This window comes from Notothenia rossii (genome assembly GCF_949606895.1).
Source record: "Notothenia rossii genome assembly, chromosome: 8".
NCBI classification, from domain to species: domain Eukaryota; kingdom Metazoa; phylum Chordata; class Actinopteri; order Perciformes; family Nototheniidae; genus Notothenia; species Notothenia rossii.
Genome location: NC_136906.1, coordinates 49,469,114 through 49,537,889, shown reverse-complemented (window position 1 = coordinate 49,537,889; position 68,776 = coordinate 49,469,114). Strand labels below are relative to the sequence as shown.

Sequence of the window (68,776 nt, the reverse complement as noted above, 5' to 3'; positions counted from 1 at the left end):
CATCCATAGGAATCCCGACCCCAATAAAATACCCAATATTAACGGTGTGTGTGTCTGCCCAAGGAAAATTTAAGGTAAAACCTAATAGAGGTGTCATACATAATAACCTAATAAAAGTAAATGTAACAACTACTACAGTGCAACAAAACAGGAAGATTAAATGTGGTCTCTTAAACATAAGATCTCTAGCATCTAAAGCAATACTGGTAAATGATTTAATATCAGATTATAATATTGATATATGCTGTCTCACTGAAACTTGGTTGAGACATGAAGAATATGTCAGCATAAATGAGGCCACTCCACCCAGCCATATCAATACTCATATTGCCCGAGGCACGGGCCGAGGAGGTGGAGTTGCAGCAATCTTTGACTCAAGTTTACTTATCAATACTAAACAAAAATTTAATTATACCTCCTTTGAAAGCCTCATTTTCAGTCTTACGCATCCGACCTGGAAAACTTTGCAGCCAATCTTATTTGTTACAGTGTACCGTGCACCAGGTCCTTATTCAGAATTCTTATCAGAATTCTCTGAGTTTTTATCAGCTTTGGTACTTAAAACAGATAAAGTAATTATCGTAGGTGACTTTAATATTCATGTTGACGATGATAAAAATAGCCTTACTGTTGCATTTAACTCTATATTAGATTCTGTTGGTTTCTGTCAGAGTGTAAATAAACCAACCCACTGCTATAATCACACTCTTGACCTTGTTCTGACTTATGGTATTGAAATTGAGTAACTATTAGTCGAACCGCATAATCCTGCTTTATCCGACCATTTCTTAGTAACTTTTGAAGTACTGTTACTAGACTACAAAGCATTAGCCAAAAGCTCCTGCAGCAGAAACCTATCTGTTAGTGCTATAGCCAAATTTAAGGAAGAGATTCCACCAATACTTAACTCGATAGCATGTCTGCATGTAGGGGAGGAAACTTATACAAAATGTACACCACCCCAAATTGATCATGTTGTTGATAGTGCTACAGATGCGCTGCGAATAAAATTAGACTCTGTTGCTCCTTTGAAAAAGAAGAAAATAAAACAACATAGATTAGCTCCATGGCATAATACCGAAACCCGCAAAATAAAGCAAAAGTCGAGACAACTTGAAAGGATATGGCGTTCCACTAAACTTGAAGAATCTCGTTTAATTTGGCATATTACTCTCAATGAATATAAGAAAGCACTGCGTAAAGCGAGAGCAGCATACTACTCTTCATTAATAGATGAGAATAAGAATAATGCAAGATTTCTTTTCAGCACTGTAGCCAGGCTGACAGAGAGCCACAGCTCGACTGAGCCTTCTATTCCCATAGCACTCAGTAGTAATGATTTTATGTGCTTTTTTAACGATAAAATTGTTACTCTTAGAAACAAAATCAATGACCTCTTGCCTTTGACCAGTATAGTGTTATCAACAGCTCCCGGAAACGTAAGTTCTAATAATATTACACTAGATAGTAAACTAGAATGCTTTTTAGCCATAAACCTTGAACAATTAAATTCAATGATTCTCTCTTCTAAACCATCAACGTGTATCTTAGACCCGATTCCAACTAAGCTGTTAAAATAAGTGTTTCCATTAATTAGCACTTCTTTATTAAATATTATGAATATGTCTTTATTATCAGGCTATGTTCCAAAATCATTCAAAGTAGCAGTGATAAAACCGCTTCTTAAAAAGCACAACCTCGATCCAGAGGTTTTAGCCAACTATAGACCTATTTCTAATCTTCCGTTCCTCTCAAAAATTCTTGAGAAAGCAGTCGCAAAACAGCTGTGTGATTACTTAAGAAACTATGATTTATTTGAAGATTTTCAGTCTGGCTTTAGAACACAACATAGCACAGAGACAGCTCTGGTTAAAGTCACAAATGACATTCTAATAGCCTCTGACAAGGGACTTGTCTCTATTCTTGTCTTGCTCGATCTTAGTGCTGCATTTGATACTATCGACCATGATATCCTATTGCAAAGACTAGAGCACTTAGTTGGCATACAGGGAACTGCTTTAGGCTGGTTTAGGTCCTATCTATCTGAACGCTCTCAGTTTGTACGTGTCAACGATGAATCTTCCATGCAAACCAAAGTTAGCCATGGAGTGCCACAGGGCTCAGTGCTTGGACCTATTTTGTTCACCCTATATATGCTTCCGTTAGGCAATATTATAAGGAATCATTCTGTAAACTTTCATTGTTATGCGGATGATACTCAACTATATTTATCAATCAAGCCTGATGAAATTAATCATCTAAATAAAATTCAAGACTGCCTCAAGGACTTAAAAACGTGGATGACCTTACATTTTTTGATGTTAAACACGACCAAAACTGAAGTTATTGTACTTGGCCCGAAGAATCTACGAAACAAATTATCTAAAGATATATTAACTATGGATGGCATTAATTTGGCCTCCAGTGAGACTGTAAGGAATCTTGGTGTTATATTTGATCAGGATTGATCCTTTAACACCCACATAAAATCAATTTCAAGGACCGCCTACTTCCATCTACGTAACATTGCAAAAATCAGGCATATCTTGCCTCAAAACGATGCAGAGAAACTAGTCCATGCATTTGTTACTTCAAGGCTGGATTATTGTAACTCCTTATTATCAGGGTGTACCAAGAAGTCAGTCAAGTCGCTTCAGCTGATTCAAAATGCTGCAGCTCGTGTACTAACCAGAGTTAGGAAAAGGGACCACATTACTCCTGTTCTGGCTGCCTTAAACTGGCTCCCTATAGAACACAGGATAGAATTTAAAATTCTTCTTCTCGCCTGCAAAGCCCTTAATGGGCAGGCGCCATCTTACCTTAAAGAACTCATTATACCCTATTGTCCTACTAGGGCATTGCGTTCCAAGAATGCAGGGTTGTTGGTTGTTCCTAGAGTCTCTAAAAGTACAATGGGAGCCAGAGCCTTTTCTTATCAAGCTCCACTTTTGTGGAATCAGCTTCCAGTTTGTGTTCGGACGGCAGACACCCTATCCGTTTTTAAGAGTGCGCTTAAGACCTTCCTTTTTGATAAAGCTTATAGTTAGGGCTGATTAGATTCAGCCCCTAGTTTTGCTGATATAGGCTTAGTTTGTCGGGGGACATCTTACTTCTTCCTTCTCTCTGTCTATACCTGTGTACTCTCATGTTCCGATTAACCCAGCTTCCCCAAATTTCTTTCTTTTTGGTGTCTATATACGCCGGGATCCGGAGTCATGGATGATCCTGCGGTCCTGTGTCATGGATTGCGAGTCCTGGATCTTGAGTCGTGGCTGTGGTCCTGGATCATAAGTCCTGGATGGATATCCTCGTGGATTCATCTTCTTATTATACACACATGCATTTCCAAACATTTGGACTACCTATGTTGCAAATGTATTATCTTTTCAATTTACACACGGCATCTATTGCACGTCTGTCCGTCCTGGGAGAGGGATCCCTCCTCTGTTGCTCTCCCTGAGGTTTCTCCCATTTTTCCCTTTAAACTGTGGGTTTTCTCTGGAAGTTTTTCCTTGTACGATGTGAGGGTCTAAGGACAGAGGGTGTCGTATTGTCATACTGATATTCTGTACAAACTGTGAAGTCCACTGAGACAAATGTAACATTTGTGATATTGGGCTATATAAATAAACATTGATTGATTGATTGATAAGAGTATAATACATATGTAAAATATCAGTTAAAATAAGTGCTTAAACATACAGTAGTTAACATTGCAGGAAAGCAATATATTAGTACTTTGTCAGGCTTAATATTTATACCCCCAAAGCTTTTTTCTTATTCAAAATAAGACCTTAACCTAAAGTATTCTTTAATGTTTAAATAAAGCCTTATTAGTTTGTCTGTCTATGTCTCCTATTAATATCTAATAATAAAAATAATACATTTCAATAACGTGCTTTAACCACTAGGTGTCCCTTTCTATCAGCTGTGTACCGTTATGGTGTAAATATACCAATATACCGATTGGATCAAATATAAAAGTCAGCCGAATTAGTATACTTTTGATATTGATACTGCTAGGAGTTGACCGTCCGTCAACATGTTACCGGTTGGGAGTGAGAACGTGTTGTGTACAGAGTTATTGCAGTGGGCAGGAATGTTTTACTGTATCGGTTCCTGTGACATCAGCAGCAGTCTGTTGGAAAAGGAGCTCCTGTCTGTCCAGCTGCAGGTGGAGAGGATGGGTGGGGTTACCCATGATGGAACCAGAATAAGGTTTTTTTGGCTTACACGCCTTTCATCGTAGTGGAAAATGTTGTCATATGCAATATGTCTGGATAGCTTCACCATTGAAATGCGTTTGATAACGCTAGGTGCTCTAGTGCCAAAGTTGTGGCCCTAAAAAAATATCAACTATTCATTTGTATGGCATCCAGAGCTTCCACATTTTAGGGAATATGTTTTTTGATTTAAAATATCATCAATGTCATAAGCAATGGTTTCATTAAAACCCTCCTATTGTGTTAGTTTCCCCCCCTTACTTTGGTGTTCGCGGTCAAATTTGACCGGTCCTGTTTTAACTGCTATTACATTAACACAAAAACCATGAATCATCGCCAAATTTCATTAATTTCATCAACATTGTATGTTGAGTTGGCACCTCAGCTCAAAACATACAAAAACACAGAAGAATAGAAAGTTAACCCATTGAAATGATATGAGAGCAGTGCTACAAACTACAATTCCCATTAGATACGCGCCCAACAATCGTTACGAAGTACATAGAGCTGACATATTTGTACCTTCTTCCGGCGTGTGTGCGTGGACTCGTTCGACTTGTTTTTCGTTGACGGCCGTATAGGCTCCATTCCCTTTCAGAAATCCGTCAATCGGGCGCGATCCGAAACCAAACCCTGTGTTTAAAAAAATATAAAATACAAATTTGCACTTTTACCTCCTTAGCAACGGCAGTATCGTTTGGGTGGCGATCTGAGTTCGGGTACCGTATCTGTGACGTGACAAAGGGTCGCCGTGACAACGTGGTGATGAGATGTGGATAACTTTCCAGATAAAGACCATCCGGATACTCGAGTTGTGGTTTTCAATAAGTGAAAAAGAAAATTCAAAGTAATCACTACCATTTTAATATCTCAAGCATTTGTCCCCAAAAGCTTTCAAATGTAGTAGCAAAACCAGTGATCCAGACCAGGATCATTTTAATTAGGCCTATAATTAAATGATATAATAATAATACATTTTATTTTTAGAGCGCTTTTCTGAAACCCAAAGACGCTTTATATGCAAGCCTACCTATACTTCGGAAGTGAAACAAATTAGATAAGGCAGTGGATGGCAAAGTACCAGATTTCACACATGAATATGCTTAAAATAGGTTATGGTGTTCCTATCACTGACAATGAAATCATGCAGTATTTCAACTGTCATTTCCTAAAAAGTCAAATGCATTTTGGTGGAGGTTTTCATCTTATTTCTAATAGAAACATATTAAATATGATTCAAATGGAGCATATAAACAAGAGAACAAACGTGCAAAAACAAAACTGGTGTTCAAATAACAGATTTTATTTTTATGCATTATCCCGGAGAATTCTTCAGCTGCCAGGAATGAGCCCACTCCTTGCCACTGAAAACAGAAGGGAATAATGTTAGTTACAGTTACTGATTTCTTCTTTCCGAAAAGCATAAACCATGTGTGAAGCAAACATCTTATAACTCAATTTATATAAGTAAATGTTTCATTTACCATTTATAAAAAGTGAACATAGAAATGAAAACAAATGTTCTAACAAACAATAAAAACAAACACATACATTAACAACAATGAAGTTAAACAATCATTTGTTCCTACACTACTTCAGCTGCTTCAGAATAACAGCAGTGAAATATATAAGAGGACTGGTGGTAGATTTGGATGTTTTGCATTTGTTAAATATCATGTGTTTGTTCTCCAACATGGGACTACATCAGATGACATGAAGCCAAGTAACTGGAAGATATATACCATACTGGACAGGGCTCCCACTCCACCAACATTTCTGCTTTACCCTATCAAGAGAAGAAAACAAATCTCTAATTTCGGAAAGACCAAACGCATATTAGCTATTTAGCAAACAATTGTGTTGGAAGTTTGTAAATCATAAAGCACACCCTATGCATTACTTTTATTCCCGTCTAACCGTTCTCATTCTTTCTTTTATTACACTCCTGATGAGGAAAGTGTCTAGGCGAGTGTGGTAGGAGCAATCTGTGAACATCAAAGCAGGTTCCACATACAGTATTAGTCATAATAGAAATAAAATAAATACTGCTATGAACACTTAAGTAGCAACCAGACTTGCATGATGAAAAGTGACCACACTGTTATCACTGGTCAAAAGTTACTGTATACATCATTGAAATGGAACCAAGCTGCTCTCAGTCCTAACATGGGATGCTTGTTTGAATGGCCATACCACTGCTGAGCCTGAGATGACCAAAGAAAATACTGCACTGCTGCTTCCTTTACTGCCTAGCATTCTCATCACCACCTTATCAACTATGACTGTATGTATTTTAGTCTAATTAGACAATTAAAGCCCTTTGGATTTTTGGATAATGTATCAGTTATAGTTATTAGTCACAATATAGCATTGTTAACTCACTGAAGAAGCATCAATCACTGCGTTTACATGCACTTTGCTAAAGTACATGTCGATAGATTTATTAGAATACCAATCAATTGGACTCATGCAAATGTTTATAATCAGTCAAAATACTTAATACTGTTAATATACCTGACTTTTTCTTTTTGCGTCTAGGACCAAGTACTGTGTCCCTCATGGACCCTGTCCTGACAGCTGTGGGTTGAAGAAGAAATGTTACTATATACATACAGTATACCAAGTTAAGCTTAAACTCAAGTTTCAAAATACATCCCACAAATGCAGCATCACATGATGCAATAGGTGTTAGGTACAGATATTTTGTTGTTATTGCGATTTAATTGAGGTTGATCTATGAAGTCTAGGTGTTTTGTTGTCTTGCCTATATAATTGACTCCATACTTTATGTGTAAGGAATAGTTTGATAAGTATATTACCATGTTGTGCTGTAACGTTAAATGAATTTAACTTTGATTCAAAAAGCTAAGTTTATTCCCCGTATGTTCATTATGGGACAGTGTCATATCTAAATGCAGTTCTTGAGTATAACATTTAAATATGCTGCATGACGTTGTTGCATGAGTTGCTTCGAAGTTTACCCCTATGGTCAGGGATTGCTTTAGGTAGACCACAATATTAATGATATCAACCTCTCGTACAATATATGGACATGAGCAAAATCATTTTGATGTAATCGACCTACTGTCCAACGCTACAATGTAAGACCCTTTCTGTGTGTAAGCCAAATCACATAGGAGTTTTATTTTGTGATTTATCAAATGTAAAGTAAGCCTGCTGTTGCTTTGCATTTTTGTGTGAAAAAGGTATAACCATATAGTAACCACATGTCTGTTCAGGAATGAAAGACTGTATTTTTCTAAACGATTAATATTTATTTATATCCGAGTACCTAAGGATATACACATACCCAAGTATCCCATTTTCCTTTCATATTTATGAAGTTGAAGGTGAAATTGTTATTTAGATTAAGCTATTGTTGTTATTATTATTTACCTATTGGAACAATCATTATTCCCAAAAATGCAAGAAGTGCAATTAGGTGTTTTGAGATATTGTAGAAGCATGACTTGTCAACAAGTTACCTACAATAATTTTTTAGGAAAATATCGGAAAACACTCTTGACTTTTATAAATATAAAAGCTGCAAATCTCAGAGAACAAATGTCACTGTGTGTGCTGTGTGCTCTGCATGTGTGACCATTAAAGAGGGTTTCATCCCTCCGATTCTATCTATCTATTTTATTACCTGGCCCCCCCCGTGGTGGTAGCCTGTCTCACATCATCCCGCTGGGGCTGCTCCTCCTGCCCCACCTCTATGATGGTGCACTGCTTCACGGGGGGGGGGGGGGGTCTTCAGCACCTCCACCTGCACGGTGCTTGTCTCTGGCACCTGGCTCTCTGTGGTGCCTGCCTCCTGCCAGTTGTTTTCTGGTTCAGATGGGTCACAGGGTGTGAGGTTCAGCGTGACTGTCTCTTCCTCAGGATCTTCCGCAACCCCCTGGCCAGTGGAGTCCTGTGTCCAACCTGTGCAAGTTAAACAAATGTTGGTCTTGACTGGCTTAAGACAAAGAGGTTAACTCATATATCTAGAAATAAGAAATACAGCGTGCTTAAGGTATGTTTCCAGACAGGGTCAAAAATATACTCGTCATGTCATAGGACTGTGTGCAGTCAAAGTTAATAGCAGAGAAATAGTGGTATTTATCCAGTCAACCATTTATGGTTTTGTTTTTGCGATATTATTCTTCCGATTTGTGTCTACATTCCATGTGATGTGACATGTCAATTTGTCGGTAGACAACATATAGACGTGTGCATGTATGTTCCCTTACATTATTTACATCCACACATTTTGTTCAGAATTTATGAGACTGACGCAAACGTGTTTTGCATAAGTGCAATCAAATAAGTAGCAAGTCGCTTTGGATAAAAGCATAAATGTAATGTAAAGGGACCTCTGGATGCACTGGATAACTGCTTTTGTTTACAACCCGAGAAACATGACCTTAATACAGAACTGCCAAACTGAATATGTGGTCAACTGGGATCGTCTTCATGTATTGTGCTCTTACCATTAACCTCAAAATATTTCTCCCTTTTGGGCGTTGATAAAGGAAACCGTTTAGGAACGGTTTGCGAAAAGAAAATTGCTTAAGGGATGGCTCAAGCCTAAACATACATTTCAGTCATCAAACCTAACTACCTTGACATTAACAACTTTACAACTTTCAATTTGTATACAATGAGTGCGCAAGTGGTAGCACAATACCCCAAAATGGTTTTTCAAATTCATGTAAACTTGCCTAACTATTTCCTGATAAATAACATTTAAATGTCCGCAAGTCCCCTCTGCAGAGTAAGCCATGTCTCATTAGGCTACATACTCAGTGTTTAAAAATGTATTTATTGTATGTAGTTTGCTAAAATAATAAACAGTTAAAACGTTGTCCATAACCCTAAATATTTAGCTATTACTTTCAACTTTTGTAATAGTTTGCAGCTAAATATAGTGACAGTTAACAGGTAGAAAGGATGTGTGTTAGCTGTCTCACAAAAATATAGTTTGCCAAACCCAAATAAATGGCTCGAATGACTGCTTTCTGGCTGTATCAAAGGATAAATACTGGATCAAGTTGTTGTCCCACAAGATTTCAATGGATTGAAAACAGTCGCTGTAAGTTGTTGTTAACTTAACTGACTTTATTAAATGAGTTGATCCAAACTTATTCCATATAACTGTGTTGGTTATTAGGAAATGTTAAGCTCTCCATTGATACAAACATTTTGTGTACACAATACTGTGAACTGTGAAGATATAGTGCAAGCATCTCACCTTCACAAACCCAAACCTTGTTGTTTTTATTAATTGCATTACCAAATTGGTATCAAATAAACAGCAAGCATTGGTAACACAACTTCCAAAGTTACAGTAGAATAAAAAGGACCCTGACTCGGACAATACACAATCCAACATGTTCAACAGAAGGGAATCAGTTATATTGTTTGTACACATGGTACTTTACATATATCTGTTTGTTTAAGGTGTCCAGGTGATGCAGACAGGCTGGACCAGAGAGTGAGCGACAGAAATGGACTCCTCACAGCAGTGAACTTCAGCTCAGGTACAAAGACTCTCTTTTTCATACTGTACAAAGAATCAAGAAAGATATTGGTTTAAATAAATGAAGTATTGACTTTAATACACTGATATACATTCCATTAAACAATACTAGATCACCTACACATCAGTGAAGTTGAGGGTTTTTTCCATGCAAAAAGTTACATTTAGATGTTAACAAGCAATGTGATTTTGTCAGCTTTCTAATTTAATTTATTGAAGGCAAAGATATTTAACACATAGTGAGAACTGCTACTATTTATCTCTCAATATTGTCTGTAAAAAACGTGGTAAAAGTTATTCTTTCAGTGAGACAACAGAGCAAGCTTCTATAGTTGCACTACGTTTTGATAACAGTTCAATATTATTTTGATAATAATATATATTTCAATGTTGATGAACTTCATACTGTTCATTCATAATCTGATTGTCTTTGTAGCTCACTGTTGAAATAAAAAAAAACCATTACAATTACAAAATAATTATATCTACAGCCCCTAAACACACAAACACACCGCTTTCATAAATAACACACTTGTTCTGCAATAATATGTTTTATGTTTCCTGTATTTTTTGTTAGGAAAGGACATGCCTGAAAGACACGACATTTTCTCCTTCTCTGAGGGTCAAGAATTACATCCAAGAGGAAAATTAAAAGCTGATGCTATGAGATTTTAAGACCAGTACAGGACATCCACGAAGAAACTACTTTTATTGTAAAAACAGTCAGCTGATCGAATGCACCTATTTCCACATCTACACTCCATCCGCTGATTATTTCTATTTGCCTCACTTTATGAGCTTCACATCACTTGTGTCTTGTACCGCAGAGTTTGCAACGTCACAAATAAATAGGGCCAATCTTCAGTCAGATGTGAATGTGTAATCTAACATTTAACATCTAACGCAGACGAAAGGAGTGCAAATACAATTTATTGAAATGTGAACCAAAAGTTAATCAAATGTTTTAAATAAAAAGCACATATGGACAGAAGGTGTAAACCTATTAAATATATAAGTAAACACATTTACTCAAATAACGTGACAGACTAGGCCTGTGCAGTTGGTATCAGCTTTGCCCAGCATGGGCTCCTCCATCAGGCCTGGTCCTCCATGCTGAGGAAAGACCCTCAGTCCTCTCCAAACCAACAGACAGGACGTCCATCACACCGAGGTTTCTCCCTGAAGTCTCTGCAGCTCTATGGACACCACGCTGTCTCAATCCGTCCACACTAGAGATGTTAAGATTCACCGATTCGCATCGGTGCACCGGCATAAACGTTCAAGATGCGAGTGCACCGGTTGAAAGAGTGCACATCGGCTACAGTTTGGGTTGAACCGGGTTGAACTCGCGATGCATCGATTGCGTAGCGTCTTTGCATCGGTAAAAAAACGATTCATTCATATAAAATCTTGTCAACGCAGCGCACCAAAAATACCTACAAATCAAACGTTTGGCAACACTTCGGATTGTTCAAGAAAGACGGTGTAATAGTCTTTTATGCTATATAGTTGACCGCAGGTCATGGAGAGTAATAAGGTATCCGTAGACCTTTGTATGAGGTATCTTTATTACTTAACAGGTATACAGCCATGATACATAGATGCGGACTTGCATACACACAGTATCACTCCGCAGCCGCACCCCATCAGTAACGTCCTGATGGTATATGTGCGCGGCACTATATACTACAGACGGTCAACTTGAAAAATCACTCGCAAATTGTTAACGATGCCGAGCCGCTTTAAAGTACACAAGTAGTTCGAGGAACTTAGCGACGCACATAAAGAGGCGACATGGGGTCTGCGGCTGAAAAGAGAAACCTGAAAGTTAGACATATGAGTTAAATCACTCAGTGAGGTGTTCTGTCAGAGAGAGTGGTGTTTAGTTTATAGCAGCCTGTGACGGCCAATAATAATTTAAATGTCTTCCTTACTGTAAGCAGTTATGAAATACCTGTTTGTGAAAGGTTATTTGTATTCTTTATTGTTCATATAGAACCCACTGCTTTCTGCTCACTGGTGAGTTAGCCTCTGAGTGTTAAGCACATCAGGCTGGCAGCTGTATGGGCATTGCTCTATGGTAGCTGTTATTTGCACATTGTTAATCATGAGCAATGCATCCTTACATTGTTTAACTCTGAGGTTTTATACAATTGTACTGTAGTCTGGAGAGCTTTTAAAGGTAAAAAAATAAACGGCATGATGGGATGTGCAGTACCAAATATGTAAAGCACTTTTTTGTTAATGTATGATTTGCTGCATATAAGGAATAAAACAAAAATCCTCTGTCGTACCATATTGTAGTATCCTTATTTTTGCATCGTGTTGAATCGCATCGTATCGCCCCGAATTGCATAATGTTGAATCAAATCGTATCGAACTGTATCGCAACAGGGGTGAATCGTATCGTATCGGATCGCCTGGTGTTTCAAATGTATCGTTAATGTATCGTATCGTGGCAACGTATCGAGATGCGCATCGCATCGGCCTCAGTGATGGAGATGCACATCCCTAGTCCACACTGAATATGAGAGGGGGAAAATGAAAATATTAAATGCTTTAGACAATAAGAAATATAAAGTTGACTGTTGAGTTGCTCAGTTTTTTTAGATTGTCAATACTATTACTGTATAACTAATATATCAGGTTAAGAGGCACATTCAAATAAAGATTGGTCTTTAAATACATGTTGTCTTTTGAATTGTTTGTCTAAAGTCAAGGATCTAGAACTGGTACTTAGTTTTAATGATACAGTCCAGAGTCCTGCACGGGTCTGATTTTCAAGACCCGCTCCCGCCCCGCAACCGCGACGTGCAATACCGAACCCGCGCCGCTACCCGCACATATTACCAATTAGTTCCGCAACCCGACCCGAACCCGCATATACAGGACTGTCTCAGAAAATTAGAATATTGTGATAAAGTTCTTTATTTTCTGTAATGCAATTAAAAAAACAAAAATGTCATACATTCTGGATTCATTACAAATCAACTGAAATATTGCAAGCCTTTTATTATTTTAATATTGCTGATTATGGCATACAGCTTAAGAAAACTCAAAAATCCTATCTCCAAAAATTAGAATAGTTCCTCAGACCAAGTAAAAAAAGCAAAACACAATCAAACATTTGAAAATGTCCATTAATGCACTCAGTACTTGGTTGGGAATCCTTTTGCACGGATTACTGCATCAATGCGGCGTGGCATGGAGGCAATCAGCCTGTGGCATTGCTGAGGTGTTATGGATGCCCAGGATGCTTCAATAGCGGCCTTTAGCTCATTAGCATTGTTGGGTCTGGTGTCTTTCAGCTTCTTCTTCACAATACCCCACATATTCTCTATGGGGTTCAGGTCAGGGGAATTTGCAGGCCAATCGAGGACAGTAATGCCATGGTCAGTACACCAGTTACTGGTGGTTTTGGCACTGTGGGCAGGTGCCAGATCATGCTGGAAAATGAATTCCTCATCTCCATAGAGCTTTTCAGCAGACGGAAGCATGTAGTGCTCTAAAATCTCTTGGTACACAGCTGCATTTACTCTGGGCTTGATGAAACACAGTGGACCAACACCAGCAGCTGACATGGCTCCCCAAACCATCGCTGACTGTGGGAACTTCACACTGGATTTCAAGCAACTTGGATTTTGCTCCTCTCCAGCCTTTCTCCAGACTCTGGCGCCTTGACTTCCAAATGAAATACAAAACTTGCTTTCGTCTGAAAAGAGGACTTTGGACCACTGTGCAACTGTCCAGTGCTTCTTTTCCTTAGCCCAAGTCAGACGCCTCTTCCGTTGTCTTGAGTTCAGAAGTGGCTTGACCATGGGAATACGGCTATTGTAGCCCATTTCCCGGACACGTCTGTGAACAGTGACTTTTGATACCTGGACTCCAGCTTCAGTCCACTGTCTTTGAAGCTCCCCCAAATTCTGGAAGCGACTCTTCTTCACAATGCTGTTAAGGCTGCGGTCATCTCTCTTGGTTGTGCAGCGTTTCCTGCCACATTTCCCCCTTCCAACAGACTTTTTGTGGATGTGCTTTGAAACTGCACTCTGTGAACAGCTTGCTCTTTGAGAAATTTCTTTTTGTGTCTTACCCTCCTGATGGAGGGTGTCAATGACGGTCCTCTTGACAGCAGTCAGATCAGCAGTCTTCCCCATACTTGTGATTTAGTTTACTGAACCAAGCTGAGTGTTTTTCAAGGCTCAGGAAACCCTTGCAGGTGTTTCGAGTTAATTAGACGATTCAAGTGATTCGTTGAACACCCTACTAGTATACTTTTTCATGATATTCTAATATTTAGAGATAGGATATTTGAGTTTTCTTAAGCTGTATGCCATAATCAGCAATATTAAAATAATAAAAGGCTTGCAATATTTCAGTTGATTTGTAATGAATCCAGAATGTATGACATTTTTGTTTTTTTTTAAATTGCATTACAGAAAATAAAGAACTTTATCACAATATTCTAATTTTCTGAGACAGTCCTGTATATATGAGCAGTGAAAACGTGCAATTATTAACACACGCAGTTGCATATTTCTCTCAAAAAGCGTGGGATGTTGGTTATTCTCTCCATCTAGGAGGACACCAAAAGCCTCCCAGACGTTGGATTTCGCTCTTGAGGAAGTGTTGGAAAATGCTGTATTCTCCGCTAGAGAGCGTCACCTCAGCCATTCAGAATGTGGTGCGCTCAGAAGCAGATTGATGCGCTGCAGAGGTTATGATTATGCACGGTCCCGCGGGGGAGAGGTCTGAGGATTTAAACATTAAACTAAATTATTATTATTTAAATATATTTATTATGCAACACCCGCGACCCGACCCGCATCATCTTTGTTTTACCCAGAACCGAACCCGGAAAAAAGTGTTTGAAAAAATACCACCCGCGAATCACCTTTTTTGCGGGTCACCCGTCGGGTACCCGCGGGTACCCGACCCGATGCAGGACTCTGATACAGTCTGGTTATTATGCTGTTTGGAGGAGGCCTCACAGGTAAGAACTACCTACCATGAAATGTACCTTAGCTTGACTTAAATGTATTAAACGTATAGTTAAGTGATATCAAAATATAAATAATTAATGTCATGCAAACATATTAATATGTGCTTGATTCCAGTGTTGAATTTAGCACAATTGCATACAAACGTTAAGGGATTTTAAGATTCTGAAGTATTATGCTAAAAACTCATTAACTTAGATTATTATTTATAGTTTTGCTGAATAGTTTCATGTCCGCTTACCTTAGAAACTGTTGGGGCAGAATCTCTGCTCCGCGCCGTTCCTATATGAGCGGGTTCTCAAAAGAAGGAAAAATTCAAAGCAGCCAGGATAAGGGTTAAACAATAATCTGCTTTAATGGCAAAATTACACAAATACTTCACCTAATCACGAAACACTCTGCAGAGTACTCCGGGCTCAGGTTCTACCACCGTGTGAGACACGTCTCAGGAACGGCAAGTCAAAAACAAGAGCGCCGATCTTCCAAATGATCGAAACATTTATACACAGAGTTCACTTCTGAGCGAGCTAGACAGTGAGTTGGCAGTGTTCCATTGGTCGGTTTCCCTTCTGGGCGGGATCCCAGGTAGCAAGTCAGTTTGTTGATTCCATCGTTTGCTTCACAGTGTATGTGTGTGTGTGTGTGTTTCTGTCCCTCTGCCCTCAGGCAGATCCGCCAATCAATGATTTGGAGTCATGACAGAGGACTCTTTGACAGGACACATACTCATTCCCCCTAAACATCTTCAACACACACAAACATCCTATCATGTATCTTTAACAGAAGTTAATTGTTCTTATCGCTTAATCGCTTCCCTGAACTTCCCTTCACCCCAAAGTCAGCTTACTAGGAATGAATACATTTTATTGATAAGCTCAAAAGGACCTTTATCTCATTTACTGCTGGGTGACCCAAGTCTCAAGGCCTCTTTTGGGGTCTGTAGGAGATAAATCATTAATTCTACAAGACTTTAAATGCTTTATATCTGAAAATGTATCCGGGAATTCCCCTGTTGATTGCAAGGACTATTGATAATTAACAGAGAGACCCTAGGGGCCTCTTCTTGGTATCTGCGTAAGCAACCTGTGTGGAGAAATCTGATACCCACCCCTCAAGTCTACGCTCAGGGCTTCTGGGCCCTCAGGTGTTTGACCCACCACTGGTAGGCCGCTTCAGAATTCTAATACTTGGCCTGTGTCAACAAAATAAACCCCAACGTCTTCAGGTGAACTAAATAACATATCTCAATAGCTCTGAATTTCTGACAAGCATCTGTGTTATTTTAAATGAAATCCTTGAGATCCTATTTAAAATCTAAATATAATATGAACTGCTAATGTCTCTGGTAAAGAAACACACTAATGTAATGGATTAAAAACAACTAAAATCATGATACTGACAAAGTGAATAATTTCCTGGTGAGACTGCTTCTACCTGTCAGTGTTTACATATTATCAACCTGAAAAATGAATACAGAAATCCAACATACTGTCATCAAATGTCTTTCTATTATGAATTTAAATTAAATGTACATCCCCATAATGATCTAAACAGTCTATGGCTTTTACTTCTTTACCAGGCTAGTTACAAGATGTTGTCTAAATTAAATTCTATCTCAATACATTAATATGTTTTAACTTAGCTGTAATATGTTATTTCTACATTTCAAACCTCAGTTACTTTAATACCTGTTGAAATATTACAAAAAAAATTTCATCATCACAGTTCACCTTCTCTGGTATTCTCATTCTGGAATTACCTCTCTCAGTAGCCCCTTGGCCACTGATTATGCATCTGTGTTACCTGTTATAACTCAATCAATATTAGAAACATGTCAACATTTTTTAGGAAACCTCTCGTTTCCCTTGGAGCTCCAGAATAATGTGTTAGTCTAAAAACATGCTTGGTTAGTTATTGTTTTAGAATCATGCAGTTACACTGATCACATGCAGACATACATTCACACTCACTCTGTCAGTCAGGGTCAAAGGTCATTTGGTCTCGGTCTTTTTGGCCATGTGTCGTGCTCCGCAGAGACTTTAATATTCTACTAGCTGGAGTTGTACTAGTGACATCATTGTGTTGATGTCAACCAATGTAACAAAGTTTTTCTCGTGTTCGCAGCACCATTTTCTTCAGATGTTTAACAAACAAATTATCAATACACTTTATTAATATACCGCCCCTAGGAAACACAATACCTGACAAATGTTCATGCAAGGCATTCTTAAGTGAACCTGCAGAAAACAGCCTTTTGAATTAATATTCCAAATGAATCAATAATAATAACAATAATCAATTTTATCAATTTGTTTACCCTTAGAAGTGAACATACCTCATAATGTTACATCAGGATGTTAAACTAAGCTTTGGCCAAATCAATCATTATTACTGTTTCAGGTTTAACTGGAGGTTGAACAAACAAAACCTTTTTTTGTTTACATCATGCAAACCACTAACATATTTTCCAATTTCAGCATCAGCCTTGTTATTCTAAAATTACATCTTAAATAGGAATATTAGAATTGAAACAAATATTTAATCTTCAGAAATGTTCTTAACAAATGGAGAGTAATGCCATCTCTCTATCTAGTGAATAGCCAACATATTTTAAAAATGTCAGATATACAAAAATAAGCCTAAATACTCTATTACTATCAAAGTCTAAAGCTAGACCTAAGCTGAACAGTTTTTTAATGGACAATTTAATCTAAAAACAAAACAAAACTGGACTTGTGTTTTTGTTATGTGTTCTTCAAAATACATTAGTAAATACCTTGTGAAGTATTCACAATATAACTAATCCTCTCTAGGATATGAAATCCATTCATCTTTAACCAGATACTATTTCCCTATTTATTTTTAGTTCATGATAATAATGGTATAACGTCCACACGTTTACCCATAGCTAGTCACTATGTCAAGATTATCATGTGTGACATAATAATCAGATGTCTTGTTTGCCAAACAAGGATATTAAACTTTAATCTTTTCAGTATTCCAGACCATCATTAAACAATCATCCTCCTTTCCTAAACGCTTAAGCATATCGTTCTACACCACCTTCTGGTAAACTCTTGCACAGTTATGCTGTAAAATCATTGCATGATTTCTTCAGAGTCTGAACAGACTGTCTCTTGATCTTGTCATATTGAGAACAGTCAATGATTCATTGTCCTCTTCAGCTGTAGTCAGTGGCAGGGCCCCAAAAAGCTAGAACCGGCCCTGGTCAGTGGGCTCCAAGGAAACTCTCTGGCATTGGGATGTCCTGAGGGGCAAGGGACCTCTGGATCAATGTGATACAATCAGCAGACACACGTTGTCCTCTGTACAGCAGAAATCCCCAAAAACTGCAGTACCTCTTCACACCACTGTTGCCTTGGCAACGAGGCACAAGCAAACTGTCAAAACCTCCTCAGAGATGCGTTCTTTACACAGTTCTTCTGTTTCTGTAATGAGCAACTTTTCACCAACACACTGATTCAGAGTACAACCCAAAGGTGGCGCACAACTATCCAATGCTGCTGTAATCACAGCAAATCAGCTACTGAGAAAAACTCAATGTAAATCTCTCCCCCAGCGGGTTACAAAATAAAACAGCTGAGTTTCTATATGGTCAGGAATGCGGAAACATGTGAATGTTAAACCCATTAATGGTAACAGTCTTCCTATTCTTCATTACTTCAGTTCTCAGTTAATAGGCAAAACAAAGACACCTTTCTTAACCACTATAGATTCATCTTTTATCTACTTGCTTATTCTATTCTTTTTCAAATTGTTTATCTAAGTTGTGTGTTGCATGGTTAGATTTGTAACAGAATACAAAACTAACTGTATTCAGCGCTATAGAGAGGCGAAGTCCCTCCCCTTCCGGGAGCCTCCATGGGACCCCGGAAGCGGAAAATTATACATTGAAGTCAATGGAGAGAGAAAAGTTATCTTTTGATCCCGTTTGAATTGTGCCACGAATGACACATATGATGTTTGTCAATCTTAAACAATCATTTCCATGCAAAAAAAGTCACAGTTTGTCGTAAAAATGCTGAAATATAAGACTATGAATAATACGCAACTAGAAAGACTACAAATCCCAAATGCATTCTGGGTCGCGTAAGTGATGTCATAGGCGATAATGCTCCAAGACTGGTTGTGACTCGCAAAGCAAAGAGGAAGAAGAAGACTGATTTATTCCCTCCAATAAATATAAGAGATTGCTCCAATAAATTCACTTTTACAAGATGCCTGTGTGCTTTGTACGAGGTTGTAATCACAAAAGAGATCATACCACTTGCTCGTTCTATCGCTTCCCGTCTGATGAAAGGACCAGGAGTCGTTGGACCAAACATATCAGCTAATATACATGTTTTGCATGGAACATAGTCAAGTTAGCTACCTAGCTAGTAGCGAGCATGTTAGTTAGCATTATGTTACATTACTTAGCCTTGTCATTTGTATTAGCCTTAACATGAAGTAAACCAAAATGTTAAACAGTAAGAGTAGTCATGATGGTAAGTATTTTGTGAAACATTTGAAGAGTAGCCTATCGCCCCCTCCACCAGGTGCTAAGGGGGCGGGAGGTAGGCTAACGCCACATTAGTATCAGCGATCTTTTCTACTTAATGCTATCTGCACAAATGTTTAACATTGACCATTAAAAGATCAGGCAGTTCAGGGAGAGTCGAAGGAAGGAAGGCAGGCAGCTTTGCATGACATTCTTCTGGACGTGTTTCATTGTGATGATAGTGAGAGTGAGTCAATCTGTTTGTTGGAAAGACAGTAGTTGAGTGATTACTGAGAGAAAATTATTAAAAGAGATAATTATTCAGTGTTGTTACTTTAAAGTGTTGTTACTGACCTTTTTCTCTTTTATTTTCTTTACCTCACCTGTAACTGCTGAGACCCTGAGGAACATGCACACTGGTCTGACCTGCTCTGGTAACCTGATTTCCACTGTACGTAATAGTATTTGGTTATGGTATATTATTTATATACATCAAAGGCACAATGCACCCCTCAGAGACACACATGTATTGAGTGTGATATTTTGCATTGGTCATGTGAAATCATCTTTACACACTAGAAAACTGTAGGAGCGGCAACTTGTTTTGAAATTGAATTTTTAATATCCGATAATAAAGTTGATCTGTTTTCTTTATTCTTCTCTCTTCCCAGCTCCATCCATCACCATTCTCTGTTCCTGCCAGGTCCTGCTTGCTAATCAATGCTCATATTTTTTTTACACAATTACAAATAAAGTCAATGTATTGTATGACATGAAGTTGTGCTTCATTCTGAGTCAATAATAAATTCATTCTGCCTTCAGCTGCAAAATTATTGTGGACTGCACCGACATCCATGTAGCAGCCCCCCCCCCCAGTAAGATGAACCAAGCAAAGCTGACATACTCAACATACAGCTGTGCTCTTAAGTTTACATGAAGAATTTGTGAAATATTGGTAATAACAGGTTTAAATGATTATTAGTAATTAATTATATAATTTTCTCATCGTAGATGAGCAGATGAGAAAAGCAGAATATGCAGCTGCCATTTTCCACATGGAAAAGAGAAAGGGCCAAGTGTATTTGAGTGGACAAAAGAGAAATCCCAAATACGAAAAATAAAATTATACAATTTAGATATGTATACAAATAAATACATATCCTATATACACCATCATGTATAATGATGGTGTATGATGTAGAAGGAAGTGTGGTAGATAACAATTAAATATAGAGTTACATACAGATCCATGTTACAGCAAAAGATGGAATAACTAAGAAGCACACAGTATAATAATAATTACACGCAACAATTAAATAACTGCTCAGCATCTCCACCACAATCCCAATCTGCTGTGTCCTGTTTTCCTCCCCTCTGCATAACACCCCATCACACATACGAAACACAACGCGGTGTTAAGAGTATGTTTATTTAAATGTCCTCCTCTCTACTGGCCAACACAGGGAGCATATGCTGGGTGTAGAATTGTTCCAGGAGGAGGAGATTTCCATGCCATGCAGGGTCTTTGGGGATGGGGATGATGATCCCCTCCTTCGTGGTCCACAGCAGCAGAGACTCCGGTCTGTGATTTGCAGCTGTTATATAATATACAATACATTTTTTTGAAAAACATTTGATCAAAAAATAAGGATTTGGTCAGGATCTAGAGTCAGTGTGTAGTTTATTAATTAATCAATGCTCTCTACATTAGGAAAACACATACCAGTGTACCAGAGGGAGTCACACACAGCTGTGCCTAGATAACCAAACAAATTGACAACAGGGATGCAAACTCATCAGGTATGAAAAAGGTGACAAGGATCCGAGCCCCCTGACCCCACAGAATATCGGCTTTAAAATGAGGAATAACAGAGGATTTTAGCAGTCAGAACAACTAAAGCAGCAGTGTTAATATTAACAGAAACGCCATAGAGTCACATCTAATAGAAATATATAAAAAGCATTTATTTTAATTGTGTAGCAGTCAGTTTATAATTTTGGCAGCACTGTTGAGCATTTTGAAAATGTATTTTCAGGCCTCTGTGCAAGGCTTAGTCTTTCTATCTTTATAGCCACTGGTGTAAAGTAACTAAGTTCATAAACTCAACAAGTACTATACTTGGGCACAATTTTGAGATACTTGTACTTTACTTAAGTATTTCAATGTTTTGCTACTTTGTACTTCTACTCCACTACAGTTCAGAGGTAAATGGTGTACTTTTACTCCACTACATGTATGTAATACCTTTAGTTACTTTACAGATGTGGATGAATGATGTGAAATATAATCAAGTGTTAAATCAGACTTTAATTCCACCTGGAGTAAATCCAAAAGCTACCCTGCAGTATACAAAGTCATTCAGACTAGCTGCACCTTTACCAGCTTTGAGAACACTTTCATGATCAATCATTATAAAACGTATCATATTATTCTGAAATGGACCAATCTGCAAAATGACTACTTTTACTGTCGCTACTTTCACTATATTTTGATAATAATACTTTTCTACTTTTACTTGAGGAACATTTGGAATGCAGGACTTTTACTGTAACAGAGTATTCCTACACTCTGGTACTTCTACTTTTACTCAAGTACAAGAACTGAGTACTTCTAATTTTAATCAATTACAAGATATATACTTATACCACCTCTGTTTATAGCCTATGAAAAAAACGATTAGAAAACGAAGGCTAAAGCTAACGTTAGCAGATAGTGACAATGTATGCTAGTTAGCTAGCTCAACGATAATATTGCGACGGGAGAAAAAAAACTTTTCAGTGCACATCACGCTCTGCCGCTCCGACAGGGAGCTCTATTGTGAACACCTGAACGGCCCGTTCTAACAGCTGTTCACCAGCGGTCCAGTCTGTGCCACAGGGACTCCGGACGCACAGTTAATATTAACGAACGCACCGTAGGTAATGTAGCTGCTGAAGCTAGACCATCATCGCCGAGCAGCAGAGGCTTATTATACATCATGAGCAGAGCCGACAGGCAGGAAGACTCGAGCACACAGCTCGCGCTTCATTATAATATATATAAAAAAAAGCTCGCGGCCGCACATTAATCCGGGTCCCAGACCCCCTCCCATACCCAAAAAATATTTTTATTGCAGATCTACAGGAATCACAAAAACGACCTATTTTGGATTCAAAACGGAGAATTTCGCCAAAAGGTGACAAGTTTGCATCCCTGGACAAGATAACCAAAATCCTTGAATCTACACACAGCAAATAAACTCAAATGACACAACGAGATGTAAAAAGGAGATCACACATATAGTCGATATAGAATTGGCCGCTTCAATCTGAAGAGCAACTAAAACAAAACACGGGAGTGTATCTTGTTCTTGTGAACACTAATGTTATCCACAGCATACACAGACACCACAAAGTTCTTAAGGAGAAAACTAGTTTCTAAAACAAAACACGTTAGTGTACCTTGTTAGCTAGCTGACATTAACCTTAAACATTGCACTCATATTACTCACTGAAACCTTGTAAAGCCGGTCCCGCATGCTGGCTCTTACAGAACCGCTCCCTTTCGTGTATGTACAGCTCTCAACATGCCCAGACTTGTAGTGATTTTCACCTCGTTTTATACTTTTTCGCCTCATTCTGAAAGAAACAGGTGAAATTTACTAACGTGACAGCCATCTTTGTGATGGTGACGCGTATTGTGCGAGACCAGAGACCTGTAGTTCACTGAGCGGTTTCACACAAAAAAAATTGTAACTTCACAGTTTTACGACACATTTTTATTTTTTTGACTTGCAAAATGTTCTTTTAATTTGACAAACATCATATGTGTCATTCGTGGCACAATTCAAACGGGATCGAAAGATGACTTTTCTCTCTCCATTGACGTCAATGTATAATTTTCCGCTTCCGGGGTCCCATGGGTCGGAAGTAGATGGGCGGGACTTCGCCTCTCTATATATTTAAAAGATGTAATCTGACTACAGTTAATGAATATATTTTTGGAACACTTAAATGAATTATTACAAAATGTAATCTTCATTATTACTAAAGCTGAAACCTAAATAAATCATCACGGAACATTTTTCTGTCCTTATTACTTAATTGTTTCAATAAAAACTAAAAAGCATTGTGAAAACTCCCATTTTTGAGAACATCTCAACACTTTTATTCCATCTAAGCATGAATGTTTATGACAAACTCGTCCTATTAATCCCAAACGGTCTTTAATGGTATCAATTGTGAACTTTTCTGAATATTAATTGTAAATGCAACGTATGTTCTCTTTAGAACAAAGACAGGATAGTTGCAGCTGAAACTGGTTAATAGCAATGTTCTGTTAACCTAGATAAGCCTGTTGTTCTTATATCTAGTACATATATTCTTATTTTATGTTACTCACAAAACAATATGACCTTTTCCCGAATATTAGTAACTCTATATAACCTGTACTCTCTCTATACTTATTCAAACCATCTGACTTTTCTCTCTTTCTTCCTCCCTGCGCCCTGCAGCTGCCAGCCGAAGCTTCTCTCATCAAAACCTCTTTTGTTCTCCAACTGTGTGAGATGGCTTTTAGCCTCGTGCAGCACCTCTGTCATGCTTAAACATTAACAGATTCCCTCTGACAAACTTACAAAAACCTTCTTTCTACTTTCTACTCCTTCTTCATAAACTAAAAAACACCATTGTGGTGAATCGTTTACGTTTTCAGTTTCCGATCTACTTTAAACAACCATCAACTGAGAGTAACTGTATATGATAACAACTCCTAAATAACATTACAATATATATTTCTTGCAGTGAGTTCGTTATTTCATGTCTAACAAATTCTCCTCTTTCCATGTCGTATTCTAGATGGAAAAATCCACCTATCATATTTAAATTGAATAAAGCCTTAACTTTAATGTACTTCATATACTCAGTAAATCTCTTTTTACTTTCCCCTAATGTTACTGTATGTAATATAATTTTCCTTGAAGTATAATTAAGTACAATCCTTAGTTAATGACAAATACCATGAAATTCACAACGCAATGCAACGGTATCAATCAGTTCTCAAAGACTATGTTTAAATAGCAGCAAATCATTGTTTCTTATTTATTTCAATATATCTACCACTTCAAATCACACCTTGATCTGTTAATTTTCTATGTATTTCCTTCCAACTTTAGGCATTAGAGAAAAAAGCAAGCAGACACACTCCTGGCTGCTGCTGCTGCTCTCAAGAGGAAAAAAGGGGGGGGGGGTCTCACAGACAAATACTGACACCCCCCTCTCTCCCCCGCTGCAGCTCTCAGCCTTTTTAGGAGAAGGGGGCTTCTTTCAACAATTAACACTTCTGCTATCTTTTTATTCAATTTTTCTGCTTGAACCCACTGTTCTCGTAAGCTCTTAACTCACGCTCCTCTCGTTCAAATTCTCCCTTCATTATGACTTCGTATCTATTCATCTGACTTACTGTCTTTGTTACCAGTAAATATTCACCGAAAAAATTCCCCGTACAGTCTATTCAGCATTTATTGTCCGATGTTTATTCCAACAAGTTTAGCAAGCCTCTCAGCTCGCTTCAACACCGTCTTTCAACGATGTGACGCTGACATGGAGTCGTAACCCAGGCTTACAGAACTCTTTATCGTGACGTTTGGCTTTATAGATTCAACCCCACAGAACAAAGGATTAATGAGGTCCGGTCACTTCAAAATTGCTTTTTGAAGGTTGCGTTACTCTCCTTTGGATTTACTTATAACTCAACTTCGATTCCTATGAACCTAAGAATTGTTATTCTGATTTGTTCCGGATGGCGTCTGAAAACAGCCACTGAACATCCCCCAACGAGTCTTCAGCCGTCTCCTTTTTGAAAAAAGTACGGGGCCTTTCACCTTCGTCTTACATACCTCGTTGATTCACTTTTATGTTATATAACATTCCTACCTATCTAAAATATGTATTTGTATATTCCACCGCAACAACTATGACACCGAAATATGTCTCTGACAACTCTAAAATTTAGTTTAGCCAATTACAGACCTTCGATAGAAACAGGCTCGTCTGCTCACCTTTCAATTGTAGGATCCTCGTTTTAGTTGTCAGAGATTATTCTAGGCCTCTTCTCCGGACCATTCGTCCGCTGGCTGCTGATTTTCCTCTCAAAAACCCTACTCATGACGTCACCACGTCATCACGTCGGGGAAACACCATTTGTTGGGGCAGAATCTCTGCTCCGCGCCGTTCCTATAGAGAGGCGAAGTCCCGCCCATCTACTTCCGACCCATGGGACCCCGGAAGCGGAAAATTATACATTGACGTCAATGGAGAGAGAAAAGTCATCTTTCGATCCCGTTTGAATTGTGCCACGAATGACACATATGATGTTTGTCAAATTAAAAGAACATTTTGCAAGTCAAAAAAATAAAAATGTGTCGTAAAACTGTGAAGTTACAATTTTTTTTGTGTGAAACCGCTCAGTGAACTACAGGTCTCTGGTCTCGCACAATACGCGTCACCATCACAAAGATGGCTGTCACGTTAGTAAATTTCACCTGTTTCTTTCAGAATGAGGCGAAAAAGTATAAAAAGAGGTGAAAATCACTACAAGTCTGGGCATGTTGAGAGCTGTACATACACGAAAGGGAGCGGTTCTGTAAGAGCCAGCATGCGGGACCGGCTTTACAAGGTTTCAGTGAGTAATATGAGTGCAATGTCTAAGGTTAATGTCAGCTAGCTAACAAGGTACACTAACGTGTTTTGTTTTAGCAACTAGTTTTCTCCTTAAGAACTTTGTGGTGTCTGTGTATGCTGTGGATAACATTAGTGTTCACAAGAACAAGATACACTCCCGTGTTTTGTTTTAGTTGCTCTTCAGATTGAAGCGGCCAGTTCTATATCGACTATATGTGTGATCTCCTTTTTACATCTCGTTGTGTCATTTGAGTTTATTTGCTGTGTGTAGATTCAAGGATTTTGGTTATCTTGTCCAGGGATGCAAACTTGTCACCTTTCGGCGAAATTCTCCGTTTTGAATCCAAAATAGGTCGTTTTTATGATTCCTGTAGATCTGCAATAAAAATATTTTTGGGGTATGGGAGGGGGTCTGGGACCCGGATTAATGTGCGGCCGCGAGCTTTTTTTTATATATTATAATGAAGCGCGAGCTGTGTGCTCGAGTCTTCCTGCCTGTCGGCTCTGCTCATGATGTATAATAAGCCTCTGCTGCTCGGCGATGATGGTCTAGCTTCAGCAGCTACATTACCTACGGTGCGTTCGTTAATATTAACTGTGCGTCCGGAGTCACTGTGGCACAGACTGGACCGCTGGTGAACAGCTGTTAGAACGGGCCGTTCAGGTGTTCAGAGTAGTGCTCCCTGTCGGAGCGGCAGAGCGTGATATGCACTGAAAAGTTTTTTTTCCCCGTCGCAATATTATCGTTGAGCTAGCTAACTAGCATACATTATCACTATCTGCTAACGTTAGCTTTAGCCTTCGTTTTCTAATCGTTTTTTTCATAGGCTATAAACAGAGGTGGTATAAGTATATATCTTGAAATTGATTAAAAGTAGAAGTACTCAGTTCTTGTACTTGAGTAAAAGTAGAAGTACCAGAGTGTAGGAATACTCTGTTACAGTAAAAGTCCTGCATTCCAAATGTTCCTCAAGTAAAAGTAGAAAATTATTATTATCAAAATATAGTGAAAGTAGCGACAGTAAAAGTAGTCATTTTGCAGATTGGTCCATTTCAGAATAATATGATATGTTTTATAATGACTGATCATTAAAGTGTTATCAAAGCTGGTAAAGGTGCAGCTAGTTTGAATGACTTTGTATACTGCAGGCAGGGTAGCTTTTGGATTTACTCCAGGTGGAACTAAAGTCTGATTTAACACTTGATTATATTTCACATCATTCATCCACATCTGTAAAGTAACTAAAGGTATTACATACATGTAGTGGAGTAAAAGTACACCATTTACCTCTGAACTGTAGTGGAGTAGAAGTACAAAGTAGCAAAACATTGAAATACTTAAGTAAAGTACAAGTATCTCAAAATTGTGCCCAAGTATAGTACTTGTTGAGTTTATGAACTTGGTTACTTTACACCAGTGGCTATAAAAATAGAAAGACTAAGCCTTGCACAGAGGCATGAAAATACATTTTCAAAATGCTCAACAGTGCTGCCAAAATTATAAACTGACTGCTACACAATTAAAATAAATGCTTTTTATATATTTCTATTAGATGTGACTCTATGGCGTTTCTGTTTATATTAACACTGCTGCTTTAGTTGTTCTGACTGCTAAAATCCTGTTATTCCTAATTTTAAAGCCGATATTCTGTGGGGTCAGGGGGCTCGGATCCTTGTCACCTTTTTCATACCTGATGAGTTTGCATCCCTGTTGTCAATTTGTTTGGTTATCTAGGCACAGCTGTGTGTGACTCCCTCTGGTACACTGGTATGTGTTTTCCTAATGTAGAGAGCATTGATTAATTAATAAACTACACACTGACTCTAGATCCTGACCAAATCTTTATTTTTTGATCAAATGTTTTTCAAAAAAATGTATTGTATATTATATAACAGCTGCACATCACAGACCGGAGTCTCTGCTGCTGTGGACCACGATGGAGGCGATTATCCTCCCCATCCCCAAAGACCCTGCATGGCATGGAAATCTCCTCCTCCTGGAACAATTCTACACCCAGCATATGCTCCCTGTGTTGGCCAGTAGAGAGGAGGACATTTAAATAAACATACTCTTAACACCCTCGGACTCTGCGTTGTGTTTCGTATGTGTGATGGGGTGTTATGCAGAGGGGAGGAAAACAGGACACAGCAGATTGGGATTGTGGTGGAGATGCTGAGCAGTTATTTAATTGGTGCGTGTAATTATTATTATACTGCGTGCTTCTTAGTTATTCCATCTTTTGCTGTAACATGGATCTGTATGTAACTCTATATTTACTTGTTATCTACCACACTTCCTTCTACATCATACACCATCATTATACATGATAGTGTATATAGGATATATATTTATTTGTATACATATCTGTAAATTGTATAATTTTATTTTTCGTATTTGGGATTTCTCTTTTGTCCACTCAAATACACTTGGCCCTTTCTCTTTTCCATGTGGAAAATGGCAGCTGCATATTCTGCTTTTCTCATCTGCTCCCTGTCTGCTCATCTACGATGAGAAAATTATATAATTAATTACTAATAATCATTTAAACCTGTTATTACCAATATTTCACAAATTCTTCATGTAAACTTAAGAGTACAGCTGTATGTTGAGTATGTCAACTTTGCTTGGTTCATCTTACTGGGGGGCAGCTACATGGATGTCAGTGCAGTCCACAATAATTTTGCAGCTGAAGGCAGAATGAATTTATTATTGACTCAGAATGAAGCACAACTTCATGTCATACAATACATTGACTTTATTTGTAATTGTGTAAAAAAATATGAATATTGATTAGCAAGCAGGACCTGCAGGAACAGAGAATGGTGATGGATGGAGCTGGGAAGAGAGAAGAATAAAGAAAACAGATCAACTTTATTATCGGATATTAAAAATTCAATTTCAAAACAAGTTGCCGCTCCTACAGTTTTCTAGTATGTAAAGATGATTTCACATGACCAATGCAAAATATCACACTCAATACATGTGTGTCTCTGGGGGGTGCATTGTGCCTTTGATGTATATAAATAATATACCATAACCAAATACTATTACGTACAGTGGAAATCAGGTTGCCAGAGCAGGTCAGTCCAGTGTGCTTGTTCCTCAGGGTCTCAGCAGTTACAGGTGAGGTAAAGAAAATAAAAGAGAAAAAGGTCAGTAACAACACTTTAAAGTAACAACACTGAATAATTATCTCTTTTAATAATTTTCTCTCAGTAATCACTCAACTACTGTCTTTCCAACAAACAGATTGACTCACTCTCACTATCATCACAATGAAACACATCCAGAAGAATGTCATGCAAAGCTGCCTGCCTTCCTTCCTTCGACTCTCCCTGAACTGCCTGATCTTTTAATGGTCAATGTTAACCATTTGTGCAGATAGCATTAAGTAGAAAAGATCGCTGATACTAATGTGGGGTTAGCCTACCTCCCGCCCCCTTAGCACCTGGTGGAGGGGGCGATAGGCTACTCTTCAAATGTTTCACAAAATACTTACCATCATGAATACTCTTACTGTTTAACATTTCGGTTTACTTCGTGTTAAGGCTAATACAAATGACAAGGCTAAGTAATGTAATATAATGCTAACTAACATGCTCGCTACTAGCTAGGTAGCTAACTTGACTATGTTCCATGCAAAACATGTATATTACCTGATATGTTTGGTCCGACGACTCCTGGTCCTTTCATCAGACGGGAAGCGATAGAACGAGCAAGTGGTATGATCTCTTTTGTGATTACAACCTCGTACAAAGCACACAGGCATCTTGTAAAAGTGAATTTATTGGAGCAATCTCTTATATTTATTGGAGGGAATAAATCAGTCTTCTTCTTCCTCTTTGCTTTGCGAGTCACAACCAGTCTTGGAGCATTATCGCCTATGACATCACTTACGCGACCCAGAATGCATTTGGGATTTGTAGTCTTTCTAGTTGCGTATTATTCATAGTCTTATATTTCAGCAGTTTTACAACAAACTGTGACTTTTTTTGCATGGAAATGATTGTTTAAGATTGACAAACATCATATGTGTCATTCGTGGCACAATTCAAACGGGATCAAAAGATAACTTTTCTCTCTCCATTGACTTCTATGTATAATTTTCCGCTTCCGGGGTCCCATGGAGGCTCCCGGAAGGGGAGGGACTTCGCCTCTCTATATGAGCGGGTTATCAAAAGAAGGAAAAATTCAAAGCAGCCAGGATAAGGGTTAAACAATAATCTGCTTTAATGGCAAAATCATAGAAATACTTCACCTAATCACGAAGCACTCTGCAGAGTACTCCAGGCTCAGGTTCTACCACCGTGTGAGACACGTCTCAGGAACGGCAAGTCAAAAACAAGAGTGCCGATCTTCAAAAGGATCACAACATTTATACACAGAGTTCACTTCTGAGCGAGCTAGACAGTGAGTTGGCAGTGTTCCATTGGTCGGTTTCCCTTCTGGGCGGGATCCCAGGTAGTAAGTCAGTTTGTTGATTCCATCGTTTGCTTCACAGTGTATGTGTGTGTGTGTGTGTTTCTGTCCCTCTGCCCTCAGGCAGATCCCCCAATCAATGATTTGGAGTCATGACAGGGGACTCTTTGACAGGACACATACGCATTCCCCCTAAACATCTTCAACACACACAAACATCCTATCATGTATCTTTAACAGAAGTTAATTGTTCTTATCGCTTAATGGCTTCCCTGAACTTCCCTTCACCCCAAAGTCAGCTTACTAGGAATGAATACATTTTATTGATAAGCTCAAAAGGACCTTTATCTCATTTACTGCTGGGTGACCCAAGTCTCAAGGCCTCTTTTGGGGTCTGTAGGAGATAAATCATTAATTCTACAAGACTTTAACTGCCTTATATCTGAACATGTATCCGGGAATTCCCCTGTTGATTGCAAGGACTATTGATAATTAACAGAGAGACCCTAGGGGCCTCTTCTTGGTATCTGCTAGGCAGAAGTCACTCAATGCAGAAATCACAAGTTTAACACACATTCTATATAAGGTGACATTAAAATGAATATACCAGATTGAACTTTCCTGCCATAACACGTTAATTTAATCCTTCAAATAATTCAAATAATACTTCAAAACGTAAAATTCCACGGCAGTGTGCAGATGGGGAGCATGTTAGCTTAGCTTTGTAGCTTCAGCTAGCTCTGGAACTTTCAGCCCGGTGGCAGGAGGTCCCGCCTCGGCTCCGCCTCTTTGCCCTTATTTGGAGCAGGCTGGAGTAGGCGGGAGTTGAACTCTGACGTCACTGTCGAGCCGTTAGTGGCCGACTCCGCCTATTAAGGGCTTCTCGGCAACTCTGCAGAATCCTATGGGTGACGTCACGGACCCTACGTCCATTTATATATACAGTCTATGATTTAAACACATGTGCTCTACAGTACAGGTTAGCTCTGAGTGTTAGCAAGGCTTGCTAATGTAAACATAGACAAGATTACGTCCAAAACACGTCAGGCATTGTTTCTGATAGCAACTTTCTGTGGGTCCGCTGCCGATTTGACGTCATATCGGCAGCAAATCTGTATCCGCTCGTTGTACCCCCGTTTTTAAAAGATTTGGGAACGGAGGAAAAGAGAAAGGGTTTTATTTTCTGACGCTGCGTGAGTTCCCCGACACACCGGGGACACATATATATGAAAGACATCACAAAGTGCATTTTGCATTATAGGTCCCCTTTAAATGAATGGTTAAGAAGAAGTTTTAATAAATAAAATCTTAATATTTTTTAGGTTGTGAAACACATAAAAAAACCAGCATGAATCCATCCTCCATCCTCCCTGGTTGGAGGAGCTGTAGTGCTGTGAAGCAGCAGCTGTCAGGGGAAAGTGCTTCACCCGTACCAGATGAAGTTGTAAATCTACTGCAGTGGGTGAGTGACACATCAGGATGAAGGCAGCACCAATTACTCCACGGAGAGCTGGGACACTTCTCCCAGGGCATGTCTCGTTATTTCCACTGTGGCAAAAAAAGGCAAATAAAAAAGAAATGAATAAATAAATGATATTGTCAACTGTTACTGTAGGTCCTTGCTGGGTAAGCAGAAATCCTTTGCAGTTCTTAAGTTACTGTGTGACTGTTGTGTTCAAAATTCCAGGAAATAATTTTGAACGACTTCTAAGTTTAACTATTTATTATGAGAGAGCAAAAGACATATATTCACTTGGCCAAGGACTCTGTCACGTCATAGAAATTACAGCCAGCAACGCTGTAATCTGTAAATCTATTTCCAGACAAGAGCCTCGAACCTCGTGTGTGCATACATTTTTATTACACAGGGCGTTGCCCGTACATTTATGATTGGTCAAGACTAGCTGAAGAGATACCATAGTTTAGACTTGGTTCTCTTTGATAGGTGCGCAAAAAAGTCTCTTGGCAACAGGATCCTCCAATCAGCATTCGGCCAGCCTGTGAAAGTCCCTGCCGACTCTGGTGCCATCATACGTAATTTGTTTTTTCTGAAGCTTTCTGCAGATATAGTGGAATCTTCATTATGCTGCTTCCTAGCTGTGTGTGGGAGCAAAGCTCCCATACAACTCAAGGCCGGAGCGATGTCCTGTTTATGAATAACTCTTTGTATTCTGCCAGTGTCTGCACCTGATCTTGCTACTCTGTTATTGCAGACTAAAACTTTCTCATGAGACTTTTCCCTTTGTTTTCCTATCCAATCCATCAAACCTTGGGATTGGTGATCTTGTCTATTTATTTTATAGTCATAGCAATCTCATGAGCACAATAAGCATATAATGCAATAATAAGAATCCCTCTTGTTATGTTATATACAAATAGACTCCACAAGACACAATCATCCAATACGACACGTATTTTTTTTTTTAAATGTGCCTCTACTCCTTACACTGTAGAGCCAGTTTCATCAATTGCACTTTTTACTTTTGGGCCACTTCCAGGTCATTTCTGCAGTCCTGTGAGATAATGACAAGTTGGACAAATGATCAGTAAAAAGCAAATGCTTATATCATCATTTTCAAAGTGACAACATGTATAATATCCCAACCCAGTCTCACAGCATTTCGTGTTATAGTCAGCAAATGTAATCTATTAATTTGTGTTCACCAACACGATTCTCGCCTTTTTCTATTGGTAGTATGTCTCGTGCCTGCACCACGTCTTTTTGTCAGGTCGGGTCTTGGAAGACCGGAAGCTGTGTGGTTCATAAAAACATTTTCTTACTCAATATCAAGCCACGTATCAATTGTATAATGTTGGACTTTATTTGCCGTCCGTGAGGAAAATAAATGGGGCTCAGAATACTGAAATATGTATTTTTTTAGGGCTGTCAAGTTAACACGTTAACGCAAACTGCACTAATTATTTTAACACGATTAACGCATGTGTAGTTTTTGTCCTCGGCCGCCCCGTAGTTTCAGAGCGCATCAAGTTTAAAATACCATCTCCAAGCTGATGCTGACAGCCCCGCTCCTGCTGCGCGCTTGTGGCAGACCACACGTCCACGCTCACCGGCAGGCACCGACTGGCCATCGGGAGGACTGGGAGGGCGTGTGTATGTGTGGCGCGAGCGAGCGTGTATTGTTGTTGTTAGCATCTGGTGCTAGCTAGCAGCGCTAACAGATATAAGAAGCTGTTTAAATGAAAACAGAGGAGCGACATTTCGCCCACAACTGCGCCGAGCACTTGACTTTATGCAGGTAGCCAGACAGTGGGATATTGTACGAAAAGTCAGCACACTCAGCAAGGATAGTGCGTGCAACATGATTGCAGCGTCCAGGCAGCTCCCATTCGAGCATATGCCTTTAGTTGCACAATGCACATACGTAGCTCCAACGATCCATCACACACACACACACACACACACACACACACACACACACACACACACACACACACGCACACACACACACACACACACACTTTGTATTGTATGAGAGGTTCCAGGTTGAATTGAGGCGAATATTTGTAATGTTCAGAGGTTGTTGTGTTTAATATTGTAACGTTCACAGATGGAGTCGGAAACAGGCTTCCAGTTATTAGGCTTGTGGGTTCAACCTCACACACTCTCGAACTCCACTCACACACACACTCCTATTTATAACCCAGACTACGTCACAACTTCCCGCCTTCCCCCGTCTGCTCCCCCAACCACAGGCCCGCACCTAGACCAGCATCACTGTGCAGCTCTGTGATTGGCAGAGAGACTGGGGAAGCCTGAGTGACACCCTCAGCATCCTATCAGGGTCGCTACACTATTCATGAGAATATTTGTCATTGTTCAAATGATAATAAACATTTGCATAAAGCATTTTGTCCACTCATATGTTGATAAGAGTATTAAAAACTTGAAAAATATTCCTCTAAGGTACATTTAGAACAGATACAAAATGTGCGATTAATTTGCGATTAATCGCGATTAATTATGGGCAATCATGCGATTAATCGCGATTAAATATTTGAATCGACTGACAGCCCTAGTATTTTTAAAATATTTTGGTCCTTCTAATTTGTTATTCTTTTCTAAATAACACACAATTATCCTTGTTTTTATTTATTTGTTTAATTCTATAATCTCTGGCTTTTTTGCCACTGAATTTCAAAATAAATTCATTAATAATATTATGTATGAAATTATTTTGTCTATTAATTAGAGCGCCGGGTCATGTTCTGACCGTCATAATTAGAAGTTGCCAGTATTAAACTGTGTACACCCCTGGAGGTTTAGGGGAGGGGAAACACATTGGTGTTTTCACATTTAAAGCATATAATTAATAAATGGGTGAAAATTGCTTGTGTCCATAATAGTCAGCATTAATATATACCCACATGATAGCTAAGGTCAGAATAGCTTTATTTAACAGCTGGTCTTACTGTATGTCTGTGACCCCTCCTGTTGTTAATTGATAAGCCTGAAACATGCACTTGTCAAGGTTCAGAGGCACATTTTGCAAATATGGCAGTAGTCATCGATCATCTTAAGATAAGATAAGATATGCTTTATTGATGGGAAATGTTTTGTTACAGCAGCATGTAAAAACATGCAATTCATTGTTACTTTGTAATTCTACTCCACTACAATTCAGAGGTTAACCCAGTATTTTTACTCCACAACATTTATTTTAGTTACTTTTCAGATTCTGATTAATGATGTGAAATATAAACAACTCTTAAATCAGACTTTAGTTACATCTGAGTAAAATTCAGGAAAGTTGATTGTCAAGTGCCAACAATCAGGCGAGATATTTGATAGTCGGTGCTTGAAAAGACTGCACATTTATCTGCAGATCTATAAAGCATATTCATTACTCGTTATTCTCTACTAACTCTTTATTATCAGGTGTACCAAAAAATCAGTTAAGTCGCTTAAGCTGATTCAAAATGCCGCAGCACGTGTACTAACTAAAGTTAGGGAAATGGATCACATTACTCCTGTTCTGGCTGCCTTACACATGGCTCCCTATAGAACACAGGATATAATTTAAAATTCTTCTTCTCGCCAACAATAGTGTAAATAGAGGCAGAGTGAACCCGTGAACCCAGAGAGCAGGCTGTGTAGAAAATGTAAAAAAGTATCTGAAAATAGTGCCTCATAATGCAGGTAGAGTTCCCTGTCAACTCCCCTCACATTCATCCTGAGTCAAAATGTGTCAGAGTAATTTTTAAATATATAGAATATGTGCATTTTCAGGAGAGAGTCAATGTTAAATGATATCGTGAAAAATGACAGGCTAAAACCCAGGAATAAGTGTTTGAAAGGCGGGGAAAAGTTGTTTAAAATAGTCTGATACCTCCAGGGCGCATTATTGCATTTTACAAGCCAGGGAAGGTGTCTGAATCCTTGGTAAACATTGTTTAAATAGTCTGATACCTGGCACTGTATCTGCCCCTGGGAACCTTCAAGGTTATCTTAATGTTTTATTATTTATTTAATCATCACACGATTTTTACAAAAACAGTATACACAATATACATAATAAACATAATGAAAATATGATTAGCGTGGCCATATTAGCCGTCTAACTTGTACGGTGCACCGGGGAAAAAAGGTTGAGTCCACGGCCCCTACCCCCTCATCAGGAGTATCAACCAGCCCTGAAGAAGAGGTATCGCTGCTCTCCGCCCCTGAGCCCTCTTTGGAGGTATCTGACGGCGGTAGACCTCCTTCTGATGATGCTGCTGCAGCTGCTGCCGCCCTGAACATGGAGCGGATCTTCAATCCGTCCTTTATTCCAGGCGTATTCGCATAGAACAGGTCTGCAGTGCTTACGTCGTGACACATAAACCTGGCGAGAATCGACCTGCTTTCTGGATCTTGGTGATGCTTGATATTGTCAGCCAGGGCAGTGCGCAGGATTGTGAAGGTGACGGCTGTTTCTAGCCCAGCATCAGCCCAAGCCCTCTTCAAGTGAGCGTTCAGGTTCTTGGAGGCGTGCTTCCCCGTTGTGAAAAGGAAGAATTCATTCTGAGGACCCGACAAGCCCTCTTTTATCCCCATCCACCGCATGACCCAGCTAAACTCCTTTACTGTAAGCACCAGCTGTGCTTCGCCAAATGTCTTGGCAGTCTTATGATCCTGCACGTGGATGATGTAGCCCTCAGCAGTGCCCCTTCTGTCCGCCTCAAAGACCTCCGTATTGGTCATGTTTGCGTACACACCCGGACGGTGGCCATACAGGAGGCTCCAATGGAGGGTTAGATTGCCATATAGCAGGGTGATTGAGGTTGGATTGCTAGCCATCAGGTCAAGGAGATCAGGGATGCGCTTCTCAGCGGCCGCCATGGTGGCGAGAAGCTCCGCCTGGCTCGGCAGACGATCCAGCTTGTTCCTCTTCACCTTAAACTGGTGGGCAGTGACAGACTTTTTCAAGTCGTTCATGTTGGCTGTCACCTCTCTGATGATGTGGTTCATATCAGACTGGGTGAGCCTGCACCCCCGGAGCTTTGACTCAGACAAGTACCTCAGGAAATGGTTCACATTCTTCAGGAACCACAGCGATGTTGTGACTGCCCGGCCCGACTTTGAAATATACTCGCTCCAGCCACGGACCCTCTTCGTGTCTTTTAGAAACAGCCAGTCTGATAGCCGGTTAACACCATGGGCCATGAATACGAGGAAGTTCTTTACCATGCTGACCTTGGACAGACCATTCTCTTTCCGTTTTACTGTCGGTGCGACACCCTCACAATGACCTCTGTATGTCTGAATGTACGTCTCCATGCTTTTAGGCAACGTGATTTCACGCATGGTTTTCCCCCGTCCCTTCCCAGTGGACCAGTGATTTGGGGGAGAGGGCCAGTCCTTAGCCAGATTAGCTTTCAGCTTATTGTAGACAGACGCACAGGTCTTCTGGCATACAGGGGTCTCACTACCGGAGGCTTCTGCGGACCGCATGACAGTCTTGACCGGGGTCTTGGGAGGGGTATTGCTGCCGGAGGCTTCTGACAGGGGTCAAGTTTGACAGGGGATTACTCAAAAAGTACACAATAAAAGTACTTGATTATACTTGTGGTCGTACTCCAAGTAGTACTCTGTCCAGCAGTACCACTCTCACTGAGAACTTATAGCAAAAAATCATTTTATCTCTCATCAAAGATGGCAGAAAACAGACATTATTGTACTCAGTGAGGGGAGTTTGACAGGGTATTACTCAAAAAGTATACGATAAAATTACTTGGTCGTACTTGTGGTAGTAGTCCAAGTAGTACTGAGTCCAAAAGTACCACTCTCACTGAGAACCTATGGCAACAAAATCATTTTATCCCTCATCAAAGATGGCAGAAAACATACATTATTGTACTCTGGAGGGGAGTTTGACAGGGTATTACTCAAAAGGTACAAGATAAAAGTACTTGATTGTACTTGTGGTCGTACTCCAAGTAGTAATCTGTCCAGCAGTACCACTCTCACTGAGAACTTATTGCAAAAAATCTTTTTATCTCTCATCAAAGATGGCAGAAAACATACATTATTGTACTCTGGAGGGGGGTTTGACAGGGTATTACTCAAAAAGTACACGATAAAAGTACTCGATTGTACTTGTGGTCGTACTCCAAGTAGTACTCTGTCCAGCACAACCTGATCTCACCAGAATGCCTGAATCCACCACGACTCCTTAACACCACATTGCGTGGTGGAGTCACGAACTTTGTTACATTTACATGTCGTCACCACGCAAACAACCGCTATGTAAAGTGAATGAGGCTCCTTTGTCGTGGTGCACACACGCATTTCTACAACGTCCCGCAGTGAACTTTTATTCTATAAAACGTTTTTAAAATCTACTTCATAGCTTGTAGTAACTCACGGGAGGCTTCTTTTATTTTATTTGTATTCATCATTTTTATTTTTCGTCAGAATGTAAAAGATTTTTACGAATTTTTGTTCTCAAAAAACTCTGCATTGTGTGTAATGCAACTGTGATTTTTATTAAATTAGTTAGTTTTTAAGGAAGGCCAGAGCTTCAGCTGTGTAAAATAGATTGTTCCCTTTAGTTAACGTTATTTAAAAGATAATGATCATGTCCCCTTTATTGTATTACGAGAGTCCATTCCCATTGGATAACGGAGAATTTTACACCCGGAAGTAAGTATGCTCCTTACTGTCGATTGATTTTACAGTGATATCTGCACTACTCATCAACTCAAAAACACCAGATTATCCTGGTTTGAATGGTGTTTAATGCTTTTGTATTTTCCCCCTTCGATTCGGAGAAAAAAATATTTTTTCTGAGTTTTTGGATGGCAGAATGGCTGGATGGCTACACTACCCAGAATCCTCAGCTATCGTTTGGGACTACACCAGGTGCTTAGCTTGACAAACCCCGTGATCAGCCCTCAAGCTCTGTGATTGGATGTTGGAGTGGCAGTGCGCAAAGTTTACAAGGAGCGTCAAAAAGCACTTTGAAATGGAATGAAACCCATCGACGGCATACTATCCAAAACAGGAATCGAACAGCTCCTCCAACAGTAAAACACAATAAAACAGATACACAGATAAAATAGTGAAATAGTGCAATAAGAGTCTATATACAAGTGATTGGAATATGATATATTAGATAAATAATTTCTAAGTAGCAGCCAGATGAATGTTATGAATGTTGTTTCTAAATTCAGGTGTTTATTAGTCTTATGGCCTGTGGGATTAAACTGTCCCTGAGTCTGGTGGTTTTATTCCTGATGCTGCAGTACCGCCTGCCAGACGGCAGCAGACAGAACAGTTTGTGGCTGAGGTGATGGGGGTATTTTATAATCCTGAGGGCTTTTTTAAGGTTAATCTGGTATTTTTATTCCATTACATTTATTTGAGTTACTTTACAGATTTGGATTAATGATGTGAAATATAAACAACCCTTAAATCAGACTTTAGTTACACCTGAGTAAAATTCAGTGAAGGTGATTGTCAAGTGCCAACAATCAGGCGAGATATTTGATAGTTGGTGCTTGAGAAGACTAAATATTTATCTGCAGATCCGTGTAAAGCATATTCATTACTCGTTATTCTCTAATCGTTCATTAAAGACTGTATATAATTGCTATTTTGCACATCCCTTTCAAGATTTCAAGATTTTCTAAGGTTTATTGACATATCATATACACAACTACGGTGTAGTTATGCAATTAATGAAAAACTTGGGTCACAGGTTCCTCAACAGTGCATTACAAGTCATCTATCAATATGTGTGTATACTTCCACCAATAAACTGTCGTATTCTGCACATGTATTATTCTATCTACATACATCGTATAAGAGTATAATAAATATGTATAATTTCGGTTAAAATAAGTGCTTCAACATAGTTAACATTGCAGGAAAGTTGATTGTCAAGTTCCAAAACAAACCATGCAATATATTAGACTTTGTCAGGCTTAATATTTATCTGTAGGTAGATACCCCCAAAGCTTTTTTCTTATTTAAAAGAAGACCTTAACCTAAAGTATTCTTTAATGTTTAAATAAAGCCTTATTAGTTAGCACATCCTCCTATCAGGCACTAAACTGTTTTATTCTAGATATCATTTACAGATATTTTCTATTCTATATTTATATCATTGACCTTCTACTTTCCCACTATTTTGTATGTACTCTTAATATTTAAATGTTTTCATCAAATATAACACATTCAAAAGTGCTTTACAAAAATGAAAGACATTAAGAAAAAGGCATTTTAAAACAGTCATTAAAAATTGCATTGCAATTACTCTAAACGTGTAATAACGTGCTTTAACCAGTAGGAGGTGCGGGTTAAAAAGCTGTCATGTTTTCAGTGTTAACAAAATAAAATATACTGCTGTTTCCGGTTTAGTTTACGACGGATACATTTTGTTATTGTTTTGATATTTGTAACACAAAAGCGATGGAATAAACCCACAGCAACACAAAAAAGATGGTCTTAACATGACCCAGTGGTCTAGTAGTTAATAAAAAACAATAATATCAAAACAAATTATTACTACTAACTTTATTGTGAAATTAAAACAGAACGGTAAAATAATAGTTTCCGGTCTATTCTGATGCCCGATCTCTGTAGATAAATAAATAACTATGACAGATGTGTAATATTTAATGCAGCCAAACCATTTATTACAATGCATTCATGTGATGACTTTCAAAGAGTAAAGCAAGCACTGCTGAATAAAGTAGGATTTTCTCTTTTATGGAATGCAGTTGTAGGTCAACCAATCACAGAGCTTGAGGACTGATCATGGGGTTTGTCAAGCTAAGCACATGGTGTAGTCCCAAACGATAGCTGAGGATTCTGGGTAGTGTAGTGTCTTCTGCCATTCAAAAACTCCGAAAAAATATTTGTTACTCCGAATCGAAGGGGAAAAATACAAAAGCATTGTACACAATTCAAACCAATGAATGTTGTGTAATTAACAAGGATAATTTGTTTTTTTTTAGTTGATGAGTAGTGCAGATATCACTGTAAAATCAATCGACAGTAAGGAGAATGCTTACTTCCGGGTGTAAAATTCTCCGTTATCCAATGGGAATGGACGCTCGTAATACAATAAAAGGGACATGATCATTATCTTTTAAATAACGTTAACTAAAGGGAACAATCTATTTGACACAGCTGAAGCTCTGGCCTTCCTTAAAAACTAACTAATTTAATAAAAATCACAGTTGCATTACACACAATGCACTGTTTTTTGAGAACAAAAATTCGTAACTAATGTAATTTTTACATTCTGACGAAAAATAAAAATTATGATGAATACAAATAAAATAAAAGAAGCCTCCCGTGAGTTACTACAAGCTATAAAGTAGATTTTAAAAACGTTTTATAGAGTAAAAGTTCACTGCGGGACGTTGTAGAAATGCGTGTGTGCACCACGACAAAGGAGCCTCATTCACTTTACATCACGGTTGTTTGCGTGGTGCCAACACGTGACTCCACCACGCAATGTGGTGTTAAGGAGTCGTGGTGGAGTCACGCATTCTGGTGAGATCAGGTTGTAATTTACGTCTGTCATTAACACGCTCCATATGAACGCTAATGTTATTATCTGCTAAATGTTTAAGTAACTACCAAAAGCACCAAAGTTGTTCTGGAAAACTGTCCGACATCTCAAGAGGGGGAAGCAGGGAACCATCCAAGCTGTGTACAGTAAGGATGGGACGCTGTTGACCTCAACTGATGGAGTGTTAGGGCGTTGGAAGGAATACTTTTAGGAACTCCTGAACCCGACAACTCCGCCCTCTATGGTAGAGGCAGAGCCGGAGTATGACGGGGGATCAACACCAATCTCCCGGGGGGAGGTCACTGAGGTCGTCAAACAACTCCACAGTGGCAAAGCCCCGGGGGTGGATGAGATCCGACCAGAAATGCTGAAGGCTCTGGGTGTTGAGGGACTGTCATGGTTGACTCCCATCAACGTTGCGTGGAAGTCGGAAACAGTACCGAAGGAGTGGCAGACCGGGGTGGTGGTTCCCCTTTTCAAAAAGGGGGATCAGAGGGTGTGTGCCAATTACAGAGGCATCACACTACTCAGCCTCCCCGGGAAAGTTTACTCTAAGGTACTTGAAAGGAGGGTCAGGCCGATTGTCGAACCTCAGATTGAGGAGGAACAATGCGGATTCCGTCCTGGTCGTGGAACGACGGACCAGCTTTTTACTCTCGCAAGGATCCTGGAGGAGGCCTGGGAGTACGCTTATCCGGTCTACATGTGTTTAGTAGACTTGGAGAAGGCATATGACCGGGTTCCCAGGGAGTTACTGTGGGAGGTGCTGCGGGAGTATGGGCTGAGGGGGTCTCTACTCAGGGCCATCCAATCTCTGTACTCCCAAAGCGAGAGCTGTGTCCGTGTCCTCGGCAGTAAGTCGGACCCATTTCCGGTGAGGGTTGGCTTCCGCCAGGGCTGCGCTTTCTCACCAATCCTGTTTGTAATATACATGGATCGGATTTCGAGGCGTGGTCGTGGGGGAGAGGGTCTGCAGTACGGTGGACTAAGGATTGCACCAATGCTTTTGCAGATGATGTGGTTCTAATGGCTTCATCGGTCTGCGACCTTCAGCACTCACTGGATTGGTTCGCAACCGAGGGTGAATAAACGAAATGCTGCAAATACAAAATGCTACAAGGAGTTCAAAACACAACAGAAACCAGGGGACACTAAAACGGGACGGACACAGCTGGGAGACCAGGGGACACAAAAAGTGACGCACACAGCTGGGACCGGAGCGCTTGGTGATGTTCAGGAGTATTAAGTTGGACAACTGTCTCTGTTGGCAGAGTTAGTCAGTGTTATAATTGTAAGTGTCTTGTCAGTATATACTTGAAATGATAAGGTTAGCTGTGTTAGCTCACTAGCTTAGAGCTGATCTGTAATACTATTGGAAAAGATGTGATCACATTGTTAAAATAAGCCAATAAAACGTACATTTCTAGGTATGTTTCACGTGCCAGTTAATGTAAAATATAGCGCGTTTCTCCTACTGGACTTTTGGGCCGTTTGCACCTGTCGACTATCGTACTATTCATCTGTTTCTCTTCAATCTAAGTGAGTCAAACATCAGCAAACTAACGATTACTTTGTCATTTCATTCAGTCAAACTACAACCACTCTTTATTTCAGACAAATAACTTCTGTGTAAGAAAAATCTTGTAGTTCAATGATGCCTTAATCTCCACTTAGCACACACTATCAAAGAGTTTAAACATGCTCCTTCTTCTCTCTGCAGTTCAGATAAATACACCGCCACAGTGTTTACTTGTTTCACAGTGATTCTTAACAAAGAAAACAAGTTCACACTCTAAGGAGGTTAAAGACACAGACTCGCCTCACCTCTACCTGAAATGTGTCTCAGTGTTCCACAGCCGTACTGTAGCGGCCCTCACAATCCCCCTGCCTGTCTGTTTTTGAAAAATATCCTGAGAGGCCGTACTCATTTCACTTTGATAGAGAGTCGGGAAGCAGAGCCGTTCAATTATGCAGCCCAGGTCCACCTGGAGAGAAGTGACAACACATCCGACACTCACTCACGCCTGCAGAGGGAACAGACTGGGAGGAAGAGGAAGAGAGGCAGGAAGAGATGCCAGGAAGGGGTGAGAGGGAAGCGACAGAGACAAAGTTCGCCAACAGTACACTGAGTATAATGAGTGCTTTGCAGAATGGTTGGCCGACAAGCCCCAGAGTGCAGATAATTATGGCATGGCAGCAGCAATGAATCTCTGCAGAATGAACAGATCTACTATTCCTCTCTCCATTTGTCTCCGGCCCAGTGAAGCACTCCGGTCTGCAGCCTGACCTAAAGATTATCTATCAACTCTCGGCTATGATGCAGCACTTTTCCTGAAAAGTCAGGTTTTTAAGCCTTTACAATGCACATCTTTGCCTTTTGAACTTATTGATTCAATAAAAGCAAAGTAGAGAAGGATTTGAGGATTTGCTATTTTGTTTTGGGGATGTGTTGCGGTCTGGAAAGTGGGAGGAGGGGTGATAGTGATGGAAAAAGGATAATTAGTGAGGTGTATACCAACCAGAGTGATGGTTCAAGCTATGTGTTTCTCATGCAGACCTATGGGGCACAATGTAAACAAGCAAGACTAGGAGAAGTTAAAATTAAGCAAGGAGTTAAAAGAGGTCTACGGTATACTAACTGTACCTGTGCTGCTAGACTAACCTTTCTTTGGACTGGTAATGGTGTCCTGCCTACAGACAGACAGGAGAATATTTAGCAGATAGTTTTGTTTGCTACAAATGATGTAACCTGCTATTGGAGAGCATTCCCATTTTAACTGGTGAAAGAGAAACATTTATATTATGTCACTCCTGGCAGGTCTGGCAGTGCCAACCGACCTCTGCATCGTTTGTGAGTTTTTTATTTGATCCTCTTTATGAATTAAAATGATTGTGTTACCGTATATATTATGATATACAGTACATGTAGGGTACAACTCCCCCTGCGGTAAACACCTGGGACATATCAAGTCAATATAAGGAACTCGGTCAAATGTTGAGTATTACCTGCATTCTATACAATTTGTGCCGGAAGCATCTATTCAGTGTGCAGGCAGCTTTCTCTTGAAAATATTTTGGGTTGCACACATGCGGAAATGCTAAAATTGAAAGACACACACACACACACACACACACACACACACACACACACACACTCACACACACACACACACACACACACACACACACACACACACACACACACACACACACACACACACACACACACACACACACACACACACACACACACACACACACACACACACACACACACACACACACACACACACACACACACACAGTGTTGGAAATGGCTCAGACTTCCTTGGGGACTCGGTCTGCTACTATTACGCCGGCAGAAATGAATCATCTGCTATTGATTTCTGCACACTCTGCTCCAGCAGCATATTCATCACAGCTCGATTTCAGAATCTTTTTCTTTCCAACCATTTCCATAAAAGCCTTATGATTGATCCTTGAATTGTGCCAGAGCGGGGTGTTTCACTTCTCTCTGGTTCTAAGGCGAAAGCAGGATTTGTCCCTTGATTATTTACAGGGAGCCAGCCTGTGGCACTGATTAATTCCCACCTAATTGTAACCTGTGTGCGCTGTATTGATTTTGTTGACATGACTTCGCCCAGAGCTGCACATTAATAATATCGCAAAGACAAATGTGTCTAAAACTTTAACCTCACCCTTAAAAATGATGACTATTATAGAAACAATAATTGATTTGCAGGTAAATATTGATTTCTGACAAAACTGGCCCTCAGCCCACAATGTTACAATAAGAAAATACATTACAGGAAGCAGGGAACACCACATCACCTTATTTCCACCTGAGTGTATAAACTGTATATATTGATCTGCCTCTGGCTGGCCTGTTAGCAGGTGGAGAGTGAAACCACAAAGAGAAATACTATTGACCACAGTTTCACTTATCAGAAGAGGACATTTGAGCGTATCAATTATTATACTTGTTTATACACAGACGTGCTCTGCTTTAAAGTAAAGAGTGACTGTTGTGTCGAATAAACGAAACCAAAGGGCAGCACAAACGGTGGAGGTGGGATTATATTTAATTCTGCTTTTAATTTAAAAGGCTTCACCGCTGATGGGTGACAATTATAACCTCCATGCGTTACAGTGCTCAGAACCCACATAACATAAAGGTGTATTAGACTAAGTTACACACTGCATAATACTACTTTCTAAATAAAACAAGTGTTTGTAACAAGGACAGATACCGGAAATCCTTCCAGCCTAGAGCAACAACTCTAAACCTGTGGCAGCAGACCCAGAGATCCAGAGGGTCCTTGAGTTGCTCTTTGTTTCACCAGATCCCACTCAGTTTTTCCTTCTCAAATCACTAATTCATTCCTTTGTATTATTGTTTTCAGGTGGTCCCTTGAGGATTTAAATGTAACTTAAAAGCATTATTATTAATACTCTGCTAACTAAAATGTTAATTGTGAAGTGTATATTGTATTCAATATTTACATTTTGTGAGACTGATAGACTGACAAGCATAACGATCACTGCCTTTTAGTCTGTGTATTTATATTGTGTATTCAATATATACGTGTATATATACGTGTATATATACGTGTATATATATATATATATATATTCTTCATTATTGATATGTATATATTCACTTTTGTGTGTATTTTATTTATCTTCTACTGCGTCCGGCAGTGGCTCAGTCAATAGGGGCTCACAGTAGGGACTGTGAGCCGTAGGGTCGCCGGTTCAAGTCCCCGACCAGACCTAAATATGGAGTGTGGACTGCTACAGTTCACCTCCTGGGCCCTGCTGTGGTGCCCTTGAGCAAGGCACCGGACACCCCCTTCCCCCCCCCCACTCCCATTGCTCCCCTGGCGCTGTACAATAGCTGCCCACTGCTCCTAGTACTAGACTCCTGGTGCTAGGATGGGTTAAAAGCAAACAACACATTTCACTGTGTGTGCTCAACATGTGTGACCATTAAAGAGGGTTTCATCCCAATAATTCTGCTGTGACAAAAATAAATTCCAAATTGGGATCAATAAAGTATATCTTATCTTATTGTCAGGGCTCGCTGGAGGCGACAGAACTGAATCCACGATGCAAACACAAAGATGAGCAGAAGCTGAGTTTAGACACCGTCTTCTCATGAGCAAAGGGGCAGAGCAGATTGGTAAAGGTTTCCAAGGGGAAGGGGGAGGCAAACCGGGGATCAGAGCCAGGGGGGAGAAAGGGAGAGGGGATCAGCAAGAGCAGGCCAGGAGGAAGGAAGTGGTTATGGCTAGAAAGGATCCGTCTTGTGTAAAACTCTCGCGAGAGTTTGCAAGTCACGTGGCTGAATGTTTACGTTTGGCAGGCAGCCTTTCAGTTACGATCGTTAACATCAGTGGGCCACAGCCACAGCAAATGATCGTGAGAAGCTAAACTATCTATTAATTATGTCAATGACAGGGAGTGTGATTGTTCAAATAGGGTGTTAGCGGTCTTGCTGTTCAAAGAAGAATGACAACACTGTAGATCACCAACACTATGGTTTATTTTTTATTCACAGGCAAGTCAACGTTTTCGTAGTAAAAGTCCCAAGATAGCTCCTGGTGCAATAAAATGTTCCCTTTCAGTGTTTCACTATTATGTCTGATGTTTCTCTATTAATATTGCTGCTGCATTAATGTGTTTGTTGCATGTTACTGCTGTAGATGTTTTTTCCGAGCCGCGCCGATTACAACGAGAGTTACAACGAGAACGTGACGTCATATTTACACAAGACGGATCCTTTTTAGCCATAACCGAAGGAAGTGGACGGGAGGGACAGCGTGGCCTGCAATCAGGTAGGTGGATCTGCATACAAGAGCAAAAAGTAACTAGAACAATCGGCCTAGCGCTTCACCACTTGTGGAAACATGATGAACTGCCGCAGACTGGAGGTGAGGACGGGGCTTTTACACTGAGGCAGGTGAATGATGGATATCAGGTTGATGATATTTGGCGGAGTAGGTGTAGAGGCGGGAAGTAAAAAGTAGGTCAGCAAAACACAAACAGGGGACAAACAGATCCTAACAATATCCAACGTTTTAAATAGAGTCAATACAATCTAGAAATGATTTCATCATATATTTTTTGTATCGCAGGTGAGATACAGGGGATCAATACAACAAAAGAAAGATAGACATATAAGCTCCAAAACCACCAAAGACCACATTTCCCACAAGGCTGTTTTCATAATGCCTAAAATCCTATATAAAAGCCAGAAATCAAACCTAACCAAACTCTGCAATAATGAATGAATGACTTAATTGTGTTTTCAGAATTATAGATGTGTTGGAAGTATACTTGTGTACTGCTCACTCTGTAAGTTGTTCACTTGCCACACTGTATCTCAGGAACAGCAAGAGGAACTCTTCCAATATATTCTCCCTCAATCATATGGGTGTTTTCTATATTCACACATGTAATAGAGCTGGGGGCCAGTGGGTGTGCTCTGCCACAGTGGTAATTATGCTGATAGGCAGGTAAAATTCTGATAAACTGCCCAGGAGGTAGGGCTGTCCTTGATATTTATCTCCTGCTCCTTTTGCAGCACTGTGTATTCACTGTGTTGCTCTACTAACAGAGACCTTTCCTTTAAAGTTCTGGAGGTGGTTCAGTTCGCCCATTGCTCTCATTTTCCCCTGGACACTGTTAATTCCCAGCGTGAAGGTAACCAGAGCGTTGCTTTGCCTTTGGAGGTTGCTGCAGCTTGAGAAGCTGTCAGGAGGCCGAAGAGTGGAGCAGTGTGGGTCCCATTGAGAGGATTTATCGGGAGCATGCAGTTTCTCACCTGAAATTAGCATGCTAATTTCAGGTGAGAAACTGCATGCTCCCGATGCTATAGCCGCAACCACATAGAAGAGAATTGGTTGTAGCAGGCTGTGATGTAGCAGATGAGGAAATATCAGAAGTGCACAATGACCAAGACATCACCTTAGCAGTAGCAATCTACATTTGAACATAAACCCTGGATGTGTGTTTTCCATGTCAATCATCTTTCATGATCATTTCAGCATGAAGCCGTTGTTTGGCAGCAGTCAGATGATCAGATCAAATAAACGCTGCAGGTAAAGAGATCAAAGCGTGTGCGGGCTGTGCAGGACTTGACTTTGCAGAAACCATCAACACCTTAACCCATCAGCTATTCAAGTGCACTTTTCCATGGGGTGATGGATGAATTATTCTTTTTGCATCCTTGCCCTGTCACTATCCATCAAAGGACCACACTCTTTCTAGGGACAAGCATGTCTGGGTCTACCACATATCATATCATAAGATATCTGATGAAATCCTTTCTGAGAAGCTGCACACACAGTCTAGATCAGTGATTCCCACCCTAGGTATTCCTGTAGTGGTCACGTTATATTGTACAAAGATTGTAGAAAAAGGAAAATGTTAATGAGGAATAAATATATACAGTATATATCTATTGAAAAATGGCTAGCAAGCCAGTAGTACAAATGGTTAACTTGGCTCCTGGCGCTATAGAGGTAACCCAATCTGTCCACCGACTGACAGAAAGCTTTACCCCTGGCAAATCACTCCAAACATCTTTTATGGTAGTTCTGCTGACAGTTGTCTCCACACTTTGTTATGATGAAACACACTAAGACTCACATTTGGAGGATGACTGGTGGTGTCTATGAAGAGTTACTTCAAGTGTCAGGCCTGTCGGGGTACGTGTAGAAAGAGGTTGTTAGCCCCTGGTATAGAACCCTAACAGCTGTGCTGACGGATGACCTGTGTTTGAACCTTCACTGTTTGTTTCACAGCTGATTACAGAGACTTGCATATCTGAAAGACTGTTTATTCTCCTTCTCGTTTCATCTCCATCTGAAGTTTCCTGACATGCCGAGGGGGATGTGAATCAATGTGAGATCTGGGGGAGATTTTACTGTGATAAGTTTATTCCAAAGACATGAAAGGGAATGCCATAATAAGCTGTCTGCCCCAAAGTATCTTAGACTGTGAGAGCGTGTGAGAATTGTAATCACACAGCTGTCTTCTCTAGTAGACTCGGTTCCCGCCAACAGATGACATATGTTGCGTGGCAAATGAGAGCTTCATGGCGTATTGAGGATTCATTTGGAGTCAGAAGTGCATTTTGAAAGAGGAACAATGAATATTTAGCCACCGCTCATCGTCTCTCTTTAACAGATAAGCGTCTAAGAACACAATTTCATCCCGAGCACGATGTGGAGCAGACAGTAAGTGGGTTATTTGTCGTGCAGCTGTAGCTGGAGGAGTTCATCGGTTCAGTGTGTGCGCCCTCATCAATTGTGACAACAGTGTCTCTCCAACAACTTGTTATAAGGCAATGTGAGGGCAACCCAGCAGGAGCAGGTTTCACTGTCAAGTAAAAAGCATTTGACATTTCTTCATAGTGAATACAAAACATTAATATATAAACAACATAAATGTACACAGCAAATAGCATACATGGTGTGTGTGATATTTGATGTATAACACAGCAAATGGCTGAATGTGACCAGTGTGGTCAAACATATTTCCGATATGGGAATACTTGTCTCTTCCATTCAGTATTGCATTAAAATATTTCGTTAAGTAGTCCCTATCAATTTGGTATTTATTGAGAAAATGAAGTTCGAAAATGGGAGTCAATATTATAGAATGATTGTCAGAACATTTCCAAATTCTCTCCTGCAGTTTGATACCCATAAGACAGTTTCGTTTATTTTAACCTTACAACTTTAAGTAATTTGTAAAGGTGACTTATGCTTGTTTTAAGTTTTTTTTTTTAAATGATCCGATTTAGTGTTACATTATACCCTCAGTTTTTAACAGGGTTTAGTAATCACATTATTAATGGTACTTTACAATGTAAGTCCCACAAATGTAAATCCCAAAAAGTGACTTATGAAGTCCATTGTATTTGTGTAATTGTTTAATTACCTTTTTATAGCAAATGTTAGTGTATGTATGTCTTGTAATATTTCTGTACATTAACTATCTCTTATTCTAGATGTATAAACTATTTATTATGGAAATAGTATGTTTAGTGTCTGTTCTCTATCTTTGAATAGCATATCGATGTGTCCCAAATCTCCATCCCATTGTATTTTTTTACTTGTGAATAAAATAAATGATGATGATGATGATATCTTTCCTTTTTAATATGAAACACATTCAGAACTCAAAAAAACAATTTTAGTAATTCTATAGGCATGATTCATTTTCATGTGCATTGTTTTAAAGAAACTGAATATACTGTGCTATTTATTTGTAGTTCAACGTTGTGGAAGTGGCAGCTGCAGCCTGTCATTATTGACTAAAAACAAACAAACCTTTAGCAACTCTACAAATGCATGCACACAGTCTAACATCAACCACCCGAGGCTTCATGCTCCTGCAGCGCTCTTCAATGTTTGCTCTAAACTCTGTTCCAGGGTCTGTGGTTAAAACACAAATCCTGTATTGGAGTTTGGGTTGCTCTGCTGTTAATATAAATAACTAGCTAACAGAGCAGCTGTCAGTGGTGAAAAAAAGAGAAAGGAGAAGATTACCCCCCCTGGCCTCCATGCCTCCTCACTATCTGAAATAGTGGTGAACAACATATTGCATGCTCCAGTAGTGTCTTTCTGTTTCTCTTGAAGGGAGTCCAACACACTCTCATGCTGGAGGCTTCTCGCTGCTGGCTTCAAAATAAAGTTCATAGTTTAAATCCAAAACTTCGAATAATGTCTGAAATAAACCTACCAAATAGCCTCCAGAACATACATATTTTTAGTGCTTTAAAGGGGAGGTTATATGGAATGATCTGGCTCTTTATAAAGTTGTGGTTTGTCGGATAGAATAACCGCAAGAATTCACAGTTGTTGCGCGGTGTATCATGCTATTTATTCTGGTATTCAGTCTTCAAATTGTTTCTTTGAAAAGAAGAGACTTATTTCATTATTTTCTTTAGAGAGACTTCTATGAAAATGTATCAGAAAAAGTTCAAGCAAAAAAATGTTATTTTTATTGAAGAGTAAAATCCACGTATTTTTCTGACGATTTTTACCTATCTGCTCTAGGATAAATTAGTCTTACCCAAAGCTTTTAGAACTGAGACTATCCACACAAAAAAATCTAGTTTTGAATGAGTGATTTTATCTGACTTTTAATGAAGAAACCTCTCCTCTCTTCCAATGACTTGCCTTCTTTTGTTTTCTTCTTTTTCAACCAACAAATTAAATGATTGTTTTTGATGAAAGGCCTTTATGTTGAATATTCAATGTCAAAGATGGTGGCATGGCATAGGACACATCTGAGTGTTATTGTACAACCCACTGTTGTAGGCAGAGCAGCGCTGCTTCAGACTGCCATGACAACATTAGCAACCAAAGAGGTGAATGTGATTCACCAGCAGCCAACCATTTCAAATGCTGCTGCATTAGTTAAAGTAAGCCACACTTTTTAACTGTTACAACCACATTTTTTGTATTTTATAGGCCAAGGTGAGTGGAAACAGGTGAGTTTTCAGTTTGCGACTGTAGATGTTTAGACTTTCTGCGGCCCCATCAAGCGTGGAGGTATGGAGGAATATCGGTCAAGATTATTTATCGTATCCCTTTGAAATATCATAATAGCTGGTCTTTTATGATGCCAATGTGTATACACACTTTTAATATCTTTATAAAATCAACTTTTTTTCTATGTTTAGTATTGTAACCTTTATCATAACAATGTTTTTCTTAATGATCAAATACCACATTGTACTGTCCCCAAGTTTTAGTGTTGACAATGTCTTTTTATTTGAGTTAATCGTCTATCATTACGCAATGTAGCATTATAGCATTTAGGATAATTTTCTATCTGGAGATCATGTATATTGCAGAGATTAAATATCAAAATGTTGCTTTGATGTAACTTTTACTTGTTTTTTTGGCTTGGCTTGAATCCCCAGTGGTGATGGTGATTGGCTTCATTGCTTTGACCCAGAGTCTACGCAACACTTTTCGAACCGACAGACCTCTTCCGAAGACGTTGACAAAGATAAATAACTTCCTTTCAGTAAAATTTCCCGCATCATTAAACATGGCAAAGCTATTAGTTTGGAGGGGAATCCCACAAGAGATCAGCTAAATAAGATCCACTGCAGTAATCATACAAAGAGGGAGGCTAGGCTTTGTCAGCTCAAACACATAGAGGATATAACATGGCTCTTTGTTCATGAATAAAAAAGAGGATGGTTCCCTTGAGCAGCACTCAAGTTATATCTCACAGGCTCCGCCGACTCTATGGGTACTAACCCTTGACCTTACTATGCAAGCGTTCACCTACTGAGATACTCGGGGCGGGCCTACCTGAGTGTGCGCGCAAGCCCACCCTATATAAGGCGGCTTTGCCTCCTGACTGTCATTCTTTTCTCTTCCGCTAGCTGGATAAACAACTGAGAGAGCGAAAGAGAGAGAAGAAGATCGAGCAAAGAATGGAAAACTTGAGCACCGACCTATACAGATGTAGCACTCCAGATAGGAATCACATGGGTGTGTCCCAGTCAAAAGCCCAGCGGATCCCAGTGGCTGGGGGTGTTGCCAAATTGCTAGAGGGCGTTGCCAAATTTCCCCATTTGTTCAATTACAGGATTTAACCATGAGATGGCGCTTCATTCACACATACACAAAGACAACTGGGTGTTGTAGAACTTAGTCTGTTTGCAATGTTTGCAGCTCTGCAGTTGTGTTTGTTGCATACTGTAGCATTTAATCACTTATTTGTTATGGTTTTCACAGGCTACTAAAAACATCAATATTTTCGATCAAATAAAGTATATAGTTTGCTTTATGCAGTATATTTTTTGTAATATTGTTGGGGTGTTTTTAAACAGTACAGTAGATTGAATTAAATCAATTTATACATTAAGATAAGATAAGATGGACCTTTATTAATCCCCGTGGGGAAATTCAGTAGTTCAAACAGCAACAGGGTAAGAGTGAAAAGCAGGATAGCAGAGATTCACACAGATTAATAAAATCAGAAATAAGATGAGCGATAAAAGTAACAATAATGAGAAACTATGAAATAAGAAATGAATAAAACTAAAATACAATTATCATATCATATATTATAATGTATTGTATTATTAAGTAATATCATACATTAACCCCATTATAGCAGATGCCACATTGAATGGATGAACACTTTATGCATCAATAATTACAACAGAGTATTTCTAAATACAAGTTGTAAAAATACAATATGTATTTAATATGAATAACATAATGATTAATTTCAGATCATAATACTTTTCAGGGTTAGGTCCGGTCTGACAGCGCTCTCTGCTGCAGATCACTGCTGCTCTAAACAAAGTCAAAAATCCTACATCCAAACGGAATAAATATAATTAATTCTTATTAATACGTTAAGTCTTGTTCATTGTTTTTCACTTTTATTAAATGTTTGATATTTCCGGCACAGACCCTTTCATACCGGCAATGCGCGATAGAAACAACAGAAAGTGCGACAGTTTAAAGAGCCTGTGACAGCATCCCAACAACTGTTGTGCAATGAAATATTGGGCTACTAGTCATCTCGAACCGTCAGTTTAAAAAAGAAGGTGCGATACCGTTCCGATAAATATCAATAATTTCGAACATTGCGGGGAAATTCCTTCGACTCATTTTGAAGTTTTGGGGGAAGCCGGAAGTGACGTCAATGCGGGAACGCTTCACTGTGCAGCGAGAGAACCAAACAAGGACAAAGTTTGTTGTCATGCGTAGAAATGATGAATTACTGAGTTTAGGCACGTTAATAACGTGTTAATGAAGTTGACTACAGTATATTCATATTTGTCAGTGCTTTCATGTCAATTCGGGGAACATAAACATAAATGATCGTGGTGAAGATGATGATTAAATTAGGATTAAAAATCAGTAGTGAGAGCTGCTGAATTTCCTCCCGTAGGATGTGATATTAAAACAAATCGATTATTTTTGTAGTTGTAAACTCAAGTGGATGAAACTACATTTATTAGTGCTTTCATGTCAATTTGGCGAACATATGATACATTAAATGATCGTGAGGAAAATGATTTAAAAATCGTTTGTTTGAGCCGGTCTGCATTTCCTGATCAGAAAACAAACCGATGCTTTTTGTAGTTCTAGTACACCAACATGGATTAAACGTGTGTTTTTTTTACCACAATGTTGGGGAAATTAATGGATAAAATGCATGGATTATTATTATTATTATTATTCCCACTCCGGTCGGGACACTAGGTCCACCGTTCCCCCAGCAGCGAGGCTCCCCCCGTTGACAGTTTACGTGGGCTGGGCTGGGTGCAGTGGCGGACTGGCCATCTTGTCTGTCAAAATGCATCTTACGTTTCTAACTTGCAATATCATTATTTCCGCTCTCTTTCACTCCAGAAGAGCGATCTCCCTGTGTCTCTCTGTGTGCGGGGTGCGGGGCCTAACAGACATGCTGCAGCGAACACAAACCTACAGACTGGGGGTTGGGAGATCACAGGAGGGAGGGGGGGGGGGGGGGGGGGGGGCTGTGGAATGTGAGCATCCCCCTTGGGAGACTTACGGCCCGTCCACACTATAGCTTCAAAAAAAGCTTGGAGCTGGGCGTGTCTGAAGCTTGGGGATTTTATTCGAGCACCGCGACCAACAACCAATCACATGAATGTCCCGCCCCCGGCATACAAAGCAAAAAAACCCGGGGATTTTATGCGAGCAATATATATATATATATATATAAACTCCCCAAACAGGCGAAAACCTACCAGTTTCACCCACTGTCTCTGCCACCTCCCTCCATGCCTGGTTCCTCCGGTTTGTATCCCAGTAAATAGTTGTGGTCGTAAAGAACCGGGTGATTTGCTACCGTAATTTCTCGTTTGGAATATGAGGAAATGAACTGCGGTCTGGCTCTCCCAGCTTGCACGCGGTTTCATTGGCTAGCGCTTGAACTGTCAGATTTGCATAAACGGGATTTGATTGGCTGACGCTGGCTACTCCGGCGTCTCCGGCTTCAGAAGTTGAACATTGTTCAACTTTTGCAGCCTGAAACGCCAGGAAAGCTCCGCTCTGCTACCCACAATTCAGTTCGGCGAAAAGCGAGGCAACTTGACATCATTCAAAGTGAATGAGCAGACGCGTTGGAAAACGTTTTTGAAGCTGTCGAAGCTGTAGTGTGGACGGGCCGTTACTCCACACATTCCGATGGCCAATTAGCTTTAAACAATGAGTTTGCAACATGGGGGGTGGGGGCTTCTCAATAGAGAAAATGCAGATATAATTCACTCTCTCGACTCGCTGGTATCTCGAGCTGAGCGCTCATTGGTGGTTTGTACCCGCTGCTGATGAAACTCTCCATTGGCTCGGCAAAAGTTTGTTGTTGTTTTGTGTCAGTTTTACGTTGCCACTTCCATTCACATTTTTCATCATTGTTCCACAATGTTTATCATGAATTTAATATCCATATGTTTTATACTATACTACATGCCAACCCTACCGATTTGGGCAGTAGTCTACCGCTTTTGACATGTTTCTACCGCCTACCGACTTAGCTGGCTTTCCCTACCGATTTTCAATCTTCCCAAACTATAACAAATAAAAATGACACTCCATAGACACTGGACTCGACTTTTGGTGGACATCGTTTGCAGCGTGATCGCATCATACAAACAGTAGTCCTCTGTGTTTCTGAAAGAGAAACAACGTGCAGACCGGGGGTAACGCTGCGGGAAAGGCAGCGTTACCCCCAACGAGGCATTTGAGTCCTGCAGGATTTCCCCGTTAATATCAGTGTCTCGAAAACACATGTTGGCGACTGAAAGACATCCAGTGTTTGGTCTTTTCCGGAGGCATCCTACAGTGTCTCAACTGAAAGAGGACCACAAACACACACACAATATAATGCAATTTTGAGATTTGGGGATATTTATCTCCCATTCTTTAACTTTTTCTGACATTTTCAACACCAAACATGTCGTTAATGTGTTTAGTGAACTACAGCAATCTGAAAGCCTGTACATTATTTATATCACACTTTATCAGTAAAAAATGCAGGAAATGACTTTTTTATTGCAGTATTTTCTGATTTATGGCGCAACACAAAGATATTTCGCTCTGTGCAAACCTTTGACTCTAATATGTCAACAACATGAAACAAGAATATGAACCTGGCTTTATCCAATGTTCACACAAGAGTTCTACATCCTGCCACATCCTTCATCTACACTGTCTCAACTGAAAGAGGACCAGAAACACATACAAAAATATAATAAAATGTGGAGACTTTGGGATATTTATCTCCCATTCTTTTACTTTTCGGGCATTTTACAGACCAGACATGTCGTTGATCTCATTGTTTACCAAACTACCACTTTTTCTGAAAAATGCATAAAATTATGCAATATATTTTAAATACATGGTTTATACATGTGATTACTGGGGTTCCATTTCTTCTGATTACCTAATTTGGGCGTGCACATTTGCCACGCGCAAACCTACCTCTTTTGGATTTGGAAAGGTTGGCATGTATGCTATACTTGCACTACTTACCGTTTTCATACTTTATATATCTTAGCATATTCATACACACTGTTCATACTGCTCACAGGCTGCTGTGTATATCTAGTGTATTCATACCCCTCACTGTTTATTCATCATTCAATTAATTCTATATTTTATTCTGTAGATTGTGTACATTACTTACTGCTTGTTGCACCGTTAGAAGCTAAACTGCATTTCGTTGTCTCAGTACCTGTAATCTGTGCAATAACAATAAAGCAGGCATCTTTATTGTAGCCTCAACAATCAAGTTCTAAGTAGTGCAATATGAAATAAAAACAACTACACTCTTTTGGCAGTGTTGTGATGCTGACAGATGGGAGTCGGAGGCAGGGTATCAAAGGTACAAGCTATACTTTTATTTAGCATCTGAAAACTATTGGAAACAACTTCATGCCCGGGAACTGGGGTTACATAATGTAACCCAGCTTCTATGAGTATAGGCGCAGCCCTCTAAGGCTATCGCTATTGGGTAATCCCTCCCTCCTGCACGTGTGCAGCACTGACAGATTTAATCCACGCCCACCTATGACGTGGGCCCCACCTCCGGGCTCACTTCCGTATAAATAGGAAGTAGACCCTACCATCTACTCCCGCACAAACAGCTTTTCTTCAGCTATTCGCGGAGCCAGTGGGGCCCGAACCTTAGAGGGCTGCGCCTATACACATAGAAGCTGGGTTACATTACGTAACCCCAGTTCTATATCGTATAAGGCTTCGCCCTCTAAGGCTATCGCTATTGGGTTAACCCTCCCGTTGTCCCTCGGGTCAGAGCGACCCTCCGTCTAGCGTAGCTCTCCGTGTCGCCCCTCCGCCGCGGTCCTCGGGGTCCGAGCGACCCCCCGTCATCCTTCTCCTCCTCCTCCTCCTCCTCCTCCTCCTCCTCCGCCTCCGCCATCCTTCGCTAACCCGGTTCGTCCTCAGCCTCCAGTCCCTTCTAGCCATCCTCCGCCACCGCCTCCGCCCTCCGGGTCCGAGCGACCCCCGGGTCCGAGCGACCCTCCTCCCTCCTTCACCACCGCCGCCAACACCCCCGTCCCGTCCCGTCCCGTCTAGCCTATCTCTCCGCAGCTTCCCTCTGCCGCCCTCCGGGTCAGAGCGACCCCCGGGTCAGAGCGACCCTCCTCCTCCCTCCTTCACCACCGCCGCCAATACCCCGTCCCGTCCCGTCTAGCCTATCTCTCCGCAGCTTCCCTCTGTCGCCCTCCGGGTCAGATCGACACCCGGGTCAGAGCGACCCCCGGGTCAGAGCGACCCCCGGGGTCCGAGCGACCCTCCACCTCCCTCCTTCACCACCGCCGCCAACACCCCCCCGTCCCCGTCCCGTCTAGCCTATCTCTCCGCAGCTTCCCTCTGCCGCCCTCCGGGTCAGAGTGACACCCGGGTCAGAGCGACCCCCGGGGTCCGAGCGACCCTCCTCCTCCCTCCTTCACCACCGCCGCCAACACCCCCCCCCCCCGTCCCGTCTAGTCTATCTCTCCGCAGCTTCCCTCTGCCGCCCTCCGGGTCAGAGCGACACCCGGGTCAGAGCGACCCCCGGGTCAGAGCGACCCCCGGGGTCCGAGCGACCCTCCTCCTCCCTCCTTCACCACCGCCGCCACCCCCGTCCCGTCTAGCCTATCTCTCCGCAGCTTCCCTCTGCCGCCCTCCGGGTCCGAGCGACCCTCCTCCCTCCTTCGCCACCGCCGCCAACACCCCGTCCCGTCCCGTCCCATCTAATGGTTCAAAAGGAGCTTTACCCAGTGCGCGCAGCACTAAAGCCAAATCCCATTGAGGCGCTAAAGCGCGTGACACCGGTCTGAGTCTCTGTACTCCTCGTAGAAAACGTTTTGTCAGAGGGTGACTAAACACCGTGCTGATCTCAAAACCTACGTGGCATGAAGAAATGGCAGCGGCATATGTTTTTATCGTGCTATAGGCCAAATTCCTGTCCAGCAACAGCTGGAGGAATGACAGCACGTGAGGCAGGGGACACGTAACGGGGTCCAAGCCTTTCCCTACACACCAACGCTGGAACGCTGTCCATTTGGCTGTGTAAGACGCCCTGGTGGACGCGGCCCTAGACCCCTGAATAGTACTCACAACATCTTTAGAGACGCCAAGCCTCTCTAAGTGTTCCCGCTCAGGGGCCATGCCCACAAACGTTGGCCTAACATTGGGTGACTGCTGATCGCTCCCTCCACCTGGGAGAGAGCATCCCCCCGCCACGGAATTTCCCACGGTCTCCCTGACAGCATCCGCCAGGGCCGTGGAAAGTAGGGGTGCTGAGGGTGCTGCAGCACCCCCTGGTGGAGGACAGGGGGTCTGCACTTCCACAATACAAAAAAAAAGAATTTTCAGCCTTGATGTAACAACATTCATAATTAAGTAAAGATAACACCCTTTTCACCCCGGTTACATTTTCCATTTGCCCTGTACAATGGGCGCTGTAAGTGATGAAAGTGGGGGATGTTGGCTTAGCAGGCGCCCGCAGCCAAAGTGAGAGAGATAGAGAGAGGGGATACCGCGGTCAGGTTTTTGGATGCGTTTGAGCATGGTGGGCAGAAAACTGTGCCCCCGCTACTGGCGGGGATCCCGACTCACCTGTGTCGGGCCTTGGCCCTGCCTCCTCGGCGGAAGCGTCTGCGTCGTCGCGGCAAACGCGGAGGTCGGCTGGTGAAGCTTAAAACCTGGCTGGCAGGATCTTCGTCCATTTCCCGGACAGGACTTGGATTAATCCATCCTTTCGTTGTGACCCAGTGTTTCCTGGACCCCATCGATGCCTGCCTTGTACCTGTCATCGGATCGTTTGTGGGATTCCAGCCCCGCCGCCCCGGCCCTCCTCGGCTTTTCCAGCGCGGGGTAAACCACGATCTTCTGAAGACGCTGCCACGGTCTCGCAGATCCGCTGAACCGCAGCCCCCGGCGCCCGCCAGGGTCGGCCTGGTAAACGCCAGATCACTGGCGAACAAGACATTTATCCTGAAGGATTTCTTCAACTCTCGCGGCTTGGATTTTCTCTGCGTGACAGAGACCTGGATCGGTGCCGGTGAGTGCAGCCTGCTGGTCGAACTTTTACCGGCCGGCTGTTCTTTTTTTAACTCCCCGCGGACGTCGGGCCGTGGAGGAGGAACGGCGACTGTCTATAAAAATTACTTTAAATGTAAGCAGCGCGCCGTCTTGTCCTCCTTTTCCAGTTTCGAGGCACATTTATTTGAGGTGGATCGCTCCGATCCGGTGCTGTGCGCCGTCATCTACCGACCCCCCAAATACAATAAGGACTTCTTAAATGACTTCTCTGATCTGCTGGCTGAAATTATGCCTCAGTATGATCGTGTCCTCCTTGTCGGGAATTTTAACATTCATGTGTGCTGTCCGGACCAGCCGTTGGTGAAGGACTTCTTAAGCCTTATTGACTCTTTTAACTTGGTGCAGTGTGTGTCCGGTCCTACACACGAACGTGGACACACATTAGACCTTGTCCTCTGTCATGGTTTGTCTGTATCCAACCTGGAAATCTGTAGTAATGTGCTGTCTGATCATCTGCCTGTGATGTTCGAAGCTGCTTTCTCCCGCGCTGCAGTTCAATCTTGCGCTCCTGCTCGGAGCCGTCGGATTTTTAACCCTGTCACTGCTGGTCAGTTCTCGTCTGCTTTTAACCAGCTGTGTGTCCCCTCTGGCTTAACATCTGCAAACACGGAGGAGCTCAGTTCTTGGTTTCACTCCTCCTGCCGAACCATACTGGACTCTGTGGCTCCATTAAAAACTGTGCAGCCCAAAGCTAAACCTGAGCCCTGGCTTGATGCGAACACTCGCGCAGACAGGAGTGCCGCAAAGCTGAACGCAGATGGAAGAAGGACAAGCTGCAGGTTTTCTATCAAATCCTAATGGACTGTTGGCGCTGCTACCAGAGCACTGTTAAAGAGGCCAGAAGACAATACCTGTCTAACATTATCGACTCTAATCGTCACAACCCGCGTGTGTTATTTAAAACCATTGTAACTGTTCTTAACCCCCCCCAGCCTGGGTACACAGAGGCTTCCCCCGAAATGTGTAATAGCTTCTTGCACTTTTTCATTGATAAGGTTACTACTGTAAGGGCCCTCATCTCTACTCCTGCATCGGACCCCTCTGACCCTGTTCCTTCCTCAGCTGTGTTTGATGTGTTTGAACCTGTGTCTCTGAAGGCCTTAGAAGATGTGGTTGGCCAGATTAAGCCATCAGGTTCTCCTTGTGACTCTGTCCCGCCTCACTTTTTTAAAGAGGTTTTCCCTAGTATAGGGCAGTCGGTTCTGGCTGTTATTAACAGCAGTCTGTCTTCTGGTATTGTCCCCCAAAGTTTTAAACATGCTGTGGTGCAACCCCTGCTTAAGAAACCTGGTCTTGATCCTGGTGTGCTAGCCAATTTTAGACCCATCTCAAAACTGCCTTTTATTTCAAAGATCCTAGAAAAAGTTGTTTATACACAATTAAAATCTTTTCTGGATGAGCATGATGTCCTGGAGGTTTTCCAGTCTGGTTTTAAAACACTGCATAGCACAGAGTCAGCCTTACTAAGAGTTTTTAATGACATCCTCCTGGCAAATGACTCTGGGGACTATGTGATTCTTGTCCTCCTGGATTTAACTGCGGCTTTTGATACTGTGGACTACAACATTTTAGTGCCTCGGTTACAGCACCTAGTGGGTATTTCTGGTACTGCCTTGGACTGGTTCAAGTCCTATCTGGCAGACAGAACCATGTGCGTAAGCCTTGGTGGTTCTGAGTCCCACCCTGCTCCACTGTCATATGGGGTTCCACAGGGTTCAATTTTAGGGCCCCTGCTTTTCTCATTGTACCTGCTGCCCCTGGGTTCCATCTTGAGGAAGCATGGTATCTCCTTCCATTGTTATGCTGATGACAGCCAGATCTATATGCCACTAAAAAAGAAGGATGCTTTCTCTCTGCAACCGCTTCTGTTATGTCTTGAAGACATTAAAGCCTGGATGTCTTTAAACTTTTTAAAATTCAATGAAAATAAGACAGAAGTGATGGTGTTCGGTCCCAGTGGCTCATGTAAACCCCCTCCTGTTGACTTGGGCCCCTTGATGCATTACAGGAAGCCAACAGTGACAAACTTGGGTTTGAAGATGGACAGTGATTTTAAACTTGACCGGCAAATTGGGGCAGTAGTGAAGTCCAGCTTTTTTTTTATCTTAGGCAGCTGGCAAAGGTGAAGCCCTTCCTTGGACACAAGCACTTTGAAATAGTAATCCATGCCTTAATTACATCTCGGCTGGATTACTGTAATGCACTGTATTTTGGAGTCAGCCAGTCCTCCCTCGCACGTCTCCAGTTAGTCCAAAATGCTGCCGCACGCCTTCTAACTGGAACACGTAAGAGGGAGCACATTACTCCCATTTTAGCCTCCCTCCACTGGCTGCCTGTGCATTTTAGAGTCCATTTTAAGATTATTTTATTTGTTTTTAAATCTTTTAACGGTCTCGCCCCGCCGTACCACTCAGAGCTGCTCCATCCTTACTCTCCTGCCCGGTGCCTCAGGTCAGCTGATCAGCTGCTCCTGGAGGTACCGAGGTCTAAACGGAAGCTCAGAGGGGATAGAGCCTTTTCCGCTGCCGGTCCCAAACTGTGGAATGGCCTCCCATTGACCATTAGACAAGCCCCTTCACTGTCCATTTTTAAAACTCGCCTAAAAACCCATTTTTATTCCTTGGCTTTTAACCCAGCATGAGACTCTGTTTCTGTTTGTTTTTATATGCTTCATTGGTTTTGTTGTTTTTATATTGTTATTTATTGTTGTTTTGTTTTTGTTTTTTATGGCGTGTACAGCACTTTGTTTCAGCTCCGGCTGTTTTGAAAAGGGCTTAATAAATAAAGTTGAGTTGAGTGAGTAATTAATTAGATAAATAATAAACGGTCAGACTGACACTGAAGACAAACAAACTATTTTCAGCAATCAATCTGTTTAGTTGACTCTGGGTGACATGTGGCGATTTAAAAAAATCGTTTTTTGGCTGTTTAGATGGTGTTGCTCCATCTGGGTCACTGCCGGTGGTTGAGACGGTGGGGTCTTTGGCGACTTCAGGAGATCGGCATTGCTGTTATTCGATGTGGACAATGCTTTCTGTCCTGCACACAGTTTACATTTGACCGTAATATTTTGTGCGTCCTTTATCCCCACAAATTGAAGATAGTGGTTATATCTCCAAGTTGTAAATGCGCTGCTGCTCTCGCTGATACTTGCATCTGCCATAGTGTGTGTGTGCTGGTGGTGGGCGTTGCCGTGTATGTGTGTGTGTTAGCTTTAGCAAGTGTTTGTGTGTCTGTGTATTTTCCCCATAAGGCAAGACCCGCCCAACTTTGTCTCTGATTGGCTTACCCTGAAATGTTACCCCGCGTTAACCAATCATCACTCCTCTCTGGTCACTTTCACTTTTCCATGGTACTGTGAGAGGACATCGCTGTATTCGTTTGTAAATTACATCCGCAGGGAGTTTCGGTTCAGTTGGATCACATAATGTAACGCAGTAACGCACCCATTTAAATCACAGTAACTATAACGGCGTTACTGAATGGGAATAGTTAACTAGTAACGTTATTAGTTACCGCAAAAGGTAGTTGTGTGCGTTAGTTTGTAACACGTTAGTCCCAACACTGGTAAACACACACCTGATCACCTGAGAGCTGCCGTTTCATTCAGACTGTTTAAAAAAAAAAAACGGTCTCATTTTAACAACTCAATGTGTGATTGTTATAGCAGTAATATTAGAAACTAATAATACAGTAAACTATTAACACTGTACATATTATTGTTTGACCGTGGGATTAGGATTATCGGTAGTGAGAGCCGTGCTTTATTTTCCTCCGATCGGATGTGATATAAAAACAAAGCAATTATTTGTGTTGTTGTAAACTCACGTGGATTAAGCTACATGTATTAGTGCATTCATTTCAATTCGCAAACATATGATACATTAAATGATCGTGAGGATGATGATTGAAAATCGTTTGTTTGAGCCGGGCTGCATTTCCTGATGAAAAAACATAGCGATTTTGTACTTACACCTACGTGAATTAAACAACATTATTTTGTTAAATAAAAACATGGTGATGTTTTGCAAATGATTACATGTCTCTTATTTAGCACAGAATATGATCCTATCCGTGACATATGGATCTTAACAAATATCCGCTATATCAGACACCTGTAGATCTATCAGCTGTTTATTTCACATGAGTTCCAGTGTGGCAGCTTTTCACGGCTCCCCCTGGTGGATCCATGATCCATTGCAGCTGGTTTCATTAAAATTACATTTATTTATCAAGGGGGCGTATCAAGTCCTGCAGGGGGTTTTCCTTTTCAGCAGGGGCCCACCCCGTGCAGATCAAGGACCCGCACGGGTAGGCGTCTGAAATGAAACGCTACATCTGTACGTGCACCGGCCTAATCGCAGGTGCCGATCCCCACCGCCTGTGTTTCGAGTGTCTGGGGCCTGAACACGCCGGGGACGGCTTGCAGTCTCCCTCCTGTAATGCCTGCTGGATGCTACCACAACTTAGCCGCCGGCACCACATGGAGTATTTTCAGGCCTATTATGTGTCACCGAAGGAAATGGAGGAGCGTGGACCTCGAGGTGGTGGAGATGGAGGAACAGGATGCGGCTGGGGGGGTGCCATTCGTTTTCGCCATCCCGGCGGGCCGGCCGGCCCAATTTTTCGAGGAGGAAGACGACGGGGGTTCCTCGATGTCGGTTGCTTCCGGTTCCGGCGCCCAGGACAAGCCGCCACACAGGTCTGCACGTCAGGACTTCCCATCGGTGATCGGCAGTGGCGGCTGGTGGAAAATATTTTTGGTGGGGCTATGGAAATGGTGACAAAAACATACTAGGGCATTTAAAATCAGGAGACTAAATACAAACAGTGTGTGTGTGTGTGTGTGTGTGTGTGTGTGTGTGTGTGTGTGTGTGTGTGTGTGTGTGTGTGTGTGTGTGTGTGTGTGTGTGTGTGTGTGTGTGTGTGTGTGTGTGTGTGTGTGTGTGTGTGTGTGTGTGTGTGTGTGTGTGTGTGTGTGTGTGTGTGTTATACTTGCCAACCCTCCCGATTTTCGCGGGAAACTCCCGATTTCTGACAAAATCAGATTTACTCACGACTATTTCCACTCGGACTTTAATACAGCTACACCATTGTTTGGTTTCCATGGTAGCGCGTCTCTTTAGCAGCGCACGCAACTCAAAGTCTGACAGGGTGAGGAAGATGAAAACTGAACAAGAATCGACAACTCGACCCTCGGATCACTCCTTTCCTGTAAAATACAGGTCCAACCCACACATATGCTCCATGGTGCCACAGGCATTGCCCTTACAACTACAATAAGCATGCAAATGTTAATCTACAGCTCCGGCGATCCACTAGCACCGGAGTCTACACCTGCAGACGCAGCCATCCCCTACTGTAGCGTCACCTTGGATACGAGTCTAAACAACTCACAGACACACAGGCCAGGGCGCTGAAAGGGCGCCCTTTGAGCATCAGATCTGACAACGCTGATTGGCTGAAATTATGTTTCGGCGGCATAGTTTACAGATAGCAACAGTCAGCTTGTTGGCTGCTGCTGCTCTGGCTGAGGGCTCTTTTCTACCGCCCGGACGAGAGAGGGTAATGATACACGCTGCGGCCAGGCAGGAAACATGTGACTTATCAGTAACTTTAGACATCGTAAAACAATTTTAAACGAGATTTTATTGTAGATTATACATTTTACTGATACCAACTATATAATATTTACCTTGTTCTTTAAAAATAAAAATAAAAATAAAAAATATATATTTTTTGGAAATATATTTATTTTTTTATTTTTTTATTTTTAATGACAATCAAACATGTGGGAAGAGGGGGGGCGGCGCCCCTAGCGCCCCTATGGGCCGGCCGCCACTGGTGATCGGTAATGGCCATTTTCTGCAAACCTTCTTGTAACATAGTGACCATGTAACACTCGTGCTTTTATTGGCTAGCGCTCCAACACATTGTACGTGATATGCAAAGGGCGGGACATTTCCAGTACATCTCTAAGCAATTGACCAATAGCACTAGAGCAGGGGTCACCAACCTTTTTTAGGGTGAGGGCTACTTTCAAAAAATAAAACAAGTCGGGGGCTACTTTTACTCCTCTTTTTTTGTTTTTTGCAGTGTATATATTTAGCACATTTTAACATTATTATATGCTGACCTTTAACCTTTGTGTGCACATCCTCTATGGGGGGTCTTCACCTCCTCTAGGGGGGACCTCACCTCCTCTATGGGGGGTCTTCACCTCCTCTAGGGGGGACCTCAGGACCTCACCTCCTCTAGGGGGGTCCTCGCCTCCTCTTGGGGGGTCCGGGGGCATTCATCAATCTGGTGCACTTTGAGCACAACATGAATTTACGGACACAGCTCTCAACACTCAGATGAAAGGGAGCTGTATACTTTTCAATACTCCAATCATCTTTAGAATATGATCACAACCAATAACAAATAATTTAAACTTGTTTATTCTTATCTTATGTTACCTAGTTAGCATTCTTTCTTTTTTCGCTATGCATATTTTACTAATCACTCCCCTTTTCAACTGTTTTTTTACTGTCCTATAGTACACATTGGAATGATTTCTTACTTTATCTATATTAAATAGATAAAGGTGTGATCTCTCTCTCTCTATATATATATCTCTCTCACTCTCACAGAGGCTGTGTGATCCTCCGTGGAGATTACGCCATGCGTGTGTGTGCGTCAAGTGGTAGACATATATATGCAAGCTGCAACTTGCAACACACAGAGTAAAACTCTGCCCCTCATGTGCTGTATAGGCTGGCATGATAGGCTGTTCAATGGGGCTGATGTGTTGTGTAGATTCTGCCAGAAGGAAAATCAGCGGGGAGGTGCCACATTGCTTTTCTTCCCGGCTGCAACGCTGGTCCCGCAAATCAAGCAAGAACGTGATTGGTCGATATTCATTGTGGGGGAGGAGGGGTGTTAGATAGATATAGAGTTGTAGTAAGTAGATAGAGTTCGCTATGATCTAGGTTTCGTTTATGCATAGGGTAGATTCTTTTAATTACATTTCCTTTTTTGTTTTGTGTATTTTATACATTTTGGATTTGCTTGGCGAGCTATTTTTAGAACATGCCCCTGGGGGCGACTAAGTGCCCGCGGGCACCGTGTTGGCTACCCCTGCACTAGAGCTAACCAATCAGAGCAGACTGGGCTCTGGTTTCAGACAGAGGGTGAAAAGAGGTGCTGCAGCACAGGAAGTATGAGAACAATAAAGAGTTTTTTGAACATTAAAGCATGGAGACATGTCCCAGTGGAGGCCAAAAATACTAATATGAAACCTGAAAATGTGTCTTATATGTTCTTTTTAATGCACATAATCTTTGCTAGTGTACATTTTACATTGTCCAATTCATTACCTTTCCCTTTTAGGTAGGCTAACCGAAAACCTCTAGTATAGTACAATAAAGTAGGGGTTTTTTCTCTTTCTATGAGGCTAATTGGTGCAGTTTTTGACTCAGTAGGTACACAATTTGACCCTTAGATTAAGATCTTCTTTCAATGAACACAGGTAAGAAACATAATCCATCTCCTTGCTGTGAGTCCTGCTTCTGAGAATTATTGACGGTTGAAATTGAGCAATTATAGCCCCTGAGTGAAGCTCTCCTCCCAGAGCTGCTGCACCCCCCTCCCAGCAAAGCAATCATATGTCGGAACAGAGGACCAAGCAAAAACACAAGTCTTTTCTTTTTCTCTGCCCCGGAACCAAGCAAAATACAAAATATCAAAACAGTACAAGGACCATGTATCCGCTTATGTGTACTAATTAGAATCCTGTATATGTATTACCAATTATACCGTACTATATCAATAAATGATCGATCTGTAGTGGTGCATCGGGGGCCACAAAAAAACTTTCACGAACGTGGATACACAAGGAAAAGGACTCAAATGCACTACCCGGGAGACAGAGGTAAAGTATAAGTAATATACTTTATTTCCAAAATGTTTAAATGATTAAACAAAAACATGAAACGTGACTGAACTCAACAATTCTGACGGGTCACAACAAAAAAACACAAGTGAACACTTAACACTGGACCTTCTGGGGCTGCATACTTCTTATCTTAAGGTATAAGTGGACATTAGGTAAGTTGAAATGTGAAACTCAGATACTGCCTGTGTGTTCAGAGAGCAAAGGCTTTGGTCCAAATAAGGGCTGGATGTGCAGCAGCATGCCTTTTGTTGTGGGGTATATATTAACATTTTACACCCCAGTAAATGAGGTCAGACCTTGGTCCAGATGTGGGTGTAATGCCACAGATCAAATTAAAGGCTACTCAAGGGAAAACACAGGAAATAGACACAGCCTTTATAATGGGCTCTTTCTTTTTCTCAGGGCCAATTGAGTCAGCAGGCCAGCAACATAACTATATAGTCAATACACAGACAGCACATAGTACGAAAGCTGACTCCTGACTACAGTGGCCGGGTACGAATCTGACTTGCTTCCCTTTCCGTCTGCTTTTCTTGTCTGTTCTTCCTGACAATCCAAAAACAATAGAAAAGGAAAATCGTTGGTTGATGTAGAAATTGGCTACTTGGTACAGTCATGACAGGTAGTCAGGAACAAGTTTATCAGCCACATGGCTGTCCTAGCAAGGAGATAATTGAACAGGTTACCATTGAATTATGTCTCAATCAATCAATCCTTCAATGTTTATTTATATAGCCCAATATCACAAATGTTACATTTGTCTCAGTGGACTTCACAGTTTGTACAGAATATCAGTATGAAAATACGACACCCTCTGTCCTTAGACCAGGGTTCCCAATTTATATTTACCAAAGGGCCAATG

The 68,776-nt window shown here is 41.0% G+C and overlaps 2 long non-coding RNA genes across 2 annotated transcripts; one reads left to right on the top strand and one right to left on the bottom strand.

Moving 5' to 3' along the window:
• Positions 1-25,480: 25,480 nt before the first annotated feature.
• LOC307017177 lies at positions 25,481-29,386 on the top strand. Its single transcript, XR_013802054.1, has 2 exons — positions 25,481-25,906; positions 27,802-29,386. It is a non-coding gene; the product is annotated as an uncharacterized lncRNA (long non-coding RNA).
• LOC307017176 lies at positions 28,642-30,055 on the bottom strand. Its single transcript, XR_013802053.1, has 2 exons — positions 28,962-30,055; positions 28,642-28,741 (listed from the first exon to the last, which is right to left on the bottom strand). It is a non-coding gene; the product is annotated as an uncharacterized lncRNA (long non-coding RNA).
• Between the last annotated feature and the right edge of the window lie 38,721 nt (positions 30,056-68,776).